Consider the following 72,089-nt stretch of genomic DNA (forward strand, 5'->3'; position numbering starts at 1 on the left):
AAAAGACTTTCAGCTTTATCCTCTATCCCTTTCATAAATGATAGGAACTGCTCTTTGCCTCGCCGGTGATGTGTAGCTACCATTTCAGCTGGAGTTGGGTTTCGATGTTTTTTGTATCTAACACTATCAGGTTTGCTGATTCTTCTTGGAATGGGTTACCCATCACCTGCATCACTGCAGAGAGTGATTTCACCTTTTTAAAGAAAGATTTCATATCCAGCTAGTAGGCGACTAACTTCAGGTCCAGCGACCATCCACCTATGAAGTGCTGATGGGTCTTCTGTCAACCCAATTGCTCCTCCATTACCTTTGATCACTGCATTATTGTACTCGTGCGCTTCTCTTCTCGACTTGTGGATGACGAAGTTACCATTGTGAAACTCCTTGGCCACATCTGGATGTTGTTGTTAGATGACATCATATCTCGAAGGTAAATAGTGATCCACCGGGCATAGTTAACATTGTTATTTACAAAGAAGTAAGGCGCCAGGTTGAAGTCTCCTTCTCTGAATGAGCAGGCAAGGGTGAATATTGTGAGTTCCATGTCCAGCACCAGACTCCAGAATTGGAACTGTGGATTCTTCTTTCTTCCGTTTTTCACACAAGTCCCCAAGGGTTATTTCTGATGTGGTTAGAATCTTCAGAGCAGAAATCATGATATGCCTTCTTCATCAGTTTGTACAAGCTGCATGCTGTAATCTGGTGTGTTTGTCTTGTCTTTGTGACACTGGATGCAGACAGGTAAGACTGATGCACCAGATGAGGCCACCCCTACTTCCACAACGGCACTGGTCCACCCATTGTCTTGTAGTACTGTTCCTATCGATTAGTGAAGCCACTTCTATATGAAGGCCTCCGAACATGACAACGCACTTGCCCTCTCCATATTCTTGCCACTTCCACTGTATTTGTTTCGCCAGAGCATACAACAGTTGGTCAGCAACAATTACAGGTTCAAAAAAGCCACTGTATCACGGACCTTCTCCATGGCATGCTTGATAATTGCACAGGTGTGCCTGGTCTCGCCACATAGGCATCATTGCTGATATGCTCACTTCAGATGGATGGTTCCTTTTCTATGTTGCATGATATGCTGACCATGTGATAATTACTGCATCAGCCACATTATCAGTGAGGAAGACTTCCCCCAACCAAGAATATTCTTCTTTCAAATGTGACCTGATCGACTCTGGTGCTGGTAAGGATTGGCTTGCAACTGGAGGAGGATTGGGGTTTTTGGTGATGTATGCTGGTTGAATATTGGTGTATGCTTCTGGAAGCTCTGGAACTTTTATAAACGTCATTTATTACTCTATATCTAGTTTGAGTGGCTCACGTTCATCACCAGGATTTACTGTGTTTGGATGCTGAAAAATGGACACACTTGTACCGTGTAAAGATGTTTCAGCTGTGGTCGCAGTCGGATTATGATCTATTGTCAATTGCTCCAGTTGTGAACAAATTCTTTCTCAAGACTGGGGGACAGATTACTCCATCTTCCACATACTGTGCAACAACTGCTTCTCCTAACTGTGCTGAGATTTCTAGGACTCAGTCATATGGTATGCTGAGCCCATTCTCAAGGAGCATTTCAATTATTTGTCTCTTCCTCGTCTTGGCAAACACATACAGGCCCATGTAGACTGCGAAATGTGGCTCCCGGTCCTTGGAATGCCTGTGGACATCCGTTCCTTGCTTGTATTTGGCGTAGCAGTTGTACTGTTGAAGTTGTGATGCAGTAAAGACTGATTTCGACGCTCCATGATGGTGGCACAGCCTTTTCTAAGTCTTTGACATGAAAATGGCTGCTGAAATTCGACTTCTGACGGAGCATGTCTTGTCTTATTATCCCAGTGGCTTTTGCTAGATGGATCGCTTCACCATAAGGGATGCTTCTGATGGGATTGAACCTACATCAGTTTCAACAGCCAACAGAACTTATCCTTGGCGATTAGCTTGCAGCTGTGGAATGTGCAAAAGCAGCTGATCCTTGAGTCGAGTAGGATGAACATCAGGTGAGTCAACACCAAGCTGTTCCAGCCTCTGCTTGTAAAGCTTGGTCATATCAACAAGCTTGAAAATCGGTAGCCTCTCACTGGCATTTTTCATCTAGCAGATGTAGGTGACAAGTTCAGATAAAACAATTGGAAATGCATCCTTCCAGTGTTCCTGTGCTTTTTCTTGTTCCCGCACCTTTAGGTATGCCCGTTCTCAGTTATACAATGCCAACAAAAAGCCAGGGTGATATTTAACTTCTTGGGCTACAACATCTCCTGCGTTTAGTTTGGCGAGAAGTTTTGTATCACTGAGTGTTTTGTCACATTCATTTATTCTCCTATTCACTTGTATTGTCATTGCTTCACTAAGCTCCCCTCCTTCAGTTTTGCAGAAGAAGCATTCTTTTGTTTTAGTTTCTTGGAGCTTTCATGGAATCTTACTTCTACTGCCATCATCACTAGTACCTAAATGACTTGCTCTTTTTTTCACCTCGGTGTAACTTTGTCTTGTTGAATAGAAGCCTGCAACTCTCATGATATTCTGCCTTATCTTTTTTCAAAGTTTCCTCTATCCCAGAACCTTCATCAAGTCTTGCAGGGTCTAGCTTGAATGGTAGCGCATTGAGTGAGTGAAACAGTGGAATATTCTAGGCCAGGTTTGTATGTCCATCATCCCCTTTTCTGGCAGGATTGGCCTGGGGAGATTTTAGATCTTCTTTCTTATCCTCCTGACATAGGCAACACTTGGCCCAGTCTGTTTTCCATGATCGTCCAGTAGAGTTCGCATCCATGATTACAATGACGTTTGGGGTCGAGGGTTTATCCTTTTACCACCCTATACATGTAATAGTATATTAGGCCTCTTACGTCCTTTAATATACAATAGGCACTTTCCTGTATGGGATACAACTAGGTTCTTGCACTGTGCCATACACCTAGTCTGATCGTTCATCCAGTGTCATAAGTCCCGTGTGATCAGTACACCATCCAGATAACTAAAACCCTGTTATCCTTGGTTCGGCTCTCTTGCGCTGGCACGTCCTGTCCATTCAGGTGCGGCCGCCTAACTGATCTGGGGTGATTAGGCAGCATTTGGGATACTAGTAGGTTGTTGCAGTATGATGCCAACATAAATTTCCTACTTAGCTGACACTGAACCCCATACTGAGTTTCACACCAGTGATGTCAGCAATGCGCCTTGGTAGTGCCCCACAATCACTCCTTTAATACAGTGCCTTAACCATGTTATAAACTAGAAAATATACATCAGGAAGCTGAAAAACATAGGAATCCACGCTTAGATCATGCAATTCGGACAACTACAAATATTTCTAAGCAAAACATCAACTTCGGGTGGTTATTTTGGCGGCCATCTTGAAAAATGGCTGTCATTTTGGATTTTCAATTGGCCAATCGGGCAGATTTGATTAGTATCCCTTGAAGAACAAATGTGCCAAATTTGATGCTTGTATCATCATTTGCACGATTCTTCTAAAAAATTACTCTTTATCTGCCCCACTAAATAATAATAATAATAATAATATGCTTTATGTCAGCTCAGGGCCATGTACATTGAATATACAAAATACAGACAGTAACATACACAATCTAGATACATGAGACATGATAAAAAAGAAAAAGAAAATGAATAATCTGCACTTATCCACAAAATAGCAGAGGTAGCATAAAAGCTAGTAATCATAATACTGGTTGGGTGGTTACAGTAGTCAGGTCCAGAGGGCTAAATACAAAAATTGAATGTAAAAAAAAAAAAACTTTAACTTGATAGTAATCACAGTAATAATGAAAAATTAAAATATCAGCAATAAATGTAATAATGACAAAAATTGCAGATGACATCTTACCAATACAGAGATTAAGTCCTTTATGGGAAAAAGGCCTCATTTTCCCATCTTTCCCACAATTTAGATCTTCTTGCTTCACTCCTTAGGATGCTTTGTATGAGTGAGTTGCTACTATTTCTCACTTGGGTTAGACAAACTGGACATTGTTCGCCTAACAATGATTTTTAAATTGTCCAGGTGGTTTTCTATGAACATCTGTGTGGCGGAGTGGTAGCGGGGAGTGTTTGTGAGGCGTCTCAGAATGTCATTGTGCACAACAGTGATGCGTCTCATGGTCTGTCGGGTATAGTTCGGCCAGAGGGAACACCCATAGATACTGTAGCAGCAGGAGCGGAAGAGCAGCAGTTTCACGTCTCGGTGACAGAAGGCAAACCTCCTTGCAATCATGTTGCGAGCTGCACATAGTTTACGACGCCTCTGTTCAATGTCTGCCGTATCTTTTAGGTCGTCGGTGATAATGTGACCCAAATACGGAAATTCGTGCACAAATTCCAGTCGATGGTTTCCGAGGAAAATTTGTGGTTCTGCAATATGCTTAAGCAATCACGGGAGCAGCGACATGCACTGGGTCTTGGTTTCGTTGTAGATTATATCAAATTCCTCTGAATATTGGCGGAAAGGGTCGATGAGTCGTTGGAGACCTTGCACTGATGGGGAAATCAGAACCATATCATCGGCGTAACAGAGGTTGTTTATAGTTGTTTCATTGACGGTGCATCCGATTGGGAGTGAGTTCAGTTTGACATTCAAGGCATCTGTGTACGTATTAAACAGGTATGGAGAGAGAATGCCCCCTTGCCGAAGCCCGTTTGCCGAAGGTGTAAGATAATACGTTACCCCATTTGACACAGAATTGCTGTGTGGAGAACCAGCAATGCAAAATGCCAATTAGATACAGGGGTGCCTCTTTTATGCAGCTTCATGAAGAGCTTCAGGTAGTTTACTCTGTCAAATGCTTTTCTCACATCTACAAAACAAAGGAAAACAGGAGAGGCTGATGATAGGTAGTAATTCAGCAATTCTTTCAGTATGTAGATGCAGGTGTTGGTTGAGTGGTTTGCTTTAAACCCGAACTGGTTGTCAGTGGTGTGTAGAAAGGGGAGAAGTCTCACTAGAAGAACAGACTCAAGTATCTTCGATGTGATCGTTGTGATTGCAATCGGCCGGTAGTTGCCAGGGTCAGCTGCATCCTTTAGCTTGTTTTTTATTAATGGTATCAAATGGACTAAGAGTAGGGAGTCTGGAAGAAACCGGTGAATTATGCATGCATTGAATAGGGCAGCTAGCAAAATGTAAATTATCGGATGGCAGAATTTGAAGGCCTCTGCAGGAGGACCATCACAGCCGGGCGATTTATCATTAGGTAGGCTGTTTATGGCATCGCTGATGTTACCTGGCGTAATACGGTCTGCAAAATGAAATTGAACGTTGTCAGTAAGGAGGTTATCTACATCCCTTCGGGAATTTTGATCATTTATGCAATTCAGGATATTGTTGAAGTGATCACCCCACATACTTGCGATAGCTTCGTCTCCGACTGCTTCCCCTACTCTCTGTGATAGCTTTTTAGTTTTGGGATTTAAGGACTGGATATCTTTCCAAAGACGAGGATAATCACCAGATTCTAAGTTTCTAGACATTGCAACGGCTCTTATTTGTTTTTCATTTAACCTGCAGTGCTTAAGAGCAAGTTTGAACTGCGCTCTCGCCTGTCTCATTAGTAATGCAGTGTGCCCTTCCCTGGGGCTACCATTTTGCCTCCACAGTAAAAACATTTCTCGTGAGTATGTATACAGATCTTTAACCAAGTCATTCCATCCAGGTATATTACGAGAATTACCTTGACGAAATCTGTAGGCAGTCCTGCCCGAAGCAAGCATAGCGGAGATTATGTTCGAATAGAATTCATTTATATCCCTCCTGTGGTGGTCATTTCTACAATTTGTGTTAGTACAAAGTAAGGCGTCTGCTATTGACCGCAACTTGGTTTCCGTGGTCACCCTAAAGTATCTGGTTTTCTGTTGGTTTTTAAAATCCCAGTTAACTGCTGGTGGGCGAACAGTTAGGGGGTTCACGGTAGGGAGGGATGGGGTACTGAATGACACCTGTAATGGGATGTGATCGTAGCCCGTTGCAAGATCATAGCGAATATTGCAGGTCATAATAGAATCATGAAGTTGTGGAGATATGATCCAGTGGTCCAGCCAGGAGGTTGTAATAGCGTCCGCTCTATTATGTACATATGAATAGGAGGAGGGAGGGAGGAGCATTACATCGCTAATTTGGAGAGCAGGATTTTGACAGAAGCGAGTAAGTTCATTATAAAATTGTTTTGTAGGGTGAGAATTAACGTCCCCAATAATACAAATATGATCAGCAGGAGAATCATGAATAATACTGTGTAACTTTCCTAGGATCATGCAGTAATGATCAAAATTATTGTTATTTTCCCATGGCATATAAACATTAATAATTAGGATTTTAGAGTTCCCTACTGTCACTTGAAGCCCCAGCAATCTGTCACTCCTGTAGGTCATCACCTTTATCATATTGTCTAACGATTTGTGCCACAGGAAAGAAAGGCCCCCTTTCGGGCGACCGGCTATGATTTGATCTGTAACTTGCATCGATGAAGTCGAGAAGGTTCTGAAGTCTTCATGAATTGAATCGCAGATGGCAAGGTCGTGTGGCCAGAGGAGCGTTTCTTGCAATGCAATGATGCCTTTGAAGTTTTTGCAGAACATGTTTAGGAGAGGAATGTTCCGCTTGAGGCCAAAAATATTCCAAGAGATTATGTTTAATGTATCCATGGCTACTCACGAAGATGGGAGATGAATGCGCTGATCATTTGGGTGGATGGGGGGTTAGCCAGGGGGAGTGGGCAGTCACTCGCCATGGGGGGTTGACTGGCACTTGCGGTGGAAATGACCCTGGTTGAAGTGTCAGTAAGTTCCCCTGGGGGTGGTTGATCTCGAAATAATTTATATCTTGAAACTAATATATTAGGACCGAAATTCTTGCCTTTAAGAACGTCGAGGTGTTGAAATAGGCAGGTAATCCTGTAAGCCACTTTATGTTTAATCCTGCATGGGAGTTCGTGAGAGATGAGCGGGTCAGAGCCAGTGAGAAACTTGACTCTCTCCACTATGGCGTCTAGCGTCACCGATGAGCGCAGATTGTGAATTACTACGTGACATCTCTTCTCAGGTGTCGGGTGAGGTGAAACACGAATGTTGGGCTCCGGTCCAGCGGCCAAACGAGAGGTTCTTCTCTTCTTTCTGCTTGTTTGTATCTGCCAGCCGCCAGACCCCTCAGATCACTTTCATCTGCATCTATGATGGGGTTTTTGGGGAGAGAGATAGGCTGGGGAGGATTACAGGGGCTAGTAATCGTCACCGGAGATATATCTTCCACCGGAGGCACTGGGGAGGGAGAAGAGGTTGGGAGACCAACAGTCCCTTCGGAACGGTCTATAGGAGACGGGGGCACTTCCGTGTTGCTGGGAGGCGAGGAAAAACTGGATGCCGCATTCGTAGGAGTCCGGTGGCTATCTGTGCGATTGTCTATCGATCCCTGCACTCCTTTGATTGCATCCCAGATCCGTGTGAGGTTATTTGTTTCCACCGTTTTAAGACTGTTTAGGGATTCCTGTAGTCCTTTGATCAAGTCCCAGATTCTTAATAATTTATCATTTGTCTCCTCAATTTTTTCTGAGTTTTTTCCAATTATTTCTGAGAGATTTTGCTGTTTGGAAGGCAGCTTCTGCCGTGTGGTACACCGCAGGTAGGCTTAGGTCAGCAGGCCCCTGTGGAGGCAGATTGTAAGGGGCATCGGCATAAATTTCCACCGAGCAGATCCTTAGCCACTTAGTGATATACGATCTTTTCTTGTGAGAGGATAAGTTCTTCACAGATCGCTCCTTGAGAATGCTCTCTGGTATCAGATCTTTGCATTTCAATATGCAACGTTGATTTCCTCATCGGAGAAGGCATCACTGACAGATTGTATAGCGGACTCGACGTCGGAACGGTTGGATTGGTATTGTATATAGTAAAGACAATTGTTCGCGAGTACGGAACTTGTGTGTGGGGCACAGGCACCGGTACGTGCCAGGGTCACTTGCGCAACGGTTGGAGGTTGGTTGGGTGACATTTTTGTGGTAAGGAACTGCAGTTCTTCATGGTGAGGACTGCTTGATGCTCGTCCACAACAGGCTCGGCCTCATAGCCTTTACATTTACCTTTTCTGCTAAAGTATTCTGTCCACCATTTCCTCCAGGCAGAGTTCATGGTCCTGTAAGATACATTACCTCAGGCTTTCTCGCTGAGGCTTATCCAATGGAGGTTGTAGAACGGCAGCAAAGCCAACTCCCAAATGCTTATGCTATTGCTGCTAGGAAGCCTTAGTTGAGAATAGAACTAGAATTCGTGGACCCGTGGCTATGTATTTTCCTTACTTTGCAAAATGATTATCTTTGATATGTTAGATAAATATACTCGGTTCTAATTTAATTTATTTCAAGTATAACATCTTTGAAAGAAAATGTTATTTATTAATAAGTAAATAATCCGTTACCTGCATATGACAATATTTCCATAAGGAACAATGAATTAAGAAACTACATCAATTGCCTCATACCCATCTCTTCTTTCCCACCCTACCATTCATATCAGCTCCTATTATTAGTTTCTCCTCTTTCACTGGTCTAATGGCAGCCTCAAATTCTTAGCTAAATAATTCTCTCTTGCTCTTGGTACCCCATCCGGAGCGTATGCTATTAGTATATTTACTACTTTGTCCCCTATTATTATTGGAATCTTTAAAAGCCTATCATTTACTCTCTACTCCTACCATTTTTTCCTTCCATCTGTTAATCACTAAAATTCCAAAGCCATTTATTTCCATCTCGTGACCCGCTGTAATCGAACTTCTACCCATTTCCTATCTCTCTTCCACCTACCTGCACACATAAGAAATCTATCCTCCTCTCCATCACATCTTCTATCTCCACATACCTGCTCTTATTTTCCATTCTTTCGCTACCTTCTTTGGCCGTAGCCGTGAACCTTGCAGTAGCCTACCCCTCGCCCATTTATCACGCCTGTAGGGGGATTCTGACCTGCGTTGCTTACAGAGGATGCCCTAGCGGCCTAGCCGCATTCATATTCCTTAAAACATCAGGCATGGTTGTTTTTGGCAAAGAATGTTTCATCACAATTGAATACTGATGGGAACAAAACCCTCATCCTCTAGTCCTTAAACTAACTCAGAAGCAGCTTTGTGCTGTGTATTCTGCTTCTCTTAAATTTTTCAAAACACCCATGACTGCTTTGAACAGGTCTCGTTCCAGGGTGTTTCTGAAGACCTCAGCTTGCATTTGTTTAGCCTTTTCCAACATGATAGCTATCTAATGTTCATTTAACCAAAACAGCAAGTTTCCCAGTCTTCAGTTGTCTGTGAACTTTGTTTTGCAACATCTTTCACTCCGTGTGCAATCATAGGTCTTTTGATGGTCTCTCTACATTGTAATACTATATATTTGTAGTTTGGAGTACAGGACTCCTTAGCCAGATAAATAATACAGTACTGACATCACTTTCATTAAAGGAAAATAAAAAGTAGCTGAAATGTGTAGTGAGTGAAAGCTATTGGTAAACTGACATTGTCCCCTTGTTTAAGCTGCAAAATGCATACATGATGCATTTTCACTTTTACATGTTCTAGCCAGTTGTGTTTATTCAATCAAGCTCTGAAACAAAGCAATATGCATACCACCTTGTTCGAGTTGAAATATCGCTGTTTAAGATGGTTTGCATTGTCAGAATATCACACTCATTAAAGAACAATACCTCAAGTCAAGTGGTAGATGAAGTGCTATGATTGTAGGCAGGCCTGGAGATTATTACATTGATATAATTTGGCATACATGAGCACTTCAGTGGTGTGATCGGTATGGTCTTAACCTGTCACCTCGGTGGCCGCGAGTTCGATTCTCGGGCATTCCATTAAGTTGTTAGAGATGTGTATCTCTGGTGATAGAAGTTCACTCTCGACGTGGTTCGTAAGTGACGTAAAGCCGTTGGTCCCGTTGCTGAATAACCACTGGTTCCACGCAACGTAAAAACACCATAAAAACAAACAAACATAGGATTCCATTTTCCGTAGACTGACTAACCTTGTTAAATGTGTATATCCCAACAATGAGTCGAATGGTATTTGCTAATAGGCTCCACTATGATGTTCAACCTCAGTCTACTGTGTTGCCTAAGAATTTTCATGGGAAATTATATTTTTTTTCTCTTAAGTTGTAAGTTTGTGTGTATGGTCGTTTTTCTGTACCTGTTGTTCGATTGTTCCTGTAGCTAATGTGATGAGATAGACTGGGCAATGGGCACAATTATTCTACAAATTAGATGGTGTTAGTAAAATAATATTAGGTATAGAACTAATAGATAATGACACACACAAGAATTCATAGATTTAATTTTAGTCGTCATCGCTGTCAAGGAATAACTTTTCCTCGTCATCAGTGACAATGACGGGTTCCACACTGTCATGGATATTGTCAGAAGACCAATAATCCTCCTCGAACTTCATGACCCGCCGAACGGTACCTCCCCACAGGTAAAGTAGATTATGGGGAAAAATCGATTACTGAAGAACGGTTGGGTTTGATGATAGTTATCATGATATTAATATAATTAAAATGTCACTAAAAATTTTCATTTTTGTGAAATTTGTTACATAAGACCATACATAAAAAGTTTTATCGTTAACAATTACCTGTTAGGACTTATTTTCAGTGCACCAGCTTTCCTCTCCTGGTTGAATATATTAAGAAGTCGGAGTACAATTACACGTTTGCACTCATTTACGCATCTAAGCAAATTGGCCATGGGCAATCACACCGTAAGTACCCAGCGACAAACCACTATACGCGATCGCATGCCACTGAACAATTATAGTAAAAAAATTCTCAAATACTGTAATCAAAACTGTCATGTCCATTAATCATCGATTTCTTACTTCACCCACCATTTCCATTCTAAAACTATTAAACAAAATTTACTGTAGTGTAACTGTGTGAGAGAGAGAGAGAGAGAGAGAGAGAGAGAGAGAGAGAGAGAGAGAATTGGAGAAGTTGAAGGGGAGAGTTGTGTGATAGATTGGGGGAAGGAGGGAACTGATGAAGGGGAGGGCGGTAATTCGACTGATCCGAACACCTGTGCTCAGGTGGGTTCTGACTGACTATTAACTTAAAAACATAAGAGTAAACTCCTAAAGTAATAAATATGACTAACTCCTATAACATTATAAATTACGGAGAGGTATCGTAAACATTTTTAGAATGTCATCACTGTCAGACTAAGAGCCTAGAAGATATTCCCGAAACAACGATGCCACAAGGGGTCTGAAATGGATAGTAGGTAACCTGCAATGCTCTGTTAGGCCCCGTCCACACGGTCGAGCTTTGGTCGACGAACTTTGTCCGATGTGACGTCAGAAGCGGAGAAACAGCGAGAAAAGTCGGAACTTGCCGCAGTTTCTCCGCTTCTGACGTCACATCGAACAAAGTTCGTTGAGCAATGCTCGGCCGTGTGGACGGGCCGTTAGACTTTATTTGCGAGGGATCCTTGATAAGGGTTTTGAGTGCAGAGTAATTCAGGTAGATTTTAGTGCTACTTTCGATTAAGTAATTCATGTCACTTATTTATAAACTTCAGAATCTTGCACTGGCTGGATATGTTTAGGATAACTGTACTTTAAGATTTATTTACTGGTAAGCAGTAGCGAGTTGCTGTGGATGGGATCCTAGTGAACCAAAACCTATTGTGTGGATTTCCACAGGACAGTGTTCTTGGTCCACTGTTATTTTTAGTATCTAAAAGCGACATGCTTGTTGGACTGGAAAAGAAAATTGTTCAGTGTGCCGATAATGCAACACTAGTGGAGCTGTATTTGTCTTCAGTTGAAACGGGGACCGAATCAGGGAATGTAGTTATTGGGGTATGAAGCTGAACTTCTAAAACAACGAAACAATACTTGTTGGTGATCTTGTACAGATTTCTAACCTTATCTTCCCTTTCAGGTGGATGGAACTTTGCAGAACGAGTCTGAAGCTTTGACTATTCTAGGCGTAACCTTTGACACATCTAACTTTTGAGAAACATGTAATGCAAGTTTCAGGAAATGCCGCACGAAAACTAGGTATTGTTTGTCGGGCCTTATATATTTATAACAAAATCAGTGCAACCCGTTTTAGGTTATTTGTACTCCCTTTACTAGAATACGGTTTTCCAGTGTGATGTCTGCTGCTTCTGCCAGAAATTTATCTGAAGAGTGGTTCGTGTTGATAGGCTCGTTTCCTGATGGTAGTAGTTATGACTTGAACCATCGACGGATGGTCTCTTTGTCTGTCATGTTTACATAAGTTGTATTTCAAGATATCTTTCACATTTACAATTTATCCCAGATTCCCTTCATCTGCAGAGAGCAACTAATTCGCTGAACAGCAGCACCAATATGCAGTAAAGTCCCTCGCTCTCTCACTTCTCAGATTCAGGTTTTATTCCTCACACTGTTGGACGCCGAAACAGCTTTCCTCCAGAGGACGTCGCGCAATTGGAGATTTAGGAGGAAAGGTGCATGCGTTACTACATTCTCCTTGTAATTTAATAAATTTTATCTATTTTTCTTCTTTCATTTAGTTGGATCTCTTGTTTCTGTATTTCCTCTTACTTGTTCCATATGAATAGGTATTGTGAATATAATAAATTTAGGCTATCAAGCTAGGCACTTTTGGCCTTGCAGTGCTTAATACATACAGTGTTAAGGAGTTGGTCAGCCTATACATTTAGAGATGAAGTATAAGGAAATGGAATAAATCCTACTGTTGCGCTGTGAAGGATTAATGAAGGAAGAATAAGAATTGAAGACTAAACTATGGGTGCCTTTATGACTGTCTGGTTGCTTCAAAACACCTTGGGTAATGCTTACACTACACCACATAAAATGCACTGATGGCACCAACCCCCTATGGAGTATTAAGGCTGGTCAGTGAGACTAAAGAAAGGAGAAAGTGAGAGGAAAAGTAATAGGCTAAAAAAATTGGATGCCACGGCTAAAGGGCATGCTGCACCCATACTATGGTGTATCAAGTAAAATGTGTGTATTGCCTGTTGGACAACGTTGCATGGAACCATTGGCTATTCAGCAATGGGACAAATGGCTTCATGTGACTTCCGAACCAAGTGGAGAGTGAACTTCTATCACCAGAAATACACCTCGCACACCTCAATGGAATGCCCGATGACCGAACTCCCGGTCACTGAGGTGCTTAGTATATGTAGTTATGGTGGATATGACTGTGCTGTACTGGGAATTGCTTCCCTTCCACTCAAATCTGTTTATATTAGAAAACAAAAATGACAAACTGGTGGTTATATTTCATATCAATTTCAGCTTGGTAAAAAAAAAAATAATTTATGAGTCATGTTTAGACTGAGGTACCATAAGAAGTTCAAGGCTATGATTGTTTGTTTGTTTGTATGGTGTTTTTACGTTGCATGGAACCAGTGGTTATTCAGCAACGGGGGACCAACGGCTTTATGCGACTTCTGAACCACGTCGAGAGAACTTCTATCACCAGAAATACACATCTCACTCCTCAATGGAATGGCCGAGAATCGAACCCGCAACCACTGAGGTGGGATGCTAATACCATACCAACCATGTTGATTCATGAAAATAAGGTTGTAGTCCAGCACGGGGACTGTTTATGCCATCTAGTATTTAAGGGTTGGAGTTGTTGGACAACCTGAGGAAAGGAAGCAGGTAAGGTAAAAGGCCAAAAGAGGGACACATTAAAGAGGGAGGGGGGGCAGCACAGTAACTGCTAAATGTACACCAGTTCTTTAAAAAGAAATGTCACATGAACATACTTCTGTTTTACTTCCATGACCAGTCTAGATTTGGCTTGGCAGTTGTCCAGTATGGCATAATATTTACGATCTTGAAAAAACAAAATTTAAGAAATTTAGGGTGACGAGCCAAACACTTGGGCAGTTCATTTATTTAATGCTTAAGAATAGGAGGGACTTTGGAGTAGCGCAACTACAAGATTTGAGAAGAGAAATAGGTAAAAGCTGGAATTACCTTTAAAATTCAAATAGTGAATTTCTGCCTTTTCCTCAAGTGTTCTACCATCAAAATCTTTTGTCAGATTAAGTTTATGGACTTTTACTTTGTTGACTATAGTAAACTTTTTTCATTCAATGACCATTGAAATGGTCATAAAACGACTTGTACAACAATAACCACCACTTTGGCATCTGGTTATGAAAATGGGACTGGGGTAAATAACTTCATATACAGTGTACAAAGCTTTCCATGTGGGAACACCAACCAAAACAATTTGGAACACTTGCTTTTATTTGGATTAACTATTTTGTATTTTGTCCTTCCTTTGAAGGAAAAATAAAATTTCTTTCACTCTATTCCTGAGGCTATATCCCCGTGATTTTCAATTAACAATCAAAACAATCAATAATCCTTCATAGTTAGAAATAATACAAATTTCAAAGTGAACCTGTTTATTGAGGTATACCAGGCACACCAAGGACATTTATTTCTTCAATGCACACACTACTTCAGAGTAAAAAATGTGAACAACAACTCACTTAAGTGGGAATCTTAAAGGACTAGAAGACTTCATAATCAATCGCGCTTCTCTTCTGCCTCAAAGCTAATAGTTTGTAACAAAATATCTCTCATTTTTATTATTATTATTATATATACATGAATGTTAATCAGCCACTATGTTCCTTGGATGTAACACACAAAAGGCTAATGACTATTACTGAAGAAGAAACTGAACCTGAGTAACAAATTCAACAAGGCTCTCCTTTGCATTACTCTCTTGAATAACTTTGTCTGGCAGTTCTTACAGGAGATGAAATAATAAGCCTTTCTAACATCCAAGAAAAACAGCTGCTAACCAAAACTCATATCAGCATCTCCTTCACAACAACAAAGGGGCGACTGTGCAGGTACTGGTTGAAAGATCATGAACGTGACCTTTTAAGGAACCCGTTATGAGGTAAAAGGGGGGTTCCCAGGCACAGGAGGAAAGGTGGAGTGGAAAAGTATCATGCTCATTCCTGCAAGAGGCACAGGTTTTATAACTGGAAGAAATCATTTGCACTACAATACAAATGTACTGCATATTGTAATAACACATAATAACTAGGAGACCCACCCCTAAATCAACAGTAAAGCATTTAAATGAGGTTTTTCTCTCACTGAGCAAGAATTATTCTGACCTAGCAGTACAGTCCAAGAAAATAGTGTAAAGCTTGATTTCAGTGCTTACCAGCATTCATTCAAGAAAAATCTGTGCCTGAAACAGGATACACAAAAACAATAATAATGATATAAACTTTTCCACTCTACCCCCCACCCGACAAATACTGTCGTCTCCGACCTTCTCCTCCTCGTATAACATGAAAAATCTTAACTATGGGGATGAGCAAGTAGGATATACACCTTCTATGCACCCTCCTATGCTATCAATCATAGCAAATCAAACATTAGTCACTAACCACACTCCATGTGTGCATTAAAACCTTAACTCCTTTGTCTCCTCTGCATACACACGACCATCCTTGTCCTCAAACGTAGACTGTGCCAACCAATACCGGAACAGTCCATCGTCATCATCAAGTAGTTTCCTCTACAGCTAGTTTTCGTGACATTATTTTTGAACTCCCACGACAAATTTAAATAATGTGTTCACAAATCTCCTCCTCCTTGCAACAACACCTTTGTGCTGATGACCATTTCACTCGTCAGTAAATTATTTTCCTCCTTCTCTAAGCACTTTTGATGGGTGCTTGGAGGCAAAATGAGAACCACCACTACTCTGCTTGTAATAAAAATGGTAATAAGCTAAACTGGACAATGCTGAAATTGAGATTAAATTCATGCAAGAAAATAGATATATTAAAAATATTACAAAAGACGAATATGTAGATTACAAAACCCAGAATATTTGCTGCCATTACAAATCCTATAATGGCCTATCAAGAAGGAAATCCAATAGCCTTGAATATGATCTATGATTAGGTCATCAGCACAAAATGAAAAATTATAAATTCATTTACAGTAAAGATTACACCTAAAACCCCTAACACCAAGTCTGCCACATCAACTAAGTTTAAAATAAACAAAAATTTTCCCTCATTTGAAGCTCTGCTGAACAAATCAAAGTAACACCAGGAAAAAAACACTGATTAATACAGTAATGATGATCTACTAAATGAAAGAGCTTCAAAACTTTGACACAAGTCTGTAAACTTTGAAAGAAAAAAAAAAAAAAATAACACCCAATCCTTCTAATTTGGAATCTTTATCTGATTGTCTTCAGAAAACTAATTTTATATGCCAAACAACAATATGGACATATTTGTGGATGAGACTATATGGAAAAAAAAGAAGCCCTTGTAAAATGCTCTCATATGAAGACTACGAGATTACATAAGGAGCTTTAATTTTGGAAGTTGCCTTTCAAAATTACACAAGTGTGTAAAGACATTAAAAAATTCACTGTAAAAGCTTCCACATGTAATCTCTGTCTTGTCTCTCAACATGCAAGGATTCTAATGGCTATACTGGGATCTTGCAAGCTGAGAATTACCTTATTAAATGGGGAGCTTTGGTGAGCTCCATCTCCTGTGACCCTCCTCTCCTCAATGACTCCAGCTCCTCAAACATTTTTAAATCTTAGATGAAATGATGTCAACTTGTAACAAAAAAAATAAAAAAAAAGCAATGATAAAGATTAAGCAATTTATTGATCAGGTACTAGGAACACTTTCCTATCCCTCCTACTCATCACCAATAACGTTTTAGAGCACTAAAATATATCAAGTCATTCTCAGTAGACTTAGTGTGGTAATGAACTTCCCACCTTACTTATCGAACAAACTGCTTTCCACCTCCTCCAGTGACAAGTTTAAAAGGGATTCCAGGTAAATTTTCAACACTGGTACCCTGTTAATTTGCATTCCAGCATCAGCAAATAGCCTAGTTCATACCAGGAAATGCCAAAAGTGGTAGCTGACCTGGCTTAAACTTTAGTGACCCAAAACTGCCACTACACAGTTTGAGAACACTATCGTAGTCTGCAGAAGTTTCGGAGGGAGAGACAAGGAGTGGGGCAGCCGCTTTAAGCCACCATCTCACACTGGCGGGAGATGTGCCCAAATTCGCCACACATGTAACACTTTGGGCAATTACGGGCCATGTGGCCCTTCAAGTTGCACCTGTAATTAAGAGAAACTCATAACTGACCAAATATTAGCTCGAGATTCAAGGGACAAAAACTATGAAATTACAGGTGACTAAGTGAAGGTGATAACCGATTCTATGATGCAATTAATCAAAGAATATCAATACTGTAAATAATACCAAATAACTTCAAAAAAGGAAACAAACTCTACCTGTAGCATGTTGTATCACTCTCGCCTGTAGGACAGTCACGAGAGATGTGGCCAGATGCACCACACACGTAACAACGCTTCTCATTGTCTTGCTCTCCTCCAATGGGGCATTCACGGGAAATATGTCCAATCTTCCCACACACATAGCACTGCAAGGATGACTTTCATTCAACAGATTATCCAGTTATAAGTTTAAACAATGTTCATCCAAATCAAAATACATAATTATATCCATATAATAGCTTAGTTTTGATCTTGCACAATATAAATTTCAGTCATCATAAAATGAGATTGTAAATTAAATAATCAATGCATACTTATGGCTACCAAATACTGTTGTGCCACTGACTCTTATAATCCAACAAGTACTAATTGATGTATTACGTTATGTCTAGAAAATAAAACACTGAGAACTATTTATTTTTCATAAGTATACAAACCATAGTTTTTTTTTATACAGGAGCATCCCTTAGTGAGAGCAGGAATTGATACTAGAAATTTAGGCACAAGGTACATGACTGAGGCAAGTGGGAGAATACTCCTCACTTTGTCACTACTCATTTTCCTTTGGCCACAGACTGAGGAAAGTGAATGAGGTAAGTTTAAATGATATATGGTACGAGGCAAGTGGGATTACACTCCTCACTTTATCACTACTCGTTTTCCTTAAGCCACAGACTCAGCAGAGTGGAGGAGGTGGGTTTAACAGATATATGGTAATCTTTCATCAATCCAAATTTGTTTTATCTTTACGGGCAGGCATGATCATATGAGGATCAACAACAGGTCTTAAGGGTATCGGCGGGGTCGGGGATTAATTTTGAGTGACGGTGTTCAAACTTGCACAGGTGTTACCTCTAGTTTGAATTAAGATGCACACAAAATTTCAGGTGAATTAGATAAAAACTCTTTTTTTAACAAATATTTTTCTTTAAAACATAGCATATTTTTATTGTTTTTTAAAGTGTATCTCCTTCCTTATTTATCATTCAATTTAAAGAAAAAGATAATAGCAGAAAGTTTAATACCTATCAAATAAAACGGCAAACTCAGAAATCCAATATGTGATGTGTGCTATTTATATTTTAAAAAATTCAATAAAAAATACCCTAAAATTATACATTAGATATTGGTAAAAAAAAATTTTGAGAAAAAAAAGAAAAATAAGTTTGCCGATGTGTTCTCTCACTATCTTTATTCCAATTGCTTTTTAGATTATTAAAATCCATTCATAAATAAGGGAGTTTTTAGAATTTGAATGTAGAAAATGTATGTTTTGAGAAAAACGCAGTTAAAGTTTGCTAACCAATTATTTTGCTTTCAGAAGCATATAAAGTTTCTTGGAATGGCGTACATGGAGTCTATTTCCTTCTTTTTTATAAGAGATATTATTCCCTCTAAAAAAAAAAAACATTTATCACTTAAACAAAATAGTTTATATTATTTTGGGGGGGTTATCGTAGAACGCCACTCTACTCTTGTGCTGCCAAGTTTTAGAAGGCTAATTAGCCCCTCCTTCATATCCTCCTTTTGATGTTCTTTGCTTCTTTTGCTTTCTTGAATGCATAGCAGACCTTCGTTTCCTGGTCTTCTCTTACATCTGAAGGCCTTTCAGGTTTTCTCCTGTCGTTTTTCTCATAATAGGCAGCAATGAACTTGGTGCATAGCCGATATTATGTTCCATTGCAGCAATATGCTTTGATATATAAATGAAGCTGTTGTTTCACCGATATGTTCTGTTTTCTTTTCACACTTTCAGATGGCACCTCACACTTACACGTTAGTTTCAAGTCAACATCAAAACTGTTTTTATCAATTTCAAGTGTTATATTGCTGTCACACTGCCCGCAATACGTCGAACTAAAAGCGTCTTTTAGAGCTCTCAAGGGTAATGAAACTATTTCTCCATCATTTCTTACACTCAGAACGTCTTCTTTTTCAGTCATATAACTTCTCAATAAAAAAAACTCCTTAGGTTGGCTCCTGATAAAACACTGACATCACCTGCTACATCAGAGACCGCAATTACATCTTGAAAATGCTCATTCTCTTCCTCCTCCCCCTCCTCATCATCAGATAACTTCAAAACAAAGTCGTCAGTGCCATCATCATCATCATCTTGATATATTTGCGCAAGGGAATAATAGATTTCCCTCGGAGCTTCGTAATAGGAAGTATTTGGCATCTCTTCCTTATGGCAGGTGGCGACATGTCAGAAGCTACATTAGCTCTCTATACTTTTAGTTTCAAGATAAGTTTTGATATTATGAGAGCTTGCTTCCCTTCGTTTCCTAAACTTCTTTTTTGGCATGTTAGTAGTATATATAATACACAATTGATGTCTAAAAGTCTGAAGAAGTGTTGCAATTGATTGAAAATAACAAATACACGATTGCATAAAAAAAAAAAAAAGAATTCTCTCTCGAGACAAGTGGCTCGCGACAGTGTTATTCAGTCATGGGAAGAGTTGCCATCTTTATCAGGAAAACATATTGTACGGCATACGAAACAAAATGCAATGATAAGAAACTCAAATACTTGAAGAATGAATGGAAAATGAAATAGTAAAGCCACCCCTAACCAGACCTTTAATTCTCTACTTGGATGTGGCCTTTAAATTGGCTTTAAACCATTTAAAAAGCTTCGTATCGATATTATCTTACGTGTGGCAATGGCCGGGACCCAGATGTATGGAAATATGACGATAACTCATTTTCACGAATTTGACCCAAATTCGCCAAAATTACAGGCCGCCGATACCCTTAAGCAATGGATATCCTAATTCAAAAGAGTACAGTGGAGTGGACCCCTGTATTCACGGGGATGTGTACTAGAACCAAACCCAGCCCCCTTTCATAGCACAAGCTGCAAATATTTAGGTGCACACATATAATTACTTAAAACTGTCTAGTTTGTTAGTTCCCACTCAAGGAAAATCCACTACAATTGCTTATACCTACTTTCTTTAAATAGTTTTATCACAATAAGTGCACTTAAATCATGTTAATTTAGCAAGCTCCATCTTCAAGAGGAGGAATTAACATGTTAACCCCACCAAAAAGGGGATGGGGTAAGATAGAGTGAGTCAGCTCCACTAATCCTGACCCTGTTTGGGCAGAGACCTGGAACATACACCACCTTAAGGGGTTGAGCCAAAATGAATGGGGTAGCAGAACCAGAGCAGAGAGGACAACCCACCACCATACCGTAAAGAAGCAATACCTTTCCAGAACGTTATATTGATCCTAACCAGATTACCTAGATTTTTAAAATCTTAAGTTGTAACTTTTGTAACCATACTTGTATTTTTCTTTGCATTAGTAAAGAAAGAAAACTGCCGTTCGTCTCATTTAAAACACTCCTGAGAGACTTGATACTACTTATCCAGAACTACCAATTAAGAATATTAATAAAGACAAAGCATAGAACGAAATCCCAGACGAAGATAGAAATAAAAGCAGGTAAGAGAACACATGAACTTACGCATAACTCAAAACATGAAAGTCTGTGAATGTTAAGGCGGCAAATATGGGAGACCACTGTATTAAAATTACGTGCCATACTATTTGGATGAATTTGGCAGGAAAGATGTTCATATTCCAATGATCCATAAATGAATTATGGCAACTGCAGTAGTTCTGCACATAAAGGGAGGGGTAAGGGGGTGTCAGTGTGCCATCAGACTTAATGGGGAAATGCATTGTTGTCTCAATCTCATGAAATTTTTATTTACTTCCTCATAAATAGTCTACTGCATATTCACACACGTGTGTGTGTGAAATGTTGAAATAATTGGAATTGATGCAGAAAAATTTAGATGAATTGATGCTAAAATGCTGTAAATTGATATGAATTGATTGATACACCCTTATGTACTTTGTGTTATATAACTGATTGATACACCCTTATGTACTTTTGTTATATGCTGGACCTTTACACACTATCTCATTGAAGCTAAATAACAGGAATTCAACCTCGCCATAAACTGCCAATTTTAAGGCACTAGACAAGCGCCATAAAACCAGGGACTGCCTGTAGATTACCTTTATAGGGATAGAATTAGGCTATAAAGAACAGAACATACAAATTATGGGCTACTACCAAAACAAAGGCTATTTTGTTAATAAAATTGAGTTTTTCAACTCTGCTGCTCTGAGTCATAACCGTACTGGTCCTGTACACAGTGCAGATCTAGTCTTGTCCTGGCTTACTTTCCCTATTCTGTCAGCTACTATGGTGTTTGTGGGAACCATATTCATATGAGCATGATCTGGACCTGTTACTCCATCTCACTCAGGCAAACTTTTTGGTTAAAAAATACAAATTTTATGTTTAACACAAAGTTGTATAATGAGATTTTGTAGCATTTGTTTAAACCACAGACACAGTTTGAATTACTTGAGTTGATAAGATAGCCCTATAATACGGGGTAACATTGTTCTAAGGCAAAATTTTGAGAAGTGAATTTTTTGTTAAATGCAAATGCTAGCTTTTATATTTACTACTAAGTTTTATAATTTTATGGATGACGAATGTTGATACTTGATACAGATGTGAGTAGCTTACCTGAGATGAGTAAACTTCAAGTTTTGCCTCTCATATGAAATATCAATCATACAATGAATTGGAATTGAAACCTTCATGATCTGAATTGATACAAATGGATTGATCCTAACCCTGCCCCTGACAAAGTGCTCCTGAAGAAAGGGAAGAGATGTAACTTCTCTACTTCTGAGTTTCAATGAATATTATTGACACATTCCACAGAAAAATCCCTGAATAAGAGTTTCCTATGAATAATTCAAGATATAATCCCCCCCCCCCAAAAAAAAATAAACAAAAATAAATAAATAAAAATAAAATAAAAATAAATAAATCCTTGACCTTGAATCAAGTCCACGATTAGTGAGGGTAGACTATATACTGAGGGATTGCTGCTAGTTGTAGTTCTTACCCTTTGATAGTACGTCGGCTGTTAATTATGATTTTCTAGTATGTCAGCTTCTCATTGCAATTTTGCAAAAGAAAGTGCAAAGAATTATTACGAAAAAACATGTACATATACCTCACAAAAAGAAAGACATTTCACATGGAAGGTACACTCCCCCCCCCCCCCATGTGTATCTTCCTTTCCATCCTTGTGTTTTTCTTAAATTGGCCAAGCCCACAACCCCAACCCCCTTCTAAGACACTCTAGATCTCTGAAATGATGAAAGCTTCAAAGGCTTCTAAGAAGTCAATTAACCCCCAACCCCCTTTTCTTCCCCCAGCCTTCCACCCCAGATCAGGTGCTCAGAAACTATTGTTTGTAAGTAGAGGAACATTGCATATATATAACATCAAGATCTGGAAAGGGTGAAACCAAATCACTAAAAGACTACTGTACAAAAAGCTCTGGTTTATATATATATGCACGAAAAATAACGCTACAAATTGTACCTACAGATATATACTGGGGAAAAAACTCCTTAACCCTTTCACTAAGAGCCTGTTGCCACTAGTATCCTGCTAATCTTAAGACTAATTCCCTTCCTTTTACATTTAATACTTAGATTACGTTATTTTCATTACTGATACATCACATTGTATTATTATGCTGTTTTATTAATGATAAACAAGCATACATGGAGGTTAATCATTCAAACACTGAAGTATGTACTTTTCTTGGAGATTACCTACTACGAGCTACCAAACTAAAGACAAAGAATGATGATTAGGATCAGTCTTGCATCATTGAAGACCTTTTGTTGGCCGATATCAGCCTCGCACAGCAAATGGTTAACCGGAGTTATTAACCATCCCAGATTTGCCTAGGAAGCAAGGGCAAGGGATGTAATCACTCGTGTAACCTCCTACTGGTCTGCCCCAGAACCCTGCTCATGTGAGGGTGAACATGTATGGAAAATAATTGAGTAACACTACTTCCCCCCTGAAAAAGGCTTCAGGTCAGAAGGTAGCTTAATTCTGGTTATTACCTAGTAATGGGTTCAGAAATAAGCTTTACTGTGTCTTAGTTGCAAACAGCTTCTTGTTCTTAAGAGGGGAGGATGTGTGCAGGTCTCGAGTGCTCTGGTATATTACTATCCCTCCTAGGAAGGAAAGCTCTACTACTTGAAAGTGGGACAAGAATAGGAAGAGAGCTAGGAGGACTTACGGGAATATTCCCCCTTTATGAAACTGGCAAATACTTTGTCTTCCTGCACTTGTCATTCAATCTTCACACACTAGACGAATCCAAAACAGCACATCCCCTATAAGCAGCACAAGTCTGGGGAGGATGGACGCACACACACACACGGCCATGCGCATTTCAATGGTATTGCAACTAGCAAAGGTAATGAGAAAATACAGACAAAATAAAATCACAATTTTTGAAAGTAAATATGATATTGTCATGATACAATAAAGTTTGTTCATACTTACCTGACAGATATATATATAGCTGTATTCTCTGACGACCGACAGAATTTCGAAACTCCCGGCAAACGCAGTGGTCGGCTAGGTGGTTAGTACCCATTCCCGCCGCTGGGAGGCGGATACCGGGAACCATTCCCATTTTCTATTCAGATTTTCTTTACCACTGTCCCCTGAGGGGAGGTGGGTGGGTACTTGATTATATATATCTGTCAGGTAAGTATGAACAAACTTTATTGTATCATGACAATATCATTTTGTTTATGACACTTACCTGCCAGATATATATATAGCTGAATCCCACCATTGGAGGTGGGAAGGGACAGAATAGAAGGATTTTGGAAACATTTCACATGCAGATGATTGACATCTTGGTTCCCTACCTGTTAGCATAGCTGACTTCGTGATTACTGTCACCCAAGCCTGCTTCTGCTTAACTAGAATTTCCAGCAAGGTAGTGACCTGTATAGCTGGATAGTTCTAGATGATCTATCAACGGGAGCGTGACCATAATGTGACTAGACCATATTGACCATACTGAAGACAACGAAGCATAATAAATACCACCTAACCTAGCCTCACTAAAGTTAGTCCCATAACTTTCAGGCTAATTAAAGGGAAGACCGCCTCAAGCGGCCAACCCTACGACCGTAAAAAACAAACCCATAATTAAAATCACACACATCCATTTTCTAAAGGATGGGGTTCGTATTGCTTCTCGTCCCCAATACTGTATCCGCGGAAATGTATGGTCCAAGCGAGTAGCAATTCTCATATGTCGCCTTCACATCTCTGAGGTAGTGTGAAGCAAACACAGAGTTGCTTCGCCAAAATGTGGCACCCAGGATATCACTGAGTGCCATATTTTTCTGAAAAGCCACCGAAGTAGCTACCGCTCTAACCTCGTGAGCATCAACTTTTAGCAGTTTAAGATCACCATCCGTGCAGGACGAATGAGCTTCCCTGATGGTGTTTCTCAAGAAGAACGCCAGTGCGTTCTTAGACATTGGTAATTCCGGCCTCTTGACTGAACACCACAGGTTGTCTGACGGGCCTCTACATTGTTTGGTCTTTTCCAGATAAAATTTGAGAGCTCTGACAGGGCACAAAACTCTCTCCGGCTCTCATCCGACGAACTCTGATAACCCCTTGATATCAAAGGTTTTAGGCCAGGGGTTGGATGGGTTTTCGTTCTTCGCTAAGAACGAGGGGCTCAGCGAACACACCGCATTGTGTTCTCTGAAACCCACATGTTACTCATAGCTTGGATTTCGCTAACCCTCTAAGCTGTTGCCAAAGCGGTTAGGAAAATAGCTTTCCTAGTTACATCTTTCAAAGAGGCAGCGTGCATAGGCTCAAATGGGGCTGACATTAAAAACTTTAAGACAACATCTAAATTCCATGAGGGAATCTTGTCTCGTGGAGCTTTTGAGGTTTCAAAGGACCTCAATAGATCGTGAAGATCTTTATCATTTGATAAATCCAAGCCTCTGTGTCGAAAGACCGTTGACAGCATACTTTTGTAGCCTTTAATCGTTGACACAAAGTTTGTCTATATTTCTAAGATGTAGGAGGAAATCAGCAATCGGCTCACAGAGGTCGTGGATGGAGGAAATATTTTGCCTTCTACACCAACTTCTGAAGACAGCCCACTTCGATTGGTAGACAGCTTGAGAAGATGTTCTTCAGCGCTGGCAATAGCTCTTGCCACCGATCTTGAAAAACCTCTCGCTCTGGCCAACTTTTGGATAGTCTGAATGCAGTCAGACTCAGAGCGGAGAGGTTTCCGTGATACCTCTCGAAGTGGGGCTGTCTGAGTAGATAGATTTTTTCTGGAAGTGTCCTTGGGAAATCTACCAGAAATGACATGGCCTCTGTGAACCAGTCGCTTGCAGGCCAAAAGGGGGCGATCAACGTCATTCTTGCTCCTTCCGACGCCGCAAAGTTCCTTATTACCTCTCCCAGGAGTTTGAATGGAGGAAAGGCGTAGAGATACATCCCCTTCCAATTCCAAAGCATGGCGTCTATTGCTATTGCTCCTGGGTCTAGAACCGGAGAGCAGTAAATAGGAAGCCTCTTCGTTTTTGCTGTCGCGAAGAGGTCTACCAGTGGGCGTTCCCAAAGTTTCCATAACTCCTTGCAAATCTCTGGATGGAGAGTCCTTTCGTTTGGAAGCATTTGATGTTGACGGCTGAGGAGATCCGCACGAACGTTCTGCTGTCCTGAAACGAATCTCTTTAGAATCGTTACATTTCTCAGCTTCGCCCAAAGTAAGATTTCCCTCGTTATCCTGACAGGGAACGAGATAAGAGTTCCTCCCTGTTTTTTTTTGTATATACGCGAGCGCCGTGGTGTTGTCCGAGTTTACTTGTACAATTCGTCCCACAATCCTTGACTCGAAGCATTGAAGTGCCAAACGAATCGCCTCTAGCTCCTTGAGGTTTATGTGCCAGGACCTCTGTTCCCCTCTCCAGAGGCCTGACAACTTCTTTCTCCCCAAGAATCCCTGCTCCCCCAGTGTTGCTCCCCAGCCCGTCATGGACGCGTCTGAGAACAACACTAGGTCTGGGCTCAGAACTTTGAGGGACATCCCTTCCGATAGCTTGACAGGATCGGACCACCACTTTAAATGCTCTTTGATCGATTGAGGGATTCTCAAAATCTCGTCTAGGTCTTTCTTGTTCTTCCAGTTGTCTGCTAGGAAAAACTGAAGCTGTCTGAGGTGCAGCCTTCCCAGAGAAACAAATTTCTCCAGCGAGGAAATGGTCCCCAGCAGACTCATCCATTCCCTCGCCGAGCATATTTCCTTCTCTAAGAAGACCGATACTTTCTCTAAGCATTTTTAGCTGACGTTCTATGGATGGAAATGCTTGAAAAGCCACTGAATCCATCTGAATCCCCAGATACACGATGGACTGTGTGGGAATCAGATGGGACTTCCCGAAGTTGACCAGAAGGCCTAGGTCCTTCGTCAGCTGTAATGTCATATGTAGGTCCTCCAGGCACTGTTCCTTTGACGTGGACCGGATCAGCCAATCGTCTAAATAGAGTGACTCTTATCTTCGAGAGATGGAGCCATCGTGCTACATTTCGCATCAGAAGCGTGAATATCATAGGGGCTGTACTCAGCCCGAAACAGAGAGCTCTGAATTGGAAGACCTGTCTTTCAGAACGAATCTGAGGGACTTCCTGGACCGAGGATGTATCGGAACATGGAAATAGGCGTCTTGGAGACAAAGGGGAACACCATCCAATCTCCTGGTCTCAGGGAAGCTAAAACAGACTGTGGCAGTTTCCATCTTGAATTTTATTTTCCTTACAAAAAGATTCAGCTTGCTTACGTCTAGGACAGGTCTCCATCCTCCCGAGTGCTTCGGAACAAGGAAAAGCCTGTTGTAGAAGCCTGGAGAGTTCCGTGATACAACTCTTTCTACTGCTCTCTTTTCCAACATTTGATCCAAAAGGTCTAATAAGATCTGTTGCTTTGAATCCTGATAAGAGGGCGAAAGGTCTATTGGTTCTATGCTTAATGGCGGTTTCGATAGAAACGGGATTTTGTAACCTTTCTCGATCACTTCGAGTGGACCAAGTGTTCGCCCCTCTTATCCTCCATGCTTCAGCGAAGAGAGCGAGTCTTGCCCGACTGGTGGTGTCTGGAGGGCCGAAAAGTCATTTCTTCCCCCTGGTTTTTGAGGGGGCTCTGCCCCTAGGGAAACTCCTCCCTCGAGCAGCAGCTCTTGAAGAGGCTCTTCCACGAAAGGGCTTATAATTCTTCCTAGAAGCTTGCGTGGTTCTTGAAGACATCTGATCAGTAGGACGTTTCGAAGACCGAGACAATAAGTCCTGCGTCGCTCGTTCTTGGAGATTTACTGATAAATCCTTTACCATCGATTGTGGAAAAAGATGAGCAGAAAACGGAGCGAACAACAATTCTGCTTTTTGCGGTGGTGACACTGACTTAGCTGTGAAGCTACAGAAGAGTGCGCGTTTCTTCAGGACTCCCGACGCAAAATGTGATGCCAGTTCGTCGGAGCCATCTCTTACTGCTCTGTCCATGCATGACAAAATACTCGCTAAGTCCTCTAATGAGATGGAATCTGGGCTTCTAGACTGAACATCCAAGACGCCCAAACACCAATCTAGAAAGTTAAAAACTTCCAAAGTTTTGTAAAGGCCTTTGAGATGGTGATCTATCTCTGACATTTGTCCACGCTTTTGCCGATGCCAGTAAGATCTTCTAGAGCTTCCACTAAGTTGGCGAAATCCCCTTGTGCGGAAGCGGGGATTCTTAAACCTGCTTCCTCTTCTGTCTCGTACCACTTCCCCGATCTTCCACTAAGCCTTGTGGGGGAAAGTGCAAAAGAAGTCTTGCCCTTTGTCTTTTTGGATTCCATCCAATCATGGATTCTTTTAAAAGCCCTTTTAGTCGAGAGCGAGGTGGCCATTTTGACAAAATTTGGAGTCTTCCTTGCCTTCGAAGAGGTTAGTTGGGAAGGTGGAGAGAGGAACTGGAGCTCGAAACTTATCGGGAAACAAATCTTTTAAAAGACGAGTCAAAGTCTTATAATCCACAGAGGATGAGGTTGTAGGATCCTCCTCCTCTTCCGAAACAGCCTCGCTTAACGATTTATCTTCTAATGGAGACATAGTCTTATTCTGAATTGAACGAGAAGAAACCAAAGTTTCACCTCCCTTTCGAACAGTAGGTCTTGTGTTTGAAATCAATTTTGAAGAGGAGAGTCTGCTATGTTCTCCTAACCTTGACTTTCTCTCCGAATTTTCCAAACTAACGTCATACGATTTCTCTTGACGAGCGCTCATATTGTAGTTTCTACTACCTTGACGCATATGGCGCTTAACCTTCTGACTAGCGACCTGTTCTTTTCTTCCCAGGGTGACTTTATGCATCGGACGCCTAGCGCCCTCAAAAGTGTCCTCATATGAAGGACGACAAGCGTCCTTACTAGCACTACGCCTCACGTCCTCATTTACGTCCTGACGTGATGGACGTCGTGTAAACACTCCTAAAACGGTCTTGAGTTGTAATACGCCTTGCGTCCTCAAATGCATCTTCATATCCTTCCTTTTCTGGAACTAATATCGTGCATCTGAAGTCTCTCCAGCCGACGTTTACGACACCGAGCGTCCCGAGAAGCTTCCTTACGAGCGTCCTGATTAGCAAAGCGTTTCTTTTGTTGAATATTCTCTTCCTGTAAGCCAAGATCAATTCCTCCCAATTCTATTTCTGAGCGATCCTTCTGAACGTTCTTCGACTCTTGGAAAAGACGACGGCCGCCTGTGCGGCACCTATTGTCCTTTTCTTTACTGCCAATACTTCTAGAGACTCTCTCAGCAGGACTGCTTGCGCGTTCCTGATTGAGTCGATGAGGTCTAGAAGGCGACGAATCAGAAGATGACGAAGAACGAAGAGAAGCCGCAGGAGAACGTCTAGATTTCTTGACGGGTAGCCATAGATCTTTTTTACGACTACGTGATCTTTCTTCTTTCTTGGCGAAAAACGCATCCAACTGTTGACGAATCGCTTCGAGGGTCTTTTTTGATGGTGAAGAACCATATGATGGAATGAACCTTTGAGAAGAAGATGGGCGAGGGGACGCCTTCTTCCTTCTCTCCGGACTCGAATCAGGACGCTCAGAAAGCGTCCTGAATCTCGTGTGGGATACGGTCTTCGAAGTCTTCCGGAGAAGACCGAAGCGTAAATCGAGGCGGAGGACGCTCTCGATCTCCCGATGAAGCGTCCTCTTCCATCATACCTTTCCTAAGAGGGCGAGAAAGACAATGGCCGCCAGTGCGACGTCTTACGTCTTCCTTACCACTCTCAATTGGAGAGGCTGCGTCCTCTTCCGTAAGACCTTTCCTAAGAGGGCGAGAAAGATGATGGCCGCCAGTGCGACACCTTACATCTTCCTTACCACTCTCAGTCTTCCGAGATTCCCAGCCACGGTGAGGTGAGGACGTCTCGGAGGAAGAGAAGCATTCCTTCAAGGTTCGAGCTTGCGCGCGATCTTTGGCAGCCTGGGATGCGTCTTCAGGATCTGCCGAAGGGACGCCAGACCGGTGTTTAATTCCCGTAACCCTCCTTCGGCCTTCGACATGTCCATTCCCTGTGTTCTGGGAGTGCGACAGAGGTCTCAACCTGGAGGCATTATAGGACCATTCTGACGCCCCCTCCACTTCACTAGGGGCACTAACATTATCACTACACTTTTGCACATTAGATTGTAGCACTTTCATTTTCGATTCAAGGTTCCGAATCGATTCTAAAATGGTAGAAAGGGCATTCCCTTTGGTAACAATCACTTCCTTATCTGAAGGAGAAATTATAGGGTTATGCGTAACATGTTCTACATTTATGTTAGACTGAGCAACTTTACTTTGACTTTTAACAGAAGCACTCCTGGAGGAAGACCTCCTAATTCTGTCACGCTCAAGTCTACGAATGTAAGATTCATACGCCTTCCATTCGACATCAGTTAACACTTCACATTCTTTGCACCTATCATCCAACGAACAAACATGCCCTCTACAATTCACACACACTGTGAGGATCTACCGAGGCTTTTGGTAGCCTCACCTTACATTCTTCTATACCACACACTCTGAAACCAGTAGAACTAGATCCAGACATCTCAATTCTAAGAAAAATCAAAGCCAAAATCAAAATCCAAACCACAATAGTGTATGCCAAATCACTAAGCCAAGTCCGAAACCAAAAGACAATCCAAATAATCAAGTGACAAATGAAGTTTTCGAAATCCTAAGCGGAGGTCTGTAAACAGATGTTTACCGACCGGCGACAGAAGAAAATCTGAATAGAAAATGGGAATGGTTCCCGGTATCCGCCTCCCAGCGGCGGGAATGGGTACTAACCACCTAGCCGACCACTGCGTTTGCCGGGAGTTTCGAAATTCTGTCGGTCGTCAGAGAATACAGCTATATATATATCTGGCAGGTAAGTGTCATGAACAAATGTATTTTTCCTAACTATGCCTACCTGGGCTCCTCTCCCGGTCTTTAGGGAGAGGGAGAGGGACCCGCCACTGACTTCTGATCGAGGTTAGGGAACCGCGAGATCAGACAGAGTCTACTGGGTTTTTCCTTAAGGCACAAAGCATAAATTGCACTTAGGAGAAAGGGAAGAACCATATGTCGGAGACAATAAGGCGATGGGGTTTGTCTTATGTCTGGGACCCCCATTTCCCGCAATGCCAGGGAAACAGCGGGGAATGTGCTTCTTTTGCTAATAAAGGAATAGAAAGGAGTGTCTTACCTGCATCTGTGCTCGGTCCGCATGTAATGGTTTGTGTACTCTCTGCCTGAAGGGAAAAAGTAGGATGAAAGGAACGAAGCAGAGCCAGTCACTCTGCAATTGTATCTGACCATACCGTACAACGAGACTAGATGGTAACCTGTCTTGTTAGAGGAGCTGTGTCAAGCTACACAACTTGTTGAGCAGCCACCACTGGTCCCAAGGAGGTGTCCAAGGACTTGTGGGCAACATCCCGAAGGTAATGAGAGGTGAAGGTAGTCTGGCCCACCCAGACCCCCGCCTTCAAAACCCGTTGAACCGACAGGTTCTTTCTGAACAGAGGGGAGGGGGCAACACCCCTGACCTCAAGCGCTCTCAGACAAAGGGCACCGGTGTCATGGTCTGCAGCAGAGTATGCCTTCTTGATCGTCTCACGAAGCCAGAAAGAGACAGCGCTCTTGGACACCTCTTCTTGGGGCCTCCAGTGCCATCGAAAAGTCGTCAACACTCAGGCTGAAGATGTAGTCTCCTCTTCAGGTAGCACCGTAGCATTCTTAACTGGACATAGTAGCATCTTGTCTGGATCATTATCAATGAAGTCATTGAGGGAGGGGATGGAGGAGGACTCTAATCGGGCGTCAGGGACCACAGGATTCAGTATTCACTATGAATTCAGAGACAAATTCTAGCATTACTGATCCCCACCCTCTCATATGTTTAACATCAAAAGAAAGGCCATGAAGTTAGCATACTCTCTTCACCGAAGCCAGGGCCAGCAAAAAGACTGTCTTGAGGGTTAGATCCTTATCTGACGAGAGACTGAGTGGCTCGTACAGGGCACGAGTCAGGCTCTGCAACAGGAGTCACATCCCACACGGGGGGCCTGAGGTCCCTGGGTGGGCAAGACCTTTTGAAGCTCCCCACACGCGAAATCTCAAAAGAAGAAATATCTTTCCCTGTCAGCTTGAGGACCAAGGCTAAGGCTGCCCTATAGCCTTTTTTGGCTGAAACAGAGAGAAGCTTCTCTCAACAAAGGTAGACTAGGAAGTCCGCGACCTCCTGAATAGTGGCACCGATCGGAGATATCCCGCCTACGACACCAACCGCAGATGATGGCCCATTTCCCCTGGTAAACAGCCGCAGAGGACTTCCTGAGGTATCCAGCCATCTCTGTCGCTGCTCGTCGCGAAAAGCCTCTCACTCGCAAGAGATGGTGGATATCTTCCAAGCATGAAGGCACAGGGACTTCACTGCTTGACAGAACCATTCTACGTGTGGCTGAGACAGTAGGTCATGCCACAGGGGTATCTCTCTCGGTGACTCGGCGAGAAGAGCCAGGAGGTCGGGATACCAAACAGCCTGAGGCCATTTGGGTGCCACTGGAATCATCCTCAGATTCTACGTGATCCGCAGCCTGTTGAGCACGGCGCGGATCAGGCAGAACGGGGGAAAGGTGTACGCTTCCAGGTTGTCCCACAGATGTTGGAATGCGTCTTCCGCAGCTGCCCATGGGTTTAGTACAACCGAACAGATCTCCACCTTCCTGTTGTACCGGGCGGCAAACAAGTCTATGACTGGACGCTGCCATAAGCTGAAGAGCCTTTCCGCTACATCCTGGTGGAGGGACCACTCGGTTCTCACCAACTGATTCTGGCGGCTGAGCTTGTCTGCCACTACATTCCTCTTGCCTGGAATGTATCTGGCCGACAGCTCCACTGCATGAGCCAAGGCCCGCTTGTGCACCTGCATTGTCAACCTGTGGAGCTCAAGGAAAACAAGTCCCCATTGCTTGTTGATATATGCCATTAGCGTGGTGTTGTCACTCATCAACACCACTAAGTGTCCCATCACTCGTTCCCAAAATTCTTGAAGAGCTAGGAAGGCTGCTTCGAGTTCAAGAACGTTGATGTGAAGGTGCTCTGTCGTGATCGTTCCACACACCTGCAGTCAGCAACTCCACCAGGTGCGCGCCCCGCCCCTCATTCTATGCATCCAAGAACAGGAGCATGTCCGGAGGGGGAGTGGTCAGATCCACTCCTACCGTGAGGTTCCTGTCATCCGTCCACCAATCCTAGTCCTCCCTTACCTCCTGTGAAAGAGCAACGAGGAAAGACTGAGGATCTCGTGACTGGGACCAAAAGTCCCCAAGTCTCCACTGAAGAAACCACAGATGTAGCCGACTGTGAGGGACCAGCTCCTCCAGGGGCGACATGTGATCGATCATGACCTGCCAAAGCCAGGCAGGTCAGGAACCGCCGCACTACCTCTCTGAACTTGCTAAGAGAGTCCGAGGGGAATACTCTTGCTGCTACCATATCTATCAGCATGCCCAGATACATCCTCTGCTTGGGTTCAAAATCTGACTTCTCCGGGTTTATCAGGATCCCGAGATTCCGACAAAATTTGCGGAGTCGATCCCTGCCCTGTAGCAACTGCGAGCGAGAGCTCACCAGGACCAGCTAATCGTTGAGATACCTCAAAAGACATATTCCATTCGAATGTGCCCAGGCAGAAACCAAGGTGAACACTTGTGAACACCTGGGGTGCGGTCGACAATCCAAAGCATATAGCATTGAACTGGTAGATAGTCTCCCCAAGGATGAAGTGGCGATACTTGCAGGAAGACCTGTGAATGGGTATTTGGAAAGACACACTTCTCCCACTGAGCAGCAGACCATGAGGAACACTCCACACAAGTAATACCTCCAAAATCCACTCCTCGGCATGAAGCACACACCAAATGGGGGGTCCACTTCGGCCGGGGAGCAAATCGTATCACACCTCTTACCGTCTACTCCCGGACAATGCCTAACGGAAGCAGACAGCAACAGGGGCTGCAGAACATCCATGATACTCAAACAAACTTGTCAAAAGCAGAAAAGCATCAAAAGCAGAAAAGAATCAAAAGAGAACAAACAAGAAAATTTCCCACCGGGAAACAGCGAAGTTCAGCTAAGACAGTTGGGCAGAGAGTGCAGAGGTACGTCCTCACTCGACAACGGCAGAAAGCAAATTGAATGATCAATCCTGGTCTTGGCATAACCAATAACTGGACGGTAGTTAACTACTGCACTGCCTTGTTAAAAATTTAGCAGCCACGTCCATGCTCCGCCTTAAGTAATTCCTATTGTAAAGGACAGACAGTTTGTATACTGTGTAGGAACAAATACACTCAAAATGGGCTGACAACTCATTGAAGCTACTTAACTGAAGTTAAGTACAGCATACGTAACCTGTACTAAATGGCAACCAAAGAAAATGGGATTACTGATGAAAGTCAAGAGATGGTTAATCCCATATCTCTTATCTACTAACTGCCCATCCTGTTGCCTAGTTACAAAACTGATTCCAGCTACATAAAAGGCAAGGATTTGTATTGGTCTTTTCTATTCACTGCAGCTGGCATTTAGCCTCCCCCTACTACTCTATCTTCATACTTCCACCACTGAGCTATTAAAGGTTTATTTGCTACACGAGTCCATCACATGTTGACATTACATCCTTTGCAAAGTTCCTGGGCATTACTATACCTTCTCATGTAAATTTAATCTACTCATTTGGCTGCAGTAAGCTCTGCTGAAAACCACCAACAAAAAACCTTGAACTACATAACCTTATCAACAATTTTTGTCTTTTCACTTCAAACATTTCAACTTCCAATCCTTGGTTGAATGAAGTATAATTATCCTAGATCAACCCTAATTACTTCAATTCCATAATTTTACTTCAATATGAAGTAGATTTACTAACTACAGGCGGCCCTCGGTTAGCGGCAGGGGTTCCGTTCCTGGCCGCTGACGCTAAGAGATTTTCGACGCTAAGCGATTTTAAAGCCTACGGCCACCGCACACCTTCTTTCAAAACTCTAGACCAGTCACAGGCGCGATAATCCCACAATGGCACAATAAGTAAAATTATATTTATGCAGTATAGTAATATAGAATTTACTGTACAGTACATTATAGCATTGTAAATACTGTGAAGTGAAAAAAGCCTAGCTTTAATCCTTTGGGTGTCTAGAGTATGTAAAGATATAATAAAGTTTATACAGTGTACAGGTAGCTGTAGTGTTCAAGTTACGATCATTAGTCTTACGATAGTCCGAATTTATGAGAGATCAAATTACAATGGCCTAACTTTATCCATCTTCTAGTTACATAAGTTCAATAACAGCAAAAGAGAATGATGAAAGTATGGTTTTAATGTTATACTCGTTGCGTGAACGTGTGTACAGCCATGAACAACCGAATGAGAAGCTATTTTTTTTTTCTAAGTACAACTGAACTGGATAACATCCGTTTGGCTTGTATTTCAATCATCGTACTACAGTACACTATTACCGTAGTTGTTATAAATGGCGTTATGTATAGAATGGAACATGAGATATCTTAATGTAATAACTTTATTCGCTATAGATCGAAAATCAATATAGATCAAAGATCAATCGGGAAATATACTGTTAAATTCAAACCTAGTTATAACTGAAGCCGAGAAAACTGTTCAAGCTGCTAATGACTTATCATACATCGGCAACAAGGATAAAACTGCAGTAAACGTATGCCATCAAACACAACCGTAGATAAAATTGGGATAAAATAATTTTAATCAAAACTACTGGGCTTGAAAGAACACATTTTACTGTTGGTTTCATGCCGATATAAGATAAATAATGTAAAGTTCGTATTACGATAATATAAAGGATTATTGCGAACGGAATCATGTAATTTTTTACGCAATAACCATGTCGCCAACGTAATCTGTTAACATACAAGAATGAACATAAAAAACATTGCAGTCGATAACTTGAAGGGCAGTTTCAAAAGCTGCCTTTTATCATATTTCTGCAGAAATAAAAATACCCTATTCGTAATAAATCCTCCTACACATTTTAAACATAAAAGCATAAACATTTATAAAATCGACACATTGATCGCTAATTTGCAATTTTTTTAAATCTAAATTTTTGGAAGAGCGGCAGGTGGCGGCTCACAAGAAAGAACATGAAAAAAGGGACTTTGACAAAGGAAAAATCTATTTCTGGGTGAAGACCTGTGTCGCCCAGTGAAATGTTCCTATAGCACTCATTTCTAGGTATAAATAAATGCTAAATATACCAGAGATAGAGAAAAAAAAAAAAGCCATATGGAATGCCAGTTACTACCTCTGGATCGATCACCCTTATCAGGGGCGAGTGGAAGCCACTATCACAGATACTTTGCCAATTAGGTCTCTCCGCTCTCAAAATCCCCCGCTAGAGAGGTGCCGTCACAACGGCTAGCTTCCGCTCGCCACTACTACCTCTGCCAAGAACCCTATTCCTGAAATACGCACCCAAGCTTGGGTCAGCTAAAGGGTGGGGAAAGGAAAAGAGAGGGATGGGTTCACTGGGCGACACAAGTCTTAACCCAGAAATATTTTTCCTTTGTCAAAATCCCTTTTCTGGGATCGACCTGTGTCACCCAGTGAAACAGTAACAGAGAATTGGCCATACAAGCTTGGTAAATTGAGAGTGAAACAAAAAATTTTATATGAAAGGTAAAATAAAATTTTCTTACAATTATTGTTCCAATGATCCAAGTTAAGGATAACAAAAAACAAGGTGTAAATAACGTATAATAATATATGACCAAATTCATACCATCACCAGGAAAAATAAGAAAAGGTAATGAATATAACACATGAAATAATGAACTATGTACTGTCGGCCAAAAAACTCGTGGCAGTTTCATAATTTTTCGTTCACCTGCCTGACGCACAATTCGTGCCTATTTATCTATTTTTCTTTTCAAAGATGGAAGAAATCATGTGTAATGACGTTAAAAACAGCCACTGATATCTTTAAAACGTTGTTATGTTATTGTGTAAAACTATTTTCCATATAGCAAAATTGATGTGAACAAAACGAAGTGATAAAAAACGTCATATCACAACCAAATAGATAGGAGACACCTATCACTAGTAGTATCGCACAAACAGACCTTAATTTATCATTTCAATATCAAGTTGAAGGTAGTTGAACTACTCAACTTGTTAAATTTTACAGAAAACATTGGAATCTCACAAAACGCTATAAAAATGGATATATCAGTGTGAACCAGGCAACCTCACTCTATTGCTTTTGAAGGTATGTGCACGGGAATCTAATGTCAATGTGTCGTTTATCGGTCTAAGAAACATCCCTCGATGAGCGAGAGAATTATTGCACTGCATTCGGTGCAAGTTCCTGTTGGAGAGATATCAAGAAAGCTTAATAAACCAGAGAGAATCATACATAGACGAATCAAATTGTTTGAAGAACGGCAAAATTTAGAATATAGGCCAAGAGGTGGAACACCTCGGAGCACCACAAGAGAGCAAGACAATAACAGTAGTGTAAATGTTGCTGAGCAACATTCATTTCTGAACTTTGAATTCTAGTGCCTTGTCACAACATTGCCTGAACCAGGAATCATAACTAGCTCTACACTTATGACTGGTGTCTGATGAATACTTTAGATAGAGAAAGAGATCTTTAAATCTACACTTGAAATCTTTGATAGTTGTCTAATGAATAAGTCTAATGAATAAGCAAACTTATCTTTGATGGACGAGAGATTCAGTTAGGCTTAGTACTCTCTTTTTTGTTTTTTATCAGTGGCCAGTGAATACCCCGGATAAGGAGGGAAACAGTTTCAACGATGCATGCATTTTTTTCTTCAAAACCTGAAGAAAACATTTTATTGGGAGATAGGCTTTATTAACATTGGCCTAACCCTTCCAGCACTCCTATATGCCACCTCCAATCTCTTCTACATCTCAGGCGACTTGATCAGACTTCTCGCTAAGAACTCCATCACGCGAAAGCATCACTAATGATAACGGTTATTTTAAAATTCCCTGTGCCGACAACGGACGCCTTAAGATGCATGTTTATAAAATATTTTCTGTTCAAAGAAACTTAATCCTTCATTCCATAAAATATGGGCATACACTCGTGTTACACCCTGTAGCCGTCAAAGAGCAACCCTTGATTAAAGCAGTAGGTTTTTCTTGGGAAAAAAAAAAAACTAAACGAGATCGTCACCTTTCATATTTCTTATCCTTTCAGCTACCTAAACTATTAATCATCTCAAATAAGGGCAAACTGTTGCCTAACCGCGTTCAAAGTCAACACATACGTACTCAACTTAGATGAAGATGCATCTTGGAGATCAGAAGACATAGTAACCAAATAAACAGCAAAATAACAACAAAGCGAAAACGAAAGCGGTTCACGCTACGAAAGCTATGAAAGGAATGAGGGATCTTGGCAGAGGTAGCAGTAGCGAGCGGAAGGTAGAAGTTGTAATGGCACCTCTCTAGCGGGGGATTTTGAGAGAGGAGAGACCTAATTAGCAAAGTATCTGTGATAGTGGCTTCCACTTGCCCCTGATGCTATACTGACACCCTATGAGGGTATCGATCCAGAGGTAGTAACTCTGGTATTCCATATAGCTTTTTTCTCTGGTATATTTAGCATTTATTTATACCTAAAAATGAGTGCTATAGGAACATTTCACTGGGCGACACAGGTCGATCCCAGAAAACATCGTATTTGATAACGTGAAGGGCAGTTTAAAAAGCTGCCTTTGTATCATATTTCTGTGCAGAAATAAAAATACCTTACATGTAATACATTTTCATACACATTTTAAACAAAAGCATGAACATTTATAAATCGACACATCCATAGCTAAATTTGCACTTATGTAACTATATTTTCAGCATAGAACAGCGTCAAGAGGCATATATTTTACCCTAATACCATAAAATTTGTTGATATAATTTGCATAACCTTTACGGTCTGAACGGCATTTCTACAAATGTATGAAATCGTTAGACTACGGCGCTAGCGGCGCTGTTAACTGTAAATTGTGCTGTACAAATACCTTTAAAATGCCTTATTTTTTAAATAAATATTTTTGACTACAGCCGTAAAACCGATTCGCCATTTAAGCGATTGCGCCGTTAAACGCGGGCCGCCTGTGTAAGATTTCGTACTTCCAGAGCTTAATTTTTCTTTTTAAATACATACTGAAAGATATTTACTACATTGTGTTCATGTTATTTCTTTTTGACACATAGTAGGTACCATTAACTCGAAGTTTCTATAACTTATGGAAATCCATCAGTAATTCCTAGTTCCCGCACTTTTTTTTCTTTTAAACATCTGAACATTCAAAATTCTGCTTAGTCTAACCATTTTCTGCTCTATGAGCACTAAAAATATTTTCCAAAAAATAACCCCATTTGTGTCCAAAGTAAGCCCATTACAAAATCGAAAGTATTCATAATGATCCTCACCTTTGCATTTCGATTTTCACTCTTGTTTTCGGTGCACTGACGGGAGATGTGTCCACTTTTGTTGCAAACATAACAGGTACGCTCTGGTTCTGGACAATCACGGGCTATGTGGCCCATTCTGGAGCAGTTATAGCATGAAGCTGTGGTTGGGAAAAACATGATAATTTAAGTACCTTGTTTGATACACTATATTTAAATATGTAAGTCAGGATGAATAGAAGAAAAAAAATAGATAAATAAATAAAATAAAATAAGTTATTCAACAAATTCTATTGGTCCACTCAATGCTGGCTGTAAATGAAATACCCAAGTTTCTATTAAAACGAATATGAAGACAGATACACTTACGCTCATCTGAGGAATGTTCACAGTCCTTGGCAATGTGACCAACGCCATCACATCTGTAGCAATGGTCTTCCTCCTCCTTACAATCACGTGCGAAGTGGCCAGGACGGTTACACTTGTAGCATTTTTCTAAAGAGTAGATATCTGAAGTCACGAATGTGACCAAGGTTTTCATTAATTAAGGAATAATATGAACTTCCTACATGGTATACTGTAGTCCAGGGACTATTCTGTCGTGAGGATGCATCATCACAGTGTGGGATTAGGGAAAGGGAGACAAACAACATAAGTGATAAAGTAGGCATCTGCTATGATATTTTTGAAAAAGGTTCAGAAAAATCTGGTCTAGAGCTAAACTTTTGTTACTCTTTAGTGTTTTTATTTTAAAACTACATATTAATAAGACTTAGAAAAATTTACTCCAGCTAGAAGATGCCTTATGCACTACATACACACTGTGATGCTGCTGCTGATGATGAGATAAGCATGCACGCTATATCCCATTGCCATCTTACAGCCCTCTCATGAACTAAAAGCAACTATGCCATTACTTGTTACTAATTTTTTATTTTATTAAATACAATGTAAGCTTTGTTAAAATATGAATTGCAAAATGGAAGCTAAAGTGCTTTCTAATTCACCAAAAAAATTACAAATACACAAAAACAGCATGTTTATATTTCTTTAGAGATGATTAATTAAAATCCCATTCCCTTACCTACTCTAATTCAATAGCCTGAACAAACAGGAATGTAAAACCCACCATTAGGAGAGAGAGAGAGAGAAAAAAAATAATAATATATATATCAATCAGCAATTCTCTAGCCCTTACTGATGATGTACTAAATCAAGAATACAGAATCAAACCTTGAGCATCCAATATTTTCATCTAAAACCTTTAGAACTTAAAAAAAAAAAAAGAAAAAAAAAAAAAAAAAAAAAAAAAAATATATATCTATATATATTATATATATAAAATAAAAAATAAAAAAGGAAAATTGAAATTTTTTAAAAACTCTTCGTCACTCCAGTTATGATTCAAATAAGATGGTACTGTTTAATATGAAGTTCAGAATGCATCCTCTTTACAATCCACACAATTAAAGAGGGTAAAAAGCAGTTAAGAGTTATGAACCAAGCAAACGAATTGCATGTCATTATTCTTTAATGCCAAATTTCCATCTATGTTAATTGTAAAACTGACGATTACACCCTTAAAAAAAAAAAAAAGGGGGGGTGGGGGGGAACGTTTCAAGAATCCATGCAGGCTACAGACAACTTTTCATTCCACTTCCTTACTATCAAGGAAAAACAATTCCTATCTAAGACATATCTCAAGCCTAACAGACATGCAGATAAAAGTAAAGTACTTCAACAGTAATAATTTATTATTATTTTTTTTTTAGAAATATTAAGCAAATACAAGGATTAAAAGAAAAAAAATTCCCTACAACCTTAAAACAGCTAACAAGCAAACAGTATTCCTCACCAGAAATATAATGAATATTATCCTCACCAGAAATGTATTGAATGTTAGAGGATTGTGATTAAGAAATCTTTAATAAAAAACCTATTCACAATATCAAAAAGAACTAAAGCTACACATTTTGCGAGACTTATAACACAACCAACAAACAATAAAACTATTCAATCTAATTCTAAAATGTACAATTCTAATTTTTCCATAATAGAATACTAGCTCACTGAAACTATCTAATTGTCTGAAAATGACATCTTTACAAGTGAACACTAAATTTTGAGAATAAACATTCAAACTTTTCTACCTTGACTGCTAATTAGAGCATGTTATAATGATTTAAAAACCTCCATTCTCAAAGTCCTGACTTCACTAGTAAGCAAACATCTGCTAATTTTGCATGTAAATGAACTCTTTTCAAATGTATTACCATAATAATGACTAACCATTTCAACACACGCATAATCTAGTTGCCTTCTGTCTTCATAACTTATAAATCCTAGCATAACTGAAGTACTACAATTAATATTTTTCAGGCTACAATCTAAGCAAAATTACATTAAAATAGTCTATAATGGTAATAATAAACACTCCTCAAGTCTCAATTTATATATGAAAAATAAGTGCATGGAAAATTACCAAGCAACATTATCTGGGAAATACTAGAAACAATCTCAAGTTTATTGCACCATTAATAAAACAAATGCTATGACAAAACACGCACAACATTCATATTGTTCACTCTAGCAGACATTTTTCCCATTGCTGTACCAGCAGCAGGAAATATGGCATGACAAGTGACTTATCCTTAATATTTTGGTGGGAAAAGACCATTATAAGATACGTTTAGAAATTGGGACAGGAAAAATAAATTTACTCCAGCAACTAATTATGAAGTTTTTGAGATGAGCATTACAATTTTTTTCCAAGCATAAAAGCAATCTCAAAAAACTAATTCTTAAAAATTTCATGGGTGGAGGATACTACTTGGCTGCATCATAGATTCAAGTTCCGTAAGCAGTATATTCTTGTGCACATTTACACACACATCTTTGGCATTTTCTCAGTGTATCTGTATATTTTACTTTGTTCCTTTTATATTTACTTTAAATTCCAAGAAGTAGAATACCATTCACCATTTTGCTAATTTTCCTTTACTGCTGCTTTCAAATACTCCTTGGTATATGTTATAGTATAAGAGAATGTTGCGGGTAAAATAGGAAAAGGTATGTAAAATAACTTCCCTGTCAGAAATAGCATTTTGGGACAATTTAGAACATTAATTATTATCAGGTAGTTGGAACTGACCACTAAGCTAAGAACTTGCAACAATCATAACCAGCACAAATCTTTTGCTATACACAACCAGAATAAGGAGCCAAAAGGCCTGTAAAAATTTTGTCTTATACTGCATTTGCCAACATACAATTTATGGCTTATTAAAAAATAATAAAAAAATTTCTCCCTGATCTTCAATGCCCCATTCCCAATATTGATTTTTAAGTCTTATCTCTTAGTATTCAAATATTACTGTAAAAATATGCTTCCTTCAGCATGTTAGGGGGCCTGCTCCCCCCCCCCCTCCAAAAAAAAATCCAATTACCACAATAGCCTCTGAAAATATGTGAAAACACTGCTTGAATTGACATTTATTACCGATTCTGGAATTTTATGCCACTAATGCAGTATCATGTCTATGGTAATGTTACTATAGCAATTTATGGGGTTCAGTATACAAAAGCTCAACATCATAACTTTTGCAACTGTACAAGTGTCAGTATAAAATAAATCCAGTTTATTCTCACTGTATATTACTAAATGAAAATTTAGGTCTAAAGATATTTTACTGCTATTACTGCTCTACTGTAAAATATCTTGTAAACCATAAATGGTTAATAAGCAAAACTCCAAGTTTCAGGTTGAATCTGGGTGAGAGGTGGTATGGTCATTTATTATTACTAAACAGCAAACCAGACCACTAAGTTTAACTCTTACACCAGACCACTAAGTTGAATTCTTAAATTTCAAAGGAATGGCCCAAAGGATTTGTCCTTTTTGGGTCAAAGAGGAATACTATCAATTATAAGGTGAGATATTACTAAATTGTAGTGGTCTTTCAGGAGTGAAGAGCCCTGAAACACTTGGTTTGCAGTTTTATTATCTTATTTTACCATAACTCCCTGCCATTTTTTATTAATAAGGTTTAGATAGTTGAAAAAGAAGACAAAAATGAGTATACTCTATCTACTCTGTGATTTCAGGTTTGGCAACATCAGAATTATTTTCTTTAATGCTTGTATGTAAGAAGCTAAAAATACTTTATTTATGCTGACCTCTTATATTTGTTGAACATTGATTTTTATGTCAAATAATTCTGAAAGGTTACTTAGGCACTATTACTCAAAATTACAAAATTTCCATGGTAGCATGCTTTTAATAACCTTATTTGCTGACCACACTATTGCAATTCCTGCTGTGAAAGATGCATTACCAGACAAAAAAACTGGTGCATTTCCCTAAACATATTGCAGCAAATCTTACATCAAAGGAAAATTTTCACTCATCTCTATGAACAGCATAAAGTTGGCCTTTTTAGTCATATGTTGTAATAATATTGTTAATGATATGCAAAGCAATTTGCATATCTTTTTGATGGACAATACAAGTGTGTATAACACACTGCATAATCCAAGGAGGGGGGAAATTCTAATGTTTGAGGATAATTAAGTTTACATCTACTGACTCATATTCTATTGGGTACATCACAAATGATATTGATCCCTGACCAAGAAAGGTTAGTATCAGACACATGTTTCAGCAAGTGGAAACGGACTTCTGTATCAACTGGTACAGCCTGGCATGCATGATGTTCAAGATGGGGACTGCGCTAGTTTGGCTTGTGTCTACTGAATCAAGTTAAACTTGAAGCTATGTAATATTGCTAACCTGCATCAAGACCCAAGAAGTGTAGGTAAGGCTATTAGTTGCTTGAAGATAAACACCATGGAAGAATCCAAGCACCATTCTTCACTCAGCCTTCAACCACCATAAACCTTAGAAGAGACCTTCTTTCTTATATGATCTCTGGCAGCTATGTATGTGGGAACAACAGCCAACACCCACTCTAAGGAAAATGTACCCTTGAACTTGTGGGTGACGTCTGTAAGGTGGTAAGCAATCAAGGCACTGCATACACTTATCCTTAGAACTTACAACACAAAACTTCTTCTGAATGCTACGAATCAAAGCAATAATCCCACTTTCTGAGCCATTCCCTGATGTATGGAGTTCTGACCTCTCACCATATGATGTGTACCACCACTTGATAACCTCCCAAAGCCAAAAGGAATTGGGTTCACAGATACTTCCTTCTGGTACTAACAAACCTATTGACACAGGCTTAGGATGCCGAGCAAGAAGCGTTGTGCAACTCAAAATGGACACGTGTCCGGCAACTTGCCTTGAGCAGCTACTGTCTCAAAAGGGATGGGACTGAGAAACTCACTTTTCACGAAAAGATGGGTTCCAAAGTTTTGCCAATAACTCTGGAACAACTGAAAATGAAAAGGAATCCTTACCACTGTGTCACACTGCTCTCGCTGTCTAAGCTCTAGTTAGCAGAACAGTCTTAGGATGCATGTTTCTGTCCATAGACTCCCTCAAGGGCTCATATGGAGCTCCTAGGATATCTCATCCTTCCTTGGGGAACAAATGGGGCCATGCACAGAGAGGACTGAGTATGAGCAGACCCATGCAACAAGATCAGTAACCAGCAAATACATACACTGCACTGGCCATATATACCTAGTACCACAAATGAGCACTTGGAATCAATGTTGCTCCTGAAAAAAGCATTGGAGCCAAGAAAACATCTGGGTCCTCTTCCTGTCTTCTGCCAATCAAATGGGGGCTGACAGGGACAAAGGAATGTGAGCATGTACATATTACCCAGTCAAGTGTTTCATGAAGACAAGGTAACCTCCTGGTACAGGTAGTCACAGGGGTTCCATTCAGACAGCTTAACAAGCGAAAATTGCCAACAACTGAAAATCAGCAATTTATGGCGCCGATAACAGTTTAACGGCACCTATGTTAGGTTATGTATCGCCGTCATAACTATTATCGGTGCCGATAAGCAGAAATCAGCTCGATCATTTATTTTTGACATTGGACAAGCGCCATAACACCACATTGCTGATTACCAGGGACTGCCTGCACTATGAGAAAAACCCACAATGCCAGCAGCAGCAGCAGATTAAGTTTCCCTGGTGTCTCAGAGTACAGCGTTCGAGATTGAAGCCAGAGCAATGGGGATGGCAGGAACAGACACATCATCAAAAGTACTTTCTGACCCAGAGGTGAATGGTGTCCTAAATAAAGCAGCTGTGGTCTAAGCAGGCACAGAATAGTGAAGGAATCAAACTAATACAAACCCATAAACACTTTCTTCTTCCTTGATCTGCACTTCCAATGGGCAGGCAACTAAAATATACCCTAACTGCTGTTCAACGACAACACAACTCTAATCTCTGCAAGACATACAAAAGGAATGACAGTCATATAAACAATCACATTCATACCTAGGGCATTTTTGCCATTACTCTTTCTGAGGAAAGAGTATGCCCCAGATCACCATCATTCTTTCTAAAGAAGGTTTTGACACAAACTTTACAGTCAGAATCATTTAAGTAAAGTTTACAAACAAACTCCTTCCTAAGCCACTCAAAGAAATGCTCAAGAAACCCCAACAAGAACCATGATGAGGGACACTCCAGTAAATTAAGAGCAACTAGACAAGAAAATGGCACTGCAATTACATCTGCTACCATACTAAGCTTCAGCAACTTATACCAGTTTTTGTAAAGGTAACCATTAAAGAAAAGGTTGGTAGTATTCTCATAAGAACCCCCCAACAGTTTATACACAACACCACAAATAAAGTGCAGGTGGGAACTGGGTGAGCAAGGAAGGAAGGAAGGAAGGGAGGGGGCTGGGGGGGAGCTCATGAAAGCTAAAACATTACTTTAAACAAGGTAAAATACTGTGTAGTGGTAGACGTATTTATAGACTATTAACAGGAAAATTTATTGGACAGTAAAAGGATAGCAGAGGCGAATGAGAGAAGTGACAGCAGCGAATGAAATTCAATATTGCATAAATACTGGAGTTCTCTTATGATTAGAAAATACAAATTACGAAAATTCATTTAAACAACATTAACAAAAACCAATTACTCATCAAACATACAGCAAAGCAACAGACGCTTTCAGATGGACAGCAAACACTGAAGATTAAGTTGGAGGGCACTAAGCGGGCAGCAGAGAAAAATACGAGGAATAAAACACGAGGTTTTGTAGATGCATCAAAATTGTCTTAGTATCAGGAACTACATTTCAAGATTTTGAAAGTTCATAAAATTCCATTTACCAGCATTATCAATACCATCTGATGATCAATTCCACTTACCTTTACCATAAAGTTTGCTTTTATTGGGTGTCATAGGTCAGCAAATGCAGTATATTCAAACTGTTAACCTATTCATTAATTTTCAATCCTAAAAACCTAATTTCACTACCAATGGTTCTCTATGTAAGGGGTCATACATGTCGAGGAATACAGTAGACCTGTCAAAAAAAATCACCCCAAATCAAAGGAACTGTTTACTTTCTGTAACTGGCTGTTCCAATCCTAACTACAGTAGATTGGTGTAAACTGACAATTGGATATTTGCTTCTCATAGCCTAAGGAATGCATCAACTGGACCCAGCAACTGTACCAAGTCAAAATAAATACTGCCGAGTTGGAACCAAAACAATTACATTGCAAGAACTTTAGTTTATGCAGGAAAAATCAGCTACGTAAACCTATTCATAACTGAATTACATGACTTAGGTGAGAGTTTACCTATCCCATTATTAGAGTAGTGGTGTAGCTGCATAAGACCTGGCTCACTAAACTGAAGAATTATAGTCTACAGTAATAATAATAATAATAATAAAAAAAAACAAAAAAAAAAAACATGGTATGGTGCTTATGCTTTAACTTATCTATTAAAAAAAATTTAATTTAATAAAATAAAAAGGAATACCATAAAATTTCTAGGAGACAGCTTACCATTTACTACTGGACTGAAACACATTCCTTTCTTAATCCAAATAATTATAAACAAGGTTACATTAAAAAAAATAAATAAATAAAAAATTCCTAAACATACCTCTTGGACCCCCACGACCCCTGGGGCCAGGACCACTACCCATGGGACACTCTCTAGCAAAGTGTCCCATACGATTACACTTGTAGCATTTGGAGCCTGACATGATGTTCCCAGGCAGTTAACTCCTCACAACTCTCCGCCTCACACGCTCCTCCTCCTCCCTGCTTCTTGTCAAGGTTCTAAAAAAAAAAAATAAAATAAATAAATAAAAAGCAGCAGCAGTCTACATAAAAAAAAAACATGTTCACCTTATAGTCACTTCTGTCTATAATATACAGTCTCAAACCTGAATTATGAATTTGTAATTCTGGCACACTCAAATGTTACTCTATATAACAATGAATAAGATATAAAAACATTAACTGGTAAAGTTTTAGGCAAACAAAAGTGGCCACCTCAGTATGTATATCCCGTGTGCCTTCAACCAACTTACTATAGACAATGGACTATAGCAACCAGACAAGTTTTCAAGAATTCTGATTTTATATTTAAAATATGTGAGGACTTAAAGCAGAGGAAAGAGGCCCAATCATCATTGCCCAACTTGCTCTCTGATCCAATTTCATTAATATTTAAATAGACTACAGGTTATTTCTGGCAGAAGTGGGACTTTCTAGCTGCTTAATGTTTCAATGTCTAAGAGAGAAGGGTCTCTGCCTGCTTAACATAGCCTCTCACAGCAGACTGTGCAAGAATGCTTAGGATATATTTAGAAACCATGGTTTACCTACAAATACCTTAACTTGACAGACATTTTGAGAACTGTCAATATTGGCGCCCAATAAAAAGACATTACCATAGTTAATGCTGAAAAAGACAAAAAAGCTAACCTTCAAACACTGTACCCTCGGCATATTCCATAAACTTCCTAGATATATTCCATGAAATCCTCAGGCACAGTAACAACTTTGTATTGATTTCACATTCAAGAAAACCTCAAAAAAAAAATCTGCAAGATGGGAAAATTGGAAGTGTCCCCTGTACAGGACATGGGATGAGGGCAATTGCCCAAGTCAGTTTCCTCTACAGCAGTAGATGAATACAGGATGGTACAAATTGCTCTTGACGATATATATAAAGTTAGTTGCCTTTTCATGAAAACATCTGAATTTATAGCTATTTATGCAACTCTCAAAAGTTAATTTCCCATTCACATACATGAGTGGGAGACCAGCTCACATACCCATCTGTTTGACCTGCAACAGGGCAGAACCATAGCTTTAATTGTAGACAGGCAAGAATCACCTGCTGAATAATGGTTCAAACTGGAGATACACCCCTTATGAGATAGCAATCAGCAAAGACAGATCTTTGCTGATTACAGAGCTCCCAGTGATTTTCTGATCCAGACATCTAACTCTTGGGGAAAAAAAAAAAAAAAAAAAAAAAAAAAAATTAATGAATGCTACAGATGATGGTTGGTCTCCATCTGCATCAGACCCTCAGGAAGCTACCTTGGTAACTGAGCCCTGAGTAATAGATGGAGTTGACCATTCACAGGGAATGATTAAAAAAAAGATTCTCAATTTATTCAGTGGATTTTTTTTTTTCCACAACTTGTTATTTCTGTAACTTGTCACTGATAAAAGTTTGGACTGCTGCCACAGGAGCTTTCATGCACATTAGCCTAAATGTTATGCCAAAAGATGTAGGCCTACAAGCATCCACTTTGGATTTCTCCTAGTTAAGTGATTTTACACTAGAATGGCACAAACCATTGTCACTTTATGTACAATTAAGCCACATGAATGCCCCAGTAAATCTTGAATACCAGGCAGCCATTGCAAGAATGCCACATTTTGTGTTTCAAGTTAATCATACAGAGAAGACCAAAGCAAATATTAAGAATTCCTACACAGGGACCTTGTAATAAACTATACAGAACTAACAAACAATAGCAAGGCAGTGGATTTTACTACCAAAAGAATTTGAATAGACTAAATGCAGCAAGAACACTGTACCTAATGTGATGGCTGCACTTACTCCTCATGATAACAGATAATGTTTGGAAAGTAATGTGCAGTTAATAAATTTTTCATTCAGTTAAGCCCAGTGCACCTGTGCACACACATTCTGCTGGCCTTCACACATATTATGTTTGGTGGGTACAGGAGGCTGAATATCAGGACACAGACCATTAAGTTTTCGAACTGGATATTGGTACGGCAGCCGTACCCCGATCTCGGTAGATATTGGTACGGCAGTGAATTGTGCATGCGCGAAGCAGCGAACCCTTGTTTACCGCCTCATGCATATCCAAAGACTATATACTGAAGTGTATGCACAGTCTTTGGACATATCAGTGACAGCAAGAAAAATGGTGACGGAACAGCATGAACCGCGGAATAATACATTAGTTTTCGCCGAAAAACAGATGTTTTCAGGCTTTAACGAGCTGAAAAAAGCCATAGACATCTATGAAGACTCAAACTTTCAAAAATTGGGTAATTCATGGTATATACGTAGGTCACGAACGATCGAATTGGCCCTGAAAAGAATTCCGAAGAGGAGATTCAAAGAGGACTACAGTATATATAAATATATACACTACCATCGTACCTTTGGTGACTTTCTCGGCCCTTTCTTCTGCCCGACATCGGCAGCTGCAAGGGCCTTTATACACTTTACAATATTCTTTTAATTGGGTATATTGCAGCACTATTCCATTAAAATCGGGATAGTGTTGTTTTTGTAGTACAAAAAGCGGGACAAAATTCACAAAAGCAAAACAAACAAAAAAAGGGGGGACAGATGTTCAAAAAGCGTGACTGTCCCACCTAAAAGCCGAACTCTGGTTTACATAATACAGTATGATTAGCAAACTGGTAAACAGATACAGCTAACTGCAGTATCTACAGCAAGTCAAGAGCGCAAATACGGCACCAATGACAGAATCTGCCGTACCCTCACCGCACTATATTATTTGTATGGCAGGAAGTCTGAAATTGACGCATGCGCAATTCACTGCCGTACCAATATCTACCACGATCGGGATACGGCTGCCGTACCTGTATCCTGCACCTTAACTTTTTGTCCATGTAAGATGTATCCCTTCTAAAATATATCATTGAAGATGACACATAGACTCGGAAGCCTAGCCAGTGCACATGTAGATCAGCCCAAACCACGTTACCGCAAAGATGGGTCAGTGAGTGTTCTTCCTTATGTTAGCAGACGAAGCATTGTTCTGGGATGTAGATGAAACTGTTATTATGCTGACACCACAGACTAAGTGTTTTGGAGCAGATGCAGAGTAGGAGGACATGTGTATGTGAGAAATCTTAGTTTCCTAGAATGCCATGTCCTGACCAAACCAGACGCAACTTTCATACCCTAAATTAAGGTGCTTTGATCTGACCTGGCTGGAGGACTGAATAACCATCTCCCTAGTCTGTATACTACCTTTTTTTTTTTTTAATACACTAGTGCAAAGGTATACAATATTTGCAGTTTTGTTCAGATTTCCTTCTCCAAATGAAACTTTGCCTACACATAAATAAATTAACCCATGGTGGACATTACCTAAAGGATGCGACTAAGCTCATAAAAAACTACTCCAAATTGCATAGAGAAGTTGTTGTGTACTGAAATCTACCCAACAATTTACTTAGTACTCAACCAGTTAATGTCAATTTTTCCTACAGAATGTATCTTTTTGTTAGTAACCAGTTGACATGAACTGTGCCATGGAGCACCACTTTCCCAAGTTCTGAAGATGGCCATAGTACAGCACTCCTCTCAACCCTCAGTTCCTAAAGCTGCCACCATGTCACTGCAACCTAATTGCTTAAATTTCAATACCAACCAGTCATTTAAAACAGGCTGTCCCAGATCAATCCCAAAGGCCATGGATTAAATACATCTGACCAAACAAACCTGACTGATAAGACTTCCTTTCCATCTTTAATCACCAAGTGTTACTAATGTTCTGTGTCCATTTCGGGTGTTTCTGGATTTAATCAAATGCGTATCTGTTGGAAAGTAAGGCAAGAACTACATTACTTTTTCTAAGTTCGATGTCAATACATTGGGAATAACAACAATTTGGAACTTTGCAATTAAGGAGAAACCTAAGCCAGTTCACCCGGTCAAGTTACTGGGTTTCCAAATTGGGAGAGGAAAGGTTCCTAGCCAACAGTTAGGTTGGTGAAGGATCACTTTAGGTCAGGACACATTATTTTAAGTCAGGTTAGGTTTTGGTTTGTTTGGTTAGGCCATAGCCAGTACCAAAGCACGTGTCCAAACAAATCTTTAATCCAAACAATCAGAATGATGTAGCTGTTTATGTTCTAGAGACTGTTTCACCTCGGGGGGAAGTGAGGATCACCCCTAGGCAAGGCGCTTTAAGTAAGGTTACGTTTGCTTGGGTTAGAACACAATATTCTAGCTTGCTTAGGGTTAAAAACCGCTTGGTACAGGGGTGGACCATGTACGATCAATGTGAACAACCCCAAGAAAAGTACATTATAACGCGTCCTGACACCGGAGTAGAGTTCTTTAGCTCTGTTTCTCACCAACAACAAGTCGCGTCTGATGCCCATCTCCGATGTCAGGACGCGTTATAATGTACTTTTTTTGGGGTTGTACACATTGATCGTACATGGTCCACCCCTGTACCATGTGGTTTTTTACCCTAGTTAGTGCTTAAACAAGTGTACAAACAGATCTTTAGTCCCAACAATTGGTTCTTCGGACAACAATTGGTTCTTCGGAACACGTATGGTATATAGGTCTACAATAATGAATAATTTGTCTAATGCAAAAGTTACATGGGTCAGTAGTATTCTAGGCTAGCGGTGTCCGTAGCTACATTAGGGTAGGCTACCCAAATACCGTAGCTTCATGTCTGTAGAGTGGCAGTACCCTTTTGTATGTATTGTGTGGGGGCGTCAGCAACTTGTCTCAGTTAGGGTAAAAAACCTCATGGTACAGGGGTGGACCATGTATGATCAATGTGTACAACCCCCAAAAAAGTACATTATAACGCGTCCTGACATCGAAGATGGGCATCAGACGCGACTTGTTGGTGAGAAACAGAGCTAAAGACCTCTACTCCGGTGTCAGGACGCGTTATAATGTACTTTTCTTGGGGTTGTACACATTGATCGTACATGGTCCACCCCTGTACCATGCGGTTTTTTACCCTAGTAGCCTAGGCTATACCTTCGTGTCTGTTCCCACCCACCCACCCCTAACAAAACCGGTTTCCCAAAAAGGGCTTCCCTTTACTGTTTAGGCTATATAGTTCTCATTTGGCTTTTTATTTATTACCATCTTGGCAAAACTCTCATAAACACCAATATTACTAGAGGGGGTCTAGTTCGCAGTTGGTATACGGGCTTAAATCTATCAAAATATTTACTAGGCATTCAGCACTTAAAGGGAGATGAGAGGAGTAAGGCTTCACAGCTAACTTAGGGCGCTGTGCCCTGACCTGAGCCCTGGGGAGTTTCCCTCTCTTGGGACCCCACCAAAAAGACAAGTAACTTTCCCAGTGGGTGACTGGCATGAATCAGTCTGCACAGTTATTGTAAAGTTTTAACCCCTCCCCTTTACTATGCACTCGTTCCCATAAAACATTCACTATAACATTATGAAATATGCTGGCCTACATCATAAACACAGCAAGACAAACATGCCAAAGAACACCACACCAGAATCACATAGGGCAGACGTTCTGAGTCAAGATCGCTTTTCAGGTAGAAATAACATGGAAATGACTGGCTCACCTACGAAAATCTAAGTCAATGGAAGACCATCCTAAACTACACATAACAGTGGCTTCAATGGTAAGTAACCCGGGTCGACTGACGGGTTAGGCCTACTTGGCCTAAAATTACCAATTATTCAAAATAGGGTGGGATGACAAACGTAACTTTCTAACCACAGACCGATAATACTACTGCGAGTTTCGAAAAATGTCCGGAGCACCATCATGGGTAAGATTTCTCAACACGTGTCAGGAATAGGCTCCCATCATGCGCTCCTCACACGTGTCGTGGGCAAGTTCTAGTACTACCTAGGTAGCAGGTGACCGTGAACCACAAAATAGGTTAATAAAACGACACTCGAACTCCGTGCCCTAGTGATTAGATTAAGCCGATCTAGAATGTTGCAGACAAATCGCTGGCGTACGCCGTTGTATTCACTTACCACCCTCGTGGCCGATTAGGCCTAACCTAACGGGTTGTTTCTGGCACATTATTACGAGACGTCCCAACACTAATTATAAAAATACAGTTTGACTTACGAAAAACAAAGCAGCAGCAGCAGTATTCTCTGTATAGAAAACCCAAACGAACACCTGGAATGATTCGCACTTCAGGATATGATGTTAACCGGTAGAGCACGCCTAATCATTTGCGCCTCCATTTCAGGGTACACACACACACCAACACCAACACCACCTACCACAGTCTCTCTCACTTCTGAACTCTGTCGTTAATTATCAGAAGACGAATGCGACACCAATCTATTCTTCATCCAGCAACCTCCACGAACACTTCAAGCAAAGACACAACCAAACTCGCACGTGCGAGAATTTTGTGAAAGAACGTAAGAATTGTATTCACCTGTTCTTCTATGTTATGCCTTCGCCTCGCGGTCTTCCCGGGACCCGGAATACTGCGCTGTGATTGGTGGATCGCTGTTGTGCACACGGCACGCTCGCCCGCCATAATCGATGCACACGGCACCATGGGCCAGCGCGCGCAACAACACACGTTCGATTTCTTTAATAACATTCTCGGGTTCCTTTCCCTTAGTATAAAACAAAAAATTAAAACTGTCCTTTTCCAGTTGTAATAAATAGGGGAAAAAGTGTGCGTAGACACCATTCTCTTCAATCAGTGTTGAGTTATGAAGTAACCGTTCATTCTGTCTGAAATTTTACCATTTCACCGCTCGTTCGTAACTAAGTGTTAGAACTGTAAGTTCTAAGTTCTTTTTTTCATTATTGTAAACAAATGAACTACAAAACTGGTACGCGCGTATGTTTGTCGTTTATTGCCATAAACTACACACATGAATTGATGAACATAATATTTTTTCGCAATACACCGTATAAGGTATAAGTTTAAGTTTGATGCTCGTTTCAGGAACTATTGTTGGTATTGTTTTCCCTTGTTGGGACTACAATAACAATTTTTGTTCGAGTCGGGAAGTATTCATTTGTTCATCTGTTTGGTTTTATGTACAGCCTTCCACAGGGATGGTCCCCTCTCTGGCGGCCCCTTTTACGTTTTCCAAAGAAGTTGCCTCATACATATTTTATAATTGTCTTTTAGTGTTATTTTTTTTTTCATTAGTATCGTAGCTCCTGCAGAATAAGAGTCTTTAGTTCTTTTTTTTTTTTAGATTTGCTCTCTTAGATGATCTTCATTTCAGGCGGTATTTTGTTGTTGAGTCATGATGCGCTATGTTCAAATGTTCTCTCACCTGACTTACAATTTGTTCTGGGTTCAAATAGCATATATGCTTCACTTGCATGTCTGAGTCTGATCACAATATTCATTTCATGTCTAAAGAAAATTAGGTAGTTTCTTGGATATATTGGTACCCCATATTTTAGTGCTTTAAAGACTTGTAAGAATTATTTTGTGTTCTTGCTTTTACTGGGAGCAAATGTAGCTTGATAGTGCCGGAGTTACTCAGTAAATATAGAGGGGAGAGATTGTACAGACAAGTGCCGATCGCATACACGTAAGGCGCCATTGTTATGCTATGATTCTGAGTAATGGCAAAGACTAACAGCAACAAACCCACTTCTGGCACCATAGTTACCTCTATATCTATGGTTGAAACAACTTCAAGTAAACGTGTTCAGATCTCAGTCAACTTTCATTCAACTACATGCCTGCTCTTTGAGCTTATAATAAAGTGAATGTTGTAATATGCTTTTTATGAGAGCCTATTTGACATTAAATTCATGTAGCCTAATAAATTAGCATGTAGGGTTACTGTCAGTTCACATAACCATGGTTAAATCTGACAATTTTCCCTACTACTAAGGGTGCGTTCACACCAAATTCGTCGCGTCGCGTCGCGTTACGTCGAGTCACGCTAATTCATGACTTAACGTTAATCGCCAACCCAGTTTAACACTACTTTCTATGGGCCTTTGAAAGAAACCGTTCACACCGAATGCATCGAGTAACGTCACGTCCTGTCGAGTCAAGTCACAAATAGGCTGGACCTATTTTTGACGTCAGTCAAAGTGGGTCTAGTGTCATTTGGACTTAAATAGAAGTGGGGTTGTTAATTACGATTTTCTACTTTAAATTTAGGAAAGCAAGTTATTTTCACTTTTATATATGACAGAATTTAATATAATTAAATTTCGTTTTATCTTTTCTTTGTATCCATGTGATATAAATTTAAAATCTTAAAACTTACCTATAGTTTTTGAAAATCATTATGGTTGAGTGGTTGTATATATATATATATATATATATATAGTATATAATATATCTATATATAATATAACTATATTAATTATAATTATATATCATATATATATATATATATATTATCATACAGCTTGAGGAAGGAATGAAAGTCGACCAAGCGCTTTTGTGTATTTTTCACACTTCCTGAGGTGTGAAAAATACATGAAACTGCTTGGTCAAATACTCAACTTCTTTCATTCCTTCCTCCAGCTGTATGACAACATGAAATATTGCATGCTTTAGCAATAGATCAATATTTACCATTCCTCTTGATGTCTCAGCTAATCCATGTTCATAAAAAACTACTGTGCCACTGTCGCAGAAATGAAATGCCAATGAGTACTGACTTGACTCAAGTTGGCATTTGGTGTGAACAGGGTTTAGTCAAAATGACTTGCATCAAATGAATTGATAGGACTCGACTCGATGCTACGCATTTGACGTGGACACACCTTAATACTGCAACGTAGGCCCACAGTATCCTGAGGCCTAGCCCTAGGTAGGCCTGCTGCAATTGTAAGTGTTAATGAAGTATTATAATGTTATTTACAATGTCATTGATAAATTCTCAAACCTCCTTGTATGCTGAGGACTCTGCTGAATTTGATCTACCAGAACATTGAAAGGTTGTAATCTATTCTTAAATTTCACCATTATCATTTTTCCCTATACTTCAAATTTATACTAAATTATAGCTTTAAAAGTAAACTTTACCAATTAGCTACCCTGAAAGTAAACTTGACCAACTAGCCAGTCTACCAGGGTTGATCATCATATAACCAAGAGTAGCCTACTATAGCCTAATCTTAGCAAAGGTAGCTTAATTTGGCATAACCTTCAGGAATGCTGATTTTTGTATGTGTCCCCTTCCACAAACTATGAAATACGGCACAAGTCTTGGCTAGCTATGAAAGTCTAAGTTATTCTTACAGGCTAGCCTAATTTAGACTGCACAATGTGAATTAATATGACTACGTAGCCTATTTCCCTCCCCCATCCACCACCACAGACAGTGAAATACTTCTCAAGTCGTGTCTAGCTATGAAAGTCTGTTATTTTTATAGGCTAGCCTAACTTGCACTGTACAATTACATATATAAAGCTATGTTACATAGCTTTATATATGGTTACTAGTGTAAGGACGATATTTTAACCTAAGTGTCTGTCCTTTTGTATATATCCTTTTATCATATATCAAAATATAGAGCAATTCAATGCCTTTAATCCTATATATATATATTCTATTATATATATATATATAGATATATACAAATGGTTATTCTCTCAACGCTCCAGTATACATATATTATGGTAATTATAAATGTATTCTCCACGCTCAGTTATACGTATATTTATAGGTGCGAGAAAGCATGTCAGTAGCGGCTATCCCTTTTGTATGTGTGTGCGTGACGGACACTATGTCTCCGTCCACACAGCCTCCTTGTATACAGCTGTCTCTGTACAATAAAGTTAGTAAGAGTTTCTCCTTGTCTCAGTCCAGTCCTCACAACTGGTGACCTTCCAGATTAGGACGGTACAGCTCAGGCCACCCACCCCAGAAAACCTTTAACAGACTCACTATGGTGCTCACTCTAGGTTCTCTGGAACTTCTATCCGTGGTTGACCAAACGCCATTAGCGGACTTAAAACAACATGTCCCCTACAGAAGCGTTTTGGCGTTCTTCTTTACTATTTTGCCCGCCATTTATGAAATCTGTCGACCATAAGAGTGAGACGGTAGACTTGGAGAACTCGACTCAAAATTGGGAGCTGTCCATCTCCCTCCCTTCTGGCTCCTCGATGCCCGACCCACGACCTGAGCCATGCTCTTCCCAAGTGGTTCCTCGACTCCCCGATCCGCACCTCGATTGATGTCCTTGCACGCCGCCACCGTGCCGTTGGAGCCCCACTTGTCAAACTGCCGTCCTTCTCCATTGCAGCCTGGCTCCACCGCGCGGAAATCCAGTTTTGGCTCCACGGAATCACCAGAGAGGGAACCATGTCGAACTTGATCACAGCAGCCTTCCTGGAGGACGTCTTCAACCGCCTCGCTCCATGGATGGCCAGCCAGCCCGGAGCGCTGCCCTACGAGGACCTGAAGATGCAGCTGATCCAGGCCTTCTCCTTCCCAGTCCCCAAGAGAGCTGCCCACATCTTCGACCTGGTGGTTAACTCCATGATCACGAGGACCCAAGGCTAGCCTGGCACAAGCTCCAGGCCCTGGTACTGCTGCTGGAGGTGGATCCTCAAGGCCACAGGAAGGAGGTAAGCCTCTGAAACAGCTCTTCCTCTGCCAACTCTCCCCTCAGGTACACAGCTAGATCCCCGACGCAGAGGACCTGGACATGGAGAGTCTGGTGGAGCGGGCTTATAGCTTGTACACTGCCATGAAACTTACCTCCCCACCGTCAGCCAACAGCCTGCAGCAGGAAGAGTCCGAGGAGGCCAGGATCGATGCAGCCTTCTGCCCCCCTGGTAGTGGCAGTAGCCAAGTCCCACCCCAGAGGCTTTTACATCGAGGACACGATCTTCAGCCACAAGGTGTTGATTGATACTGGTGCCATGCAATTGGTGTTACCGCCGTCAGCAGAGGGCCACAGCTGCAGCCGCATCCCTGACACCCTGGCCGCCCTTGTAGCCACCAACAGGACCACCATCCGGTCCTATGGCACCAAGACCTAGACCATTGCGTTCCTGGGTCAGACATACACCTGGCCCTTCGTCATCACCGATGTAAGAATCCCTCTTCTGGGGGCGGACTTCCTGGTTCACCATGGGCTTCTAGTCGACGTAGCCCTCCAACACCTCCTCGACACAGAACATGCCTCTCATGCCCACTTACCACAGGCCCCTGGGTGCCCACCATTTGCTCCGTCTCCCCCCATAAGTACGCCTCCCTCCTACAAGAGTTCCCGGACGTCTTCCGACCCGAGCTCCGCCATGTGGCAGGGGTCAAACCCAAGCATGGTGTGTATGATCACATTGACACCAAGGGGGCCCCGACACACGCAAAGGTTCGCTGCCTCCCGCCGAAGCTCCTCCAGAAAGCCAAGAACGCGTTTGTGGAGATGGAGCAGATGGGTAACTGCTCCATCCCAATGATGTCCAGAAGACAGCAGTCATTATGCCCTTCAGTTCCTTTGTGTTCGCCTTCTCCACCTTCGGCCTGCGGAATGCTGGAGCCACCTTCCAGCACCTTATGGACAGCATCCTCAGCGACTTGCCCTTTTGCGTCTGCTGTGGGGATGATATTCTAATAGTTTCCAGATCGCCAGAGGAGTATCTGAACCACGTCCGGACCATCCTCAAGTGCCTGTAGGAGAACAGGCTCATCATCCGGCTCAACAAATGCACCTTCAGCGTGGAAAAGGTGGATTTCCTAGGCCACAAGATCACCTCACCAGGAGTATGTCCCATTGCATCAAAGGTAGCCACGATGGGGAAGTTCCTTACACTGACGACTGTCAAGACCCTCCAAGAGTTCTTTGGGATGGTGAACTATTACAGAAGGTTCATTCCAGACATCGCCCGCACTATGTGCCCTTTGACCGAGGTTCTGAAGGGCAAGCCAAAGAAACTCACATGGGGGGAAGCCCAGCAGCAAGCTTTCCACCACACCAAGTCGTCCCTCAGCAGAGCTACAACCGTGGCTCACCAGGACCCCAATGTGCCTGTGACGCTCACGACCGATGCCAGCAACATCGCATGTGGTGCCGTCCTGGAACAGCCGGTCAACGGGGTCCCTACGCTTTCTTCAGGAAACTGAAACCCGCCAAAATCTTGTACAGCACCTTCGACCACAAGCTCCTTGCTGCTTACCAAGCCGTCCGCCACTTCAAGTACCTCCTGGAAGGCATTCTGTTCGCCATAAGGATGAACCACCAGCTGCTGGTCCACGCCTTCATCAAGGCAGGAGACGCTTGGTCCGCAAGACAGCAGTGACACCTCGTGGCCGTTTCCAAGTTCGGGTGCTCCATCGAGTACGTCCCCGGCGAGAGGAACCCTGTAGCTGACGTCCTCTCTAGGATCGAAATAAACTCCCTGCACCTCGGCGTGGACTACGAGGACCTAGCACAAGAACAAGCCACCAACCCCGAAGTACCAGCCTACCACACCATCATCACTGCCCTCTGGTGAGAAGACATTCCCTTCAATCCTTCTAAGACAATGACCCTCTGTGACACCAGCACTGGCCGCCCATGCCTCCTGATCCCAGCCTCCCGGCGAAAGCTGGTATTCAACATGATACATGGCCTCTCGCACCCATTGCCCCGCAGCATCGTGTGCCAAAGCAGCAAGACAGGAAGTCACACTGAATCAGAAGCAGGCACCTTCTCTCAACTCAGGCGGAGATTCGGGCACATACATGTGGACATCATCGGCCCCCCTCCCCCATCCGACAGTGCCAGTTACCTCCTGACGGTGATCGACCGGTCCAACAGTGGCCAGAGGCTACCCGGATGTCAGAAGCCACTGCAGACGCCTGCACCAAAGCCCTCCTATCCAGTTGGACCAGCTGCTTCGGAGTGCAAGACGACATCACAACCGACCAGGGAACCACCTTCACCTCAGAGCTCTGGACCGCCCTGGCACGCCTGATGAGGACGAAGCACCATACCACCACAGCCTACAACCCAGCAACCAATATCATGGTGGAGAGAGCTCACCACTCCTTCAATGCCTCCCTGATGGCACGCTGCACGGGCCCCGACTGGAAGGCACAATTACCATTGGTCCTCCTCAGCCTCTGCACCACCCCAAGAGTCAACGGCGACCCCTTACTGACGGAGAAGGTCTAGGTGAGAATTTGACAGTGCCAGGAGAATTTTTCCCGGTTGAATAACGATGATTTTGACGCCAAGAAATTCATCCCCTACTGGGAGACCTTCTTCGACAAAAGGAAGCAGTTTCGACCGAGAGCCCTGGCCTCCTGCAAATACGTCTGCATAAGGAACGATGCCACTTGCCCGCCCCTAACAAGACCCTACCAAGGACCGCATTGAGTCATCCGCCAAGCGGAGAAGGCATTCCTCGTCTCAATCAACAGCCGCAAGGACTGGGGCTCAATAGACCAGCTGAAGCCCACTTTCCTTCCTGACTAAGACATCCCCACAGAAAGCTCCTGCAGCCCCCCACCTTGGAACAAAACCCCGCCAGTGCCCCCTGACGTCGCCGAGGTCGCCCAAGGACAGCAGTTGAACCCCCCAATTCCACCACCAGGTGTCCAACTCGCCAGAAGACGAGGAGCTTGAGGACGTCCCCTGACAGATGGCATCACACACCTGCGGACTCCTCCAGCCCCCAGCAAGATACCGCTGATCAGCCAACGATTATTATCTAATCATTGTGTTGGGGGAGGGGGGGGAGTATTTGTAAGGACGACATTTTAACCAAAGTCCATCCTTCTTTTGTATATATCCTTTTATCATATATAAAAATGTAGAGTAATTCACGGCCTTTCCGCCGATATATATATCACGAAAAAATGTATTCTCCACGCTCATTTATATGTATATTTATAGGTACAAGAAAGCACAATCTCAGTAGAGGCTCCATCCTTTTTGTATGTGTGTGCGTGACGGACACTACGTCTCCGTCCGCACAGCCTCCTTATATACAGCATTCTCTGTACAATAAAGTTAGTAAGAGTTTCTCTTTGTCTTAGTCCAGTCCTCACACTAGTATATGTTTGCAGACTGCAGCACATAGTAATCATTTGTAAATGATATTTTGCCATGTTATTTCCCTAACAGTATTCAATTTCCTTTATATTAGATTCCATTTTAACTTGTGCTTTGTTTTTCAATAAATCTTTTAATGAAGCCCCTCTGTTCATACAGCTATGGAGGGATATTTGTTCAACCACATCTCAAAGTGTAACAAAGGCAACTATCCCTATGTTTACATCAGTAAACTGTCGCTCCGATGTGTTAAGATTCTTTATCTAGCCAGATACAAAATAGCTTAAGCCTCCAGAGACTTTTAGGCCTTGAGCTTGTCCAATATGTGGCTTACATCAATAACCAAATAGTTCATGATATTTGGATACGTAACTGCAGGCAGTAAATTCACATCAGAACTCCACTGTTCAGGTATCAACTTGTATGGGTCAGTGTTATTTACAAGTTTCAGTTTATCTGTATATATGTCTTTCATTCACTGCAGGTTCCAGAGCATTTATGCTGGTCTATCAGTCATTCCAGGGCCACCTGTCTAAGGGGAAAGAGACACATGGGAGCGTGGGCTGGGGCTGATTTCTTCCTCAGAAAATTACTTATTTTGGTGAGCATGCAATGAAATACTAGTGATAGGTAGTGACTGGGTGAGTGATGCATAAGATAGGTAACCATTGGGTTGCAGCATGATTGGATACCAAAGCAGGCAGGTATGCCAGAGTTTGGCAGCAAAGATTATTATGCTTTGACTGGCAGCTGTACCTGTCCTTTGGCATGTTATCGAATGCACATTCACTTCTAAATGACCTGGACATGCATCTTTCCCCAGTCAACTAATGCTACTGCATCACTGACCAGCTCAGTCAGGTACTGCCGACGACGGCAGGCACTTACATGTTGTGATAAGTTGCTTGGGAAAGATTTTCCTAGTGAGATCACCCTCAAAAGGCCCTTGATAAACTCAGCCTATAGTTTGAATCTAATATTGATGTTAGATGTGTTTGTAGTTATTTATCTTAACAACTCATAGTACCAAATTTTAATGTAGTGGGCTCATCTTTGACCCTTTGGGCCCTAATTTCCAAAAGAGGGCTGCGCACCCTGCTATCAAGGTCATAGTTGGTAGGCTACAACCCTCTTCTCCCTTGGTCTGTAAGTCAAGAGGGCGGTTGCCCTCCTTACTACTGAGGGTGCCTTAATGGCCCCCATATTGTGGGAAGCTTGTTTGTATGTTTAGAAACACATACACATAGATGTTAACTCCGAAAGTTGTAGAAAAATCTAGGGGGTATGATCTCCTTAGAAACTGCCCTCAGATTTTGGGTTTTGATAAAACCTTCCTTGGGGGAGGGGAGTCTATTGTAAAAATTTGGTAGCCGTAGCTGTCAACTTCAAAAGTTGTAAAAAATGAGGGGCTTTGGTAAAGAAGGGTTATGACCCCCTTAGAAATGGCCTTCAAATTTCGGCCTTTGACTAAAACCTTCCGTGGGCGGAGGTGAGTCTACGGTAAAAATTTGGTAGCCTTAGCTGTCAACGCCGAAAGCTGTAAGAAATGAGGGGTTATGAAAAAGAGGGGTTATGACCCTCTTAGAATCGTCCCACGAATTTCGGATTTTGACTAAAACCTTCATGGGAAGGGAGTCTACGGTCAAAATTTGGTAGCCCTAGCTTTCATAGTCTGGGAATGCATAGTGAACAAACAGACAGAAATTGCCTATATATATATATATATATATATATATATATATATATATATATATATCTTATATATATATATTATATATATATATATATATATATATATATATATATATATATATATATATATATATACAGGCAGTCCGCGGGTTATGACGGTGTCGGCTTACGACGTTCTGAGGTTACGACGCTTGTCAATAGACGTTATTTCCAGGGTTACGACACATGTTCCAGGGTTACGACGCCTACAACGCTCATCTGGGAGATGAAATATGACACCAAAACTGCAAAATAAATAACATTTGAAGGTTTTTTTGTTTTTTTGATGAAAAATGCCATAAGAATGCAGTTTACATAGTTTACAATGCACCCAAAGCATTAAAAGTAAGGTTTTCTTAGGATTTTTGACGATGTTCCGTCCTACCTGGGGACCGCCTGTGTATATATATATATATATATATATATATATATATATATATATATATATATATATATATATATATATATATATATATAGATAGATAGATAGATAGATAGATAGATGATAGATAATGGTGGAGCATATCCTGGTGTACAACAAAGATCGCTGACAGATATGCCTCCATAGTAAAATTGTGGTTGGTGTTATGGGAACATGGTGATTTTGATACCATCTAGGTTTTCAATGTAATCAGACATTTTAATGGAATTCAAGATTCTGAATTAAAATTTTACTGAAAATTTTGATACCCTTCAATTATTTTCCTTAGCATTACTCCTTTAGCATTGAAAAAATTTTTAGCTGTCACATTTCACATTATCCACAGTCTCATATGCTACTAATTTCTTTATTATATTTAAGACCTGAATGGCTCGCTAGGTCCTAGTGCCCGGGCAATACCCCTAAATATCATATATCTATCTATCCATATATCCCCTGCAACAAGGAAAGTTGATTTAATGAATTTACAGATTGCCAGACAAATCTTACACATGGTTGCTTCATATGGCATTCTTACCCAGTTCCATACAGCTAGCAAGATCTTCTGCCAAACATCCCTCAGCACCTTGATGGGACCAGTCACCACTGAGTTTAGCTCGTGAGCAGTTTGTAGTTCTTGTTAACATAAATTTTCAAAATTAACTCACGGGTTGGTCTTTTATATATATATATATATATATATATATATATATATATATATATATATATATATATATATATCATATATATATATATATATATATATATATATATATATATATATATATATATATATATATACAGTGGTCCCACGCATTCGCGGGGGATGCGTACCAGACCCCCCCCATGAATAGTTAAAACCCGCGAATGTTTGGAACCCCTATAAAAACGCTAAAAACAGCCTATTTTGTTAGTTAAAACTCAAAGAAAACCACTAAATATTTTCATACTTGGTTTTTTTAATAGTTTTATCACAAAAAGTGGATTTTATGATGAAATTGATAAAAAAAACCAGGAATTTGTGGATATTTCTCATAGAAAAATACTGCGAATGTGCGAATTCTCCGCGAATAATGCGGAGAAAAGTTCCCGAGAGAAATCCGCGAATGTGTGAGTCCGCGAATCCGGAGAACGCGAATACGGGGGGGGCCCACTGTATACGTTCTCCGGATTCGCGGACTCACACATTAGCGGATTTCTCTCGGGAACATTTCCCCGCATTATTCGCGGAAAATTCGTACATTCGTGGTATTTTTATATGAGAAATATCCACAAATTCCTATTTTTTTTTTAATCAATTTCATCATAAAATCCACTTTTTGTGATAAAACTATTGAAAAAACCAAGTATGAAAATTTTTAGTGGTTTTTCTTGAGTTTTAACTAACAAAATAGGGTGTTTTTAGCATTTTTATAGGGGTTCCAAACATTCTCGGATTCTAACTATTCATGGGGGTGTCTGGTACGCATCCCGCGTGAATACGGGGGGACCACTGTATATAATATAATATATATATACGGGGTGTTTCGAAATTAGAGGCCCCCTCCATAGAACAAATGGAAAGTTATGAAGTTTTCTGCTATAGCTTATCTCCAAGTACATTATCTTAAGTTTCTATTAAGCTATTTTTCATTTTACATTTCTTGTAATTTCAGACTGAGTGACAGAGTTAGATACAGCCATGGCTAACGAATCAGAGGAAATCGGATGGATTGACCAATTCTGGGCTATATCCTTCAGAGAGGCCAGGGATGCTGGCACATCCTTCATTTCACGTTCCTGGATTGCTAAATACATTAAAAGAGATGAATCCTTTGTTAAAAGAAACTGGGGCAAAAATCCATACGTCTGTCATCGGGAAAAGAGTGAGAATCTTGGAAGGCCTGAAGTCCTTTCTGAGGAGTCAAAAGGCATCATAGCTGAGGTAGTGGGTAGACCAAGAGTCTTTACGTAAATTGGTACTTGAACTGGAAACAAAAAGGGGAAAGAAGAGAAGTTATAGTGCTGTATATCGTGAGTTGAAAAAATCTGGTATCAAGCCATTTCATGTTATCAGCAAGCCCAACATCACTCAGCAACAGAGAGAAGACTTAATGGTTTTGTGGCTCATTTCTTAAAGATTGGGATGAAGCTGACTTTCTCCATGTTGCCACATCAGATGAATTCTTCATTTACACAGGCAGGAAGCCAAATCATAAAAATGACATCATTTGGGCTGCAAAGTTGGATGATATCAGCGACGATGTGTGCTATAGCCAAGTTGTGAAATTTCCTTAATGTTTGGGAATTTTTCTGTTTCACTGCCAAACGGTTAATGTGGATCATCAAAGAAAAAGGACAGTCATGAAATGGCAAATACTTCAGAGAAACTGTGCTTACTGGTGGAGTATTTCCTTTCCTCAAAGATCCTGAAAATGTGTTATCCGTTGAATAAGTCACATTTTTGCATGATAAGGCACCATGTTGAATTCAAGGCTCTCCAGACACAGGAGCTGCTTTGAAACAATGATATCGATTTCTTCTTGTCAAGTGAATTTCCAGGTAGCTCCCCTGACCTTAATGTGTGTGAAAACATTGGTAGTATCTAAAAGGATCATGTTGAAGCGCGCACAGTAAACTATGATGGTATACTAAGCCTCAACGACCTGCGAAGAGAGGTGACCGAAGTGCTCAGGAAAAAGGAGTTTGAGTCTCAGCTTTTTTGTGATTTGCTGAAATCATACCCCTCAAGAAAGCAGGCTGTGGTACAGGCAGATGGAGGCCACACAAAATATTAAGTACTCAGAGAGAAACTTAAATATTTTTGTTTTTGTCCATATCAATTTTAGTTTATGCTGTAGGGGGGGGCCTTCTAATTTCGAAACACCTTGTATATATATATATATAATATATATATATATATATATATATATATATATATATATATATATATATATATATATATATATATATATATATATATATATATATATATATATATATATATATTGTGACAAAGTGGCCAAAGAGTATCTGGGTCTGGACACCATTAATACTTGGGGGAAGTAGCCAAAGATCTGGGTCTGGGGACCATTGATATTTGTTAACCCAAACTGGCAAGCATTTGGTTACTACACTTACCATTTGTACTTGTTAGTGCAAGAGTCCCTTTTATTCCTGGGTCTAAGACACCTTTTGTACTTGGGGCACAGTTTGATCAAGTACTTGGTTATTGTTTACCTCACTACAGCCAGACACCTGACCCTTCATCACAAATACTAAACGACTGAATACTCTAAAGGCAACAGTGATCCCGTATAGAACTGAACAGTCAAGAAAACAATCAGTCCAAGTTCATTAAAATAGATGTGAGGTAATCTTAATTAAAGGGCATCAGTCCTTCTGCAATTTCCATTCTAAGTATTTTCCTGATTCTGATTCATTTGTGGGAAACGGCACAATTACCTCTCTATATTTATACCTAAATGAAAATAAAATATTATACTATATATAAGTATACTGGTAGTAATGAAACTCTCCCAAAAATTTTAAATACAAAAATTTATTTCTAAATTCAAAATTCATAAGTGAAATTCACAATCTCAGGGAAATTGTTATTACTTGAAAACAAAAGTTTAATTAATTCTTGAATTAATTATCAAGCAAAATTAAATCAAAGTTTATCAAGAAAATTAATTAAATTAAATTAAAAAACAATAATTAAATTTGAAATGAAATTTAATTAAATACAAATTAATTCACAAGTGTTAGATTCCAACAATTACACAATAAAAAATTATTCAAACTAATTAAACAAAGTAAAGACAATGCAAAAAAAAACATAATGCATAATATGAAAACAATTAAAGCGTTGACAGTACAAACATTAAGCATATTAAATGGACACATCAAAAGATCAAAGCAAAAGAAAAATGCATAAAGATAATAATTTTATCTAAACACTGTAAAATAAAACCTCGAAGTGCACTTCAAAACATTTGTAAAATACCTTTATATGCAGTTGCAACTTCTCACTCAAAATGAAAGGCCTGTTACAATCTTCAACATCATTACTTTCGTGGGCGCCTTCACAAAACTAATAATAATAACACTATGCTTAGATTCCACAAACTACGCATACATTAAAACAATTAGTTAACAATATCGAGTGACCAACTCATATATAAACATGAATTACGTTACGGTAATGAAAGTCTCGCAAGTGAGCGAGCAAGAGAGAGAGATTTGAGAGATTGAGAGAGAGAGAGATATATATATTTCTCCCTAAAGCACGCAGCCAGGTCTCAGAATCGAATGTCTAGTTTTATATGAGTAAATACGCGTATGAGGGTGAATGGAGGTGGGTGAGTGTACAAGTCTGAGACGAAAACATATTATGTCATCTCTATAGGAATATCGAGTATGGGCCTCTTTGACTGCGTTTACGTATGTTGATGAACAGGCCACCCCTTGTTTTGTCACAGGACCGCTCGGAACGATAAAAAAAATCAGCTGGCTAAGGCCTTTTCAAGATGTGAATAACAATCTTCTCTAGAGGCTTATAAGCTCCCACTCTTTCTCTCTGTCTTACGTATGTTTCAAAATGAAATGTTACACTACTTAAACATGTTATATTTAATTTGTGGGAATCTGAACACAAAAACATACATTTCACAGCATTATACACAGTTTCTGAGGTGAATTAATCATATTACCAAAATCATAATTGCATTACGAAACTTACATTATAAGAATATATATATATATATATATATATATATATATATATATATATATATATATATATATATATAATATATACACACACACACATATATATATATATATATATATATATATATATATATATATATATATATATCCAGCACCACAATATATACATAAAATCAATATACAATATGTAGAGTAAAAAAAAACCTCTCAGATGGTTGGCAATACTGTGTGGGTGGAAAGAAACAGGTAAACTTCCCTACTGTCATAAACAGGCTGAAAAAGTGTAATTGTGGGAGTGGTAGGTCAAGGAATGAGTTTCTTTTTGGGGGATAGGTGGGGAGGGGCAGGGAGCCATCTGTTATTGGCTTAAAAGCACTTCATTACTTGACACATCGTCACAAAGGATTTTATTTATTGCTTGTAACATGTCATCAGCACAATTATATATTGTATAAGGTGCGTGGATGGGCAACCTCTCATGTTTTTTATAAACGTTTTCGCGATATTAAAAAATGCATACATTTCTGCACATCATTATGTTTCTTGTTTTTGAATGCCCGATAGAGATAAGCGTTGTCATGGCATCATAAAAAATTTAATTATCTCATTTGTTACCGTCAGACAGTAGGAAAGCATGACTCACTCCTTTGGCCAGTAGCGTGTCAGTCCTTGCTATTCATGTTCAGAATGGTTGCTGATGCCAGGTGTTCAATGACATTTATCATGAAGGAATATGGCATTGCCTGGTCTAACTTTTAGGACATTAAAGCAGCCAAGGACAGGCTGAAGAAGTACACAGCAGGGTTTGGGAAGAAGGTGTCCAGGAATCAGGCCCACAAGGTGATGGTGAAATCCCATAATGAGGAAACTGAACAGCCACTCTTGATCTGGTTTCATCAGGAAAGGGCAACTAGCATGTACATGTGCAGTGCTGAATTGAAAGCTCCTGCACAAAGTTCAAAGGGCTGCATGAGGTGATGGAGTTTAATGGGTCTGAAGGCTGGTTGTTTTGGTCTGAGATTTGACACGAGCTTTCCAACAAGAAAACTCGTGGCTAAGTTTTGGATACTTCTGAGGAGGAAATGTTGAAAGACTTGATGACAAAGGAAGGCCTTGTTTTAAGTAAACTCTGCAACACTGACAAAACCGGTCTATTCTGTCACTCCTTGCCTACTAACACCTTGGCTGACAAGAAGGAAAGGAATTTACTCAATAAGGAGCTTTTGAAGCTATGCATGCCTGCTTTGTTATGTGAAAATGCTTCTGGCAGCCACTATTGCAAGCCAGCGGTGGTTGGACATGCAAAATAACCACATACCCTGGGTGGAGATAATCTCCCTGTGACTTGATATCATTTAGGAAGGTTTGGTTCACATCCAAGATAATTTCCAACTGGTTTCATAATCAATTTTATAAAAGGTTGTTAGTCGTCAGGCACAGGACCTTGGAATCACCAGATATCAGGTGGAGGCTGTTTTCTTGTGAACATGTACCTGCACATCCTACTACAACCAAGTTGGTTGGTGACCCAGGTCATAGCAGGGCTATGTTTTTTGTCTCCTAATATGACTGCCCTCATTCAACTTTTGGGCAAATGTTTTTTGTTGCAGCAAAATGGTTATACTGGAGGAACCTTCTGGAGAAGGTAATGGCCGTGGTTGAGGATGCGCAGGAGAAGGAGAAGGCTTAGATACACAGGGTGACAGACTAAAGGGTCTTCTACAGTATTTGCTAAACTCTGCCATCTATAACTTTGCAGATGGATGGAAGGACATTGCTGTAAAGACCTAGGAGCCTGCTTAGAACCTTATCTCAGAGGGGGAAAGAGGACACAATTGAGTTGCAAAGCTTTCAAATGGGATACTTTTATACCCAACTCACTATGGGAAGTGATGATGTTCCTGAGGTCAATATACAGGAGAGGCTGTTGACAATGGTGGCAGTCTTTGCTTCCAGCTTTTATCTGATAATGAGATAGCTGCGGTAGTTGGTAAGACGGAGGAGAGAGCCTTTGAAGACGATGACAACACCAACAAGTCTGCACCACAGCCTGTTGCCTTCATATAAATTACATGAGGATGATCTTTGACATGTTTATCAAAATTATGAAGAATCCCACCATTGACTGTAATGCCTTCCTCAGGGTGTTGGAGTTTGCTGTAGTTGTTCAAGAAATGTAGCTGACGGTGATTACAAAGGAGTGATTGCAAAGTCATTTTTATAACCAGATAACCCTTGACAGCTCCTTCAGACCCCTAACCCCCTTGCACCCAAGCCCACCATCATCCACTTCTTCAGTCACTCAGTCAATCAGTTCAGAAATTCAGAACACTTTGGCACCCTTTGTTGAAGGGGAAAGTTCATTCAGCCATAAGAAAAGTAAAAAAGTAAATTCAAAGAATATAAAATTAAGGAAATGAGCTGAAAAATTACTGAATGAAACTAATCTGACAAAATATAGAATAAAGAATCCAAGAGCAGGGAAAAAATCTATTGAAATGGGAAATTGGAAAGTTAGCTGGTACATCAATGGTCTACGACCATGGAGGTACATCAGTGAATGGAGAGGTTAAAGAAATATAGAAAAAAGTAAGAACTACTCTTTTTCATGGAGGTACATCAGTGAATGGAGAGGTTAAAGAAATATAGAAAAAAGTAAGAACTACTCTTTTTCTAAGTATAAGTGATAGCCAGTCAGATGACAGGCAAAATCAAAAGGAAGAATTCGTTAAGTTTAAAAATCAATTTAAAACTAAAGTGGTTCATCGATACAGAAATGGCAAGGGTTATAGATCAAGGACAGTAATATGGAAGATGTAGAACAAATAAGGCTAAAGGTCTAGAGTTTCAACCACGCCTAAAGTTGATAAAGTGAAGGGGTTTAAGGGAAAATGGATGGTGGCAGCAAGAGCAAAAAGTAACTACAATAAGTTGGATGAAAGCACATCTAAATCTAAGTGATTTCAAACCTAATGAGCAGATGGAGGAGATAAGAGAAACCTAGAAGAAAGAGGTATGATGCGGTACTAGAATGGTACAGGTAAAGGTCAACTCTACGGGAAAGAGAATTTCCACCTAGGACAACATCATGCAAATAAGTTATAAGCTAAGTTATCAAAGTAAATTAGAGAATAAAGGATTGAATCGATATTTGTTATAAAGTTAAGTATATCTTAGGTTAACCAGACCACTGAGCTGATTAACAGCTCTTCTAGGGCTGCCCTGAAGGACTAGATATTTTTACGTGGCTAGGAACCAATTGGTTACCTAGCAACGGGACCTACAGCTTATTTTGGGATCCGAAGCACATTATACCGAGAAATTAATTTCTAATCACCAGAAACAAATTCCTCTCTTTACACGTTGGTAAAGCGGGGAATCGAACTCAGGACTACCATATCGGTAGGGGAGCACATCAACCACTCGTCCCACGAGGAACTTAATATTTGTTATAATTACAGGGCATACTAGCCTGACAGTCTTGAATTAATATTTGTTATACCTACGAGGCATAGTAGTCTGACTGTGGGCAAGAGCAGATGCAGTAGAGAAAGAGATGCGGCAAGCAACTGACACTACGTATTAGTTGATGTTTGCGATTAAGCTTCGTTATACCAGCACGAGCTCTTGCTCACAGATCTGCCCTCAAACTTTATTACAGGGTGTCGGTCGAATAGTCAGTAATTACTAGTG

The 72,089-nt window shown here is 40.5% G+C and overlaps 1 protein-coding gene across 7 annotated transcripts; it reads right to left on the reverse strand.

The window, feature by feature from the left end:
- Positions 1–14,437: 14,437 nt before the first annotated feature.
- On the reverse strand, positions 14,438–54,115 carry LOC135221908 (CCHC-type zinc finger nucleic acid binding protein-like). Of its 7 annotated transcripts, none has more exons than XM_064259915.1 (6): positions 53,976–54,115; positions 47,404–47,582; positions 39,716–39,841; positions 39,368–39,507; positions 17,362–17,522; positions 14,438–17,184 (listed from the first exon to the last, which is right to left on the reverse strand). In XM_064259915.1, the coding sequence occupies exons 2-6, from the start codon at positions 47,504–47,506 to the stop codon at positions 17,088–17,090; spliced, it is 627 nt and encodes a 208-aa protein (XP_064115985.1). In that variant the 5' UTR covers positions 47,507–47,582; positions 53,976–54,115; the 3' UTR covers positions 14,438–17,087. The 7 variants fall into 7 exon arrangements, with proteins under 7 accessions (XP_064115985.1, XP_064115984.1, XP_064115980.1 ...); XM_064259914.1 differs by having other exon boundaries at positions 17,362–17,510; positions 39,716–39,856; positions 53,976–54,114; XM_064259910.1 differs by having other exon boundaries at positions 39,716–39,856; positions 53,976–54,114.
- Positions 54,116–72,089: the final 17,974 nt, after the last annotated feature.

The sequence above is a fragment of the Macrobrachium nipponense genome, chromosome 3 (assembly GCF_015104395.2).
Source record: "Macrobrachium nipponense isolate FS-2020 chromosome 3, ASM1510439v2, whole genome shotgun sequence".
In the NCBI taxonomy this organism is placed as follows: Eukaryota; Metazoa; Arthropoda; class Malacostraca; order Decapoda; family Palaemonidae; genus Macrobrachium; species Macrobrachium nipponense.

Excerpts from the sequence above, each read along its gene's own strand:
- LOC135221908 (XM_064259910.1), bottom strand. The coding sequence starts at position 47,506 with ATGTCAGGCTCCAAATGCTACAAGTGTAATCGTATGGGACACTTTGCT. Across the intron at positions 39,857-47,403 it reads GGGTCGTGGGGGTCCAAGAG|ATATCTACTCTTTAGAAAAA; the intron begins GTATGTTTAGGA and ends TCGTGACTTCAG. Across the intron at positions 39,508-39,715 it reads TGAACATTCCTCAGATGAGC|CTTCATGCTATAACTGCTCC; the intron begins GTAAGTGTATCT and ends TCCCAACCACAG.